Below are 72089 nucleotides of genomic sequence, written 5' to 3' on the forward strand. Positions count from 1 at the left end.
GGATAATTTATTGATGTGATCATTTTGGTGGGCAAATGTATACCTCTGAGTGGCCCTGGTGGCCCATTTACTAAGATGGTGTGAGGTAACATAAATCTCACACATCTGCACACTGAGGATAAACTCCCCCACCTGGGGAACAGCAAATGGCAGGCACTACCTTCCAGAATTTTATACCACAGACTATATGCTGCATTTTACATTTGCCTAAATGATGAGATTCTGTCTGTTTTCAACTCTTTTTGTTGGTTCTTCGCATCACCTGCCACTGCATATTTAACTATCTGGATTTGCAAAAGCACTCTGAATAAAATTATAAATGCCCTTCAATCCCCACCTGAATCCCATTAACAACAGCTGGCCAACCAGCTGCAAAATATCATAAGCTAATGACTTGAATGAGGGTTCACTGGGAGAGGATTATAGATGTGACTTGATGTAGTTAAAAAGTCAGATTTCCTTTTTAACGCATCTTTTTTTTAAAGGCCTGTACATCTATCAGCAGGTACTAATATCATTGGATTTGTGGGATTCTCAGCAGGATGCTCAAGGAGTCCATTCTCCATTCCAAAGTCCAGGATCAGAGAGTGACAGAAGGGGGAATGGAGCATGGCTTAATTGTATTACTTCCTTATACCAAGATTAAGGTTGCCAGAAAAAGTACATTTACATTTGAATTTCAGACATAGAGGAAATAATCCTATATAATAAAAGTCTAATATGCTAAGTGTCCAGTCGTCCATTCAACCAATCAAAGCATAATATGCTAATGATATGCTAAGGTCACTCAACCACTCGCTATGGTGCACTGACCACCAGGGGGCAGGCAGTCAACTGGCTGACCAGTCGCTATGATGTGCACTGACTACCAGGGGCAGACGCTCCAACCAGTAGTTTAGCTTGCTGCTGAGGTCTTTCTGATTGGGACTGAGCGAGATGGGCCGGACATGCACTGGAGCCTTCCCACCTCCCACAGTCCACCTCTGGCTGGTCAACCTCCCTTGTCCCTCCCTGGCTCTGATTGTGTGCCAATGGGGTCCCTTGGTCTGGCCTGTGCCTTCTCGCAATCTGGGACCCCTTGGGGGATTTTGGAGAACCTGGTTCGGCCCAATCCCACAGGCCAGGCCAAAGGACCTCACTGGTGCATGAATTTGTGCACCAGACCTCTAGTGTTTTAATGTAAAGTATGCCCCATGCAGTATTTGGAAAAATATTGCATGGGACATACTCACACAACAGTTTCCTCTCATCTGTAGTTTCACTTTCCATGGCCAACTGTGGTCCATTTAAAAATATTAAATTAACAATTCCAGAAATAAATAATTCATAAGTTTTAAAGTGTATGCTGTTCTGAGTAATGTGATGAAATCTCCAGCCATTCTGTTCCCTCTTGCCTGGGAGGTGAGTCATCCCTTTGTCCAGAGTCTTCACACTATACACGCTCCCTACCCGTTAGTCACTTAATAGTCCTCTCAGTTACCAGGGAGAGAGGGAGAGACCGCATTCACCCAACTTCTATTACTGTATATTATTACAATTGTTCTATGTCATTATTAGTTATGTGGTTAATGTCTAACTCTGCCTAATTTATAAATTAAACTTTGTCATAGGTATGTATGGAAAAAAAATAATACGTATAGGGTTCTGTGCTATCCGCTGTTTCAAGCATCCACTCGGGGTCTTGAAATGTATCCCCTGCAGATAAGGCGGGGCTGCTGTACTCAAAAACTATTCATTGTGTATCTGAAATTCAAATTTAACTGGCCCTACCTCTTTGTTTGCAAAATCTGGCAATCCTGATTCAGATAAAAATTGATGAGCAGGGACATTCTTTCAATTTCCAAATTTCAGTGTGTTGAAAGGAAGCAGTGATGCTATTGTTAATAACAACAAAGGCACACATTTTAAATTTTGCATTTAGCTTTGAGGTAAATTTGGGTATTTATCTTTGAACATAAGTGTGCTCTGATAGTTCTCTGGATTCACATCAGTAGAAACTGTCACGAGGCCACTGAAGGAACTGAATGTTATCAATGTTCCCTTCAGCCTCCACTCCCTTCCCCGCTTGGTTATCTCTGCAACAAGTACAGGCCTACAGGCTCCTTCTCAAACTGATGGAAAGCAGAAACCGAAGCAGGAAGGTGTGTGTCCGCCAGCCTTTCAAGAATTTACCACTGAACCAAGTTTTTACATTTTATGTCAAACTTTTTCCTTCTTATAATCTCCACTCAATGTCTTGTGAAAATAAATAAGTAGATAGTGTATAGTGTGCCTTCAACCATGACATAGTGCAACAGTTGTAGTATAAATTTGAAAAAAAATAAATAAATAATACACTATGGGTACATTGAAATGTCAATATCTTGTGAACATGAAGTGTTAGCTCAGGTCTCCAGCTATATACTAGTAGCTATGTGCCTAGGTCAAAATTCCATCATGACCCAGAAACTCCAAGTGCCACCTATCTTGTCAGATGCCAGTTGGATAATGAACAGAAGTGCAAGAGAGCATGTATGAAAACCAGCAAGAATTGTTTTTCAACCTCCCTTGGAAATCCTGAAGGTGAACACCAATACTGAGTCAACACTATCTTCATAAAACAAAGAGCAGTGACACAAAGGAAAACCATACTGCAACAAATTCTGCCTCTCAAGGTTGGGAAACCTAATGCATGTGAAATGCAAAGTGACATAAATTGTTTAGATGTCTGTGGTGCAGCCTGACTTTTACCCCAGGCAAATAAACACAGTGGCATAGACTAGGCAATGTAAACAGTGTTTACCAACCATGTCTGGTCAAGATGTTGTGGAAATAAGCTCCAGCTGTGACTTGTGAGGAACCCATTCTGAAGCCTGGAGATTTCAAAGCTAAGTTATTTGATGTACAAATCTCGAATCAAAGAGCTTTTGTGATATGGGGAAAGGTGCTAGAGAAGCCACACTTCGGGAAACAATTGAAGAGCAGAAATGAGCTTATAATTGATATTACCTGATTAGACTAATATAATAAAAGATTTAAGGACATCTCCCAGGACAAGGGAAACAAAGGAGAAAATAAACAAATGGGACTACATCAAACTAAAAAGCTTCTGCACAGCAAAAGTAACCATCAACAAAATAAAAAAAGGAAGCCCACTGCATGGGAGAACATATGTGTCAATGATACATCTGATAAGGGGTTAATAGCCAAAATATATTAGGAATTCATACAACTTAATAAAAGAAAGACAAACAATCCAATATAAAAATGGGCAAAGGACCTAAATAGACACTTCTCAACAGTGGACATACAGATGGCCAAGAGACATATCAAAAAATGCTCAAAGTCACTAATCATTGAGATGAAAATTAAAATGAAAATGAGGTATCACCTGTCAGAATGGCTACCATCAGCAAATCAACAAATGACAAGTGCTGGCAAGGATATGGAGAAAGAGGAACCCTATTACACTGCTGGTGGGAACATAGACTGATGCAGCCATTATGGAAAACAGTATGGAGTTTCTTCAAAAAATTAAATATTGAACTGCCATTTGACCCAGTGATCCCACTTCTAAGAAACCCAAAACACCAATCAGAAAGAATATATGCAACTTTATTTTCATAGCAGTGCAATTTACAATAGCTAAATCTGCAAACAGCCCAAGTGCCCATCAGCAGATGAGTGGATAAAAAGGCTGTGGTACATATACACCATGCAATACTATGCAGCTGTAAAGATAAAGGATCTCTTACCCTTTGAGACAGCATGGATGGATCTGGAGAATATCACTCTAAGCAAAACAAGCCAGTCAGAGAAAGACAAGTATCACATGATCTCACTTGTATGTGGAATCTAAGGAACAAAATAAACTGATGAACAAAATAGATTCAGAGTCACAGAAGCATGGAACAGACTGATGAATTTCAGAGGGAAGGTAAGGATGGGTGGGAAGAGATTAACCAAAGAATTTATATGCATACTAGTATCCTAGTGCACAGATTCATGCACATTGAAAGGAAATAAATTAGAAGAAATATTTTAATATTTCTATTTGCGTCTTGCTAATGAAAAGAAAATAGGATTCTACCAAGTCTCCTATCTACCTACTCCAGGACTTCTGTGAGGATCAAATGAGATGAGGCACAGGAAAATGCTTCACAAACATTTGGTTAAATTGTAAAATGTTTGCACCTGGCTGTAAAGCAAGCTGGGCTCCTGGACTGAAGAATCTCCAAGGATGCTGTCACTAGGGAGAAGAAGTTGGGCGTTGCTACAAGTGATGTCATTACCTGGTGCCCACAGCCACGTATCCCAGCTGGGCTGGGCTCTGGGCTGCATTTTGTGCCATGGGGTCTTGGCAGCGTTGGCTGTGATTTGGTAGGCTGTCGCTCTGGGATGGTGGCGGGGCCTGTGTCCCACTAGGGCAGTGGTGGGCAAACTGCTGCTCGCGAGCCACATGCGGCTCTTTGGCTCCTTCAGTGTGGCTCTTCCACAAAATACCACCTGTGGGCGTGCACGTACAGTGCGATTGAAACTTCATGGCCCATGCGCTGAAGTTGGTATTTTGTGGAAGAGCCACACTCAAGGGGCCAAAGAGCCACATGTGGCTCACAAGCCACAGTTTGCTGACCACTGCACTAGGGGAAAGGTGAATGTTGGTTTGTCAGCACCAGGTCCTTGGTGCCGTTTATTTTTAAATGGCCAGTGCACATCATGGCAGCTCCTGAATTGAACATCTGCCCCCTGGTGGTCAGTGCATGTCATAGCTACTGGTTGGATGGACAGACACTTAGCCATATCTATATCTAATCTATAGATATAGATTAGATATAGATATAGATATAGATATAGATATAGATATAGATATAGATAGATATATAGATATGCATAACCTATGGACACAGACAATAGTGTGGTCCTAAGGGGAGGGGACAGGCAGGTGCGAACTAGAAGGAGTCAATGGAGGGGAAAAGAGGACATCTGTAATATTTTCAACAATAAAAATAAATTTAACAAAAGATTTAGGGAAAAGAACATGACTCCCCAAGCCTTGATTTTCACATTATTAGGCAGAGATGTGGTTGGGAAAACATTGTGATTTCAAAAAAAAATCACAAAAACAGAGTAGTGTGAAAGCGAAATTCTAATTACTTAAATTTAAATCTTATTTATATTTAAGGCCTGGATGAGTGAGTGTAGCAATTACCACAGATTCTGAACTAACTGTAACACAAAACAAGATAATCCTCTTTCTTTTTACCTCTTTCCTTTTGCAAAACCAAAATATTGCCATCCTTGAGCTTTAAACATAAATTTTAAATGAATTGAAAAGGAATCCAATCAGAAAGGGTCAACCTATGGATTAGATTTAGAAGAGTCGCTCATCTTAGCTTTGATCTGGAAAAGTCAGGAGAAATCAGTTCCCAAGATTAAACCTCAGGCTTTTATCAGTGGGAGAATTTTGCTGATTTTCGATGTCCTCCTGGGCAAATAGGGCAAAATGGAAAGTCTAAGATAAAGAGATTTAAAAGTGACTCTCTTGTAATTCAAAAAAAAAGACTAGTAGAATCCACAAATATATAAGAAATTATTGCAACTTATAAATGTTGATATAATGGGACTGTGTTAGTAGTGCTGCTACCAAAAATAGCTCCCAAGTGGCCTAACACAACATATAAAATACATGGGCTCTTTTGTATCAAAACAATAAGAATTATTGGTTAAAGGTAACACCTTTATCTGGGCTTTTAATATTAAGTAATTATATTTTATAATGATATACTTTATAAACTATATTATAAAAATTATATATTATGTTATTATATAATGCATTATGTATTGCTAATATAAATATTATAAAATTATACTATTATACCATTAATTAGGTATATCCACTAACACTTCAGTACCCTATTGACAAGTGATGAAATCAGGTTTTCAGCGGGCACAAGGAGGGTGTGTGGACCGAATGGAGCATCGAGGTCGTGGGGAAGAGAAGAGAAGAGAGCTTGTAGGGCAGGAGGGAAACCAGAGGTAAGAAGAAACACATTCAAGTGCAGATGGAAAGGCCTCAACTCATTTTCTGCCAAATGGATCCTAGACACATTGGAGACCTGAGCCACGCTTTCCCCAGCTCAGCTCGTGTGGGATGATACACCTCTACTTGCCAGACTTAGGGAAGAAAACTGGGGACTCCACAGGCCATGAGAGTAAATGACAGCAACCCAATGAGAAGGGAAGGAGCATAAAATATAATTGTGATTTGGGGTGGAGTAACTACAATTCAGTATGGCTGTGCCATTTGTGAGGAATATTATTCTCTGACGCATGTGGCAATAAGAACTTTATAGTTTCCAACATAATTTTCCTTCGCCCGGGCAATTGCTACCTTGAGATATAGAGACCCATCTAGCCATTCTTATTTACCACTTCAATAAATATTCATGAAGCACTTTATTGCAATCGTTTCAGGCTCCCACACTGTGGGGTGGTACAATTAGACAACCCAGCAGCCCCCTTCCATAGAAAATGCTGTAATGTATACCTGCCTGCACTCATTTTTTACGTTTGTGGTTGAATTTCCGTACCTGGAATGTTTATAGCTTGGCTCTAAAAGAAGTGCCACCTTCCCCATTGAGATCAGGATTCAGTACTGGGATAAAGAAACTTCACTTCATGCAGAAAACTTATCAATAAGCCACTGCCTCACTCATGGTTCATGTTTTCACTCTCTATCCTGTTGTCTATGATGGAGAATGACTTTTCTCTTGGTGGCTACGAAATGAACTTTTACTCAAATACAGGTCTATATAGTCATTTTTGACTTAAATATGTGATGCTAAAGAATATTAGACTTGCATCTATAAGGGCTAACATGTTTGTAAGAACTGGATACCATAAGGACTTTTGTTCCCATCAACAAGATTTTCATCAGCAAGGAGTGTCCTAAATCGACAATTCAGCTGCTTCCTTGCCTTTTTTTTTTCTGTCTGAAATGCTCTTCCCAGCATTCAGTACTTTTTCTGACGACATTTTTTACTCACATTACAATGGTTTTGTTTAGTTGATTTGTGTCGGGGGGGGGGGGGGGGCGGGGGGGGGAAGGGGGAGGCGATTTCTCCCTCTTTATACCTCCCCCTCTCTCCCTCTCTTTCTTTTTCAAATTGCTTTCAGGCACTATATTGGCTCCTCGAGTTTATTGATTTTGCTGTGTGTATTCACGATTGCCCATTGTATCTGGCACCTACTTTTTCTTAGTACATAAATGGGATTTTTTCCTCACTGCAGCCTATATTTTGCCTGTCCTGGCTTCAGCTAATACATGTCAGCTTTCGAACTGCAGGCAATGAAATAGAAGTAAATGACTTCCAGTCTGAAGTACGTGACTTTAAATTGGGACCCCTATATTCCTATTTATTCTGTTTCTATTCTTCAGTCAAAGCTTTCCAGGTAGTTCAACAAAGAAATCATACTTGCCACTATTATTTACCTTAATTCTTACCTTGTAAAAAGTCCCCCCAAAAAGCAAAATAATAAGTAAATAAAACTAAAATTCTTTCTTCTCAGCAAGAAGATGAGTGAAATAAAAAAAAAATAGTGGCTTCCTTTCCTGGTTCTGCCTCTCAATTCTATTCTAACACCTTTTCACTTTTCATCATGTTGTGGCTCCATCACACTGTACCACCTCCACTTCCATCCGCCCCACTTCCGCTCTCCACTGGGAAAGGTTCACATCAATGAATTCACACTTCCAGGACCTGAGAGCATGGTGTCTTCTCTTTCTGAGGATATCACCTTCATAGGAAATACTTCTTAATCCAAAGGAATAAATCTCCGATGGAAGGATTTCAGGTATTCCTGACAGGGAGAAAGGAACAATATTTGAGAGCAGAGGGAAGTTTTCCGGTGTGTTTCAAATTATGCCGGACTTAGCATTTTTTTGTCGGCGTTTTACCTCTTTTGAAATATGGATTTGAGGTACCTTATAAAAACAGACCGAAAATTAACAGATGATAAAATTAGGGGTGAGGGTACAAACAATAATAGAGGGTAAGATAGTCAGGGATAACATTAACACACAAAATAGGCATACGGCAGCCACTCAGATGATTGCTAGGACAGACCTTGCAAGCATCCTAGAGACAAAACCAACGGGGGAATAAGCTAGTTACAAAGCCACAGCATTTACACCGTTGGCAACACTGTTCAGAAGAAACTACACTCAGCAGCAACCAAGTTGCTTCTGTGTGGGGGCAGTTCTCCACAGAATTCATAAAATGTTAGTCCTCGCACAGCATTGTAGGAGATTGCCCTTAGCGGTTTTCACCACAGCCCCAAACCAGAAGCAACCCAAAACCCATCAAATAAATAAACAATTATGGCATGGCATTCAGGGGAACACCACTCAGCAACAAAATGGAATGAAATACTGATACACACAACAGCATGGGTGAATTTTAAAATCATTATACTGAGTAAAGGAAGACAAGCACACAAGAATAAGCACTGTATGATTCCATTTATGCAAATCTTTTAAAAATGCAAATGAATCTATTGTGACAGAAAACAGACTAATGGTTGCCTGGGGGTGGGGGTGAAGGAGACGCGCCCTTCAGGGTCAGGAGGAAACTTTCGAGGGTGATGGGAATGTCTGTATCTTGATCGTGGCGGGGGTTGCGCAGCTGTATACGTCTGTCAAGACTCAGTAAATTGTACACTGGAAATATTTTATTGAAAAAAATAGAAACTTCATTTATAACAGCCCAAACTGGCAACAACCCTAATTTCCATCAGCAGGTGAAGGAATAAACAAGTTGTGACATGTCCATGTGTGGAATGACCTGGTGATTCACAACAACACGGATGAATCTCAAAATAGTTACGTTGAATGAAATTCTGAAAAATTAAAACCAATACATAGTGACAGAAAACATATAATGATTATTTCCGAGGAGGGATGAGATGGGGGGTGAGAGAACGTTGAGGGAGTTGGGGTATGTTCATTATCTTGATTGTGATGGAGGTTTCATAGCTATAGACATAACCCCAAATGCACTAAATTGTGCACTTTTATAAAATAAATGCAGTTTATTATGTCAACTATACCTCAGTTAAGCTGTTTAAAAATAAATACAGAAAAAAACCTCTCAGGTGTCTCTCCTTTTTGCATAATTCTATCTCTGCTTGAATATATGATAGGACAGTTGTCTTTTCCTTGTCTGTGTTCGCCATTGGCTGTAAGTTCCAGCAGGAAAGGAGCTATGGGGAGCCGGTGTGCCCCTCCCAGGGCGTGGCCTGGCCCCTGGATGGTGCTCAGGAAGTGTCTGTTAAACAGTATTTCGATGGCCCTGGCCAGTATGGCTCCATTGGTTGAGCGTCATCTCATGCCTCTAGAGACAAAACCAAACCAATCTTTTGATTCCTGATCAGGGCACATGCCCAGGTGTTGAGCTCGATCCTCAGCAGGGGGAGTGCAGGAGGCAGCTGATCAATGGTTCTCTCTTATTGCTATTTCTCCTTCCCTCTCCCTTCCACTCTCTCTTAAAAAAGAAATCAATAAACTGTATTTCAATGTCTTAGAGTAATGGCTACCATTTCTGGTATCTATTATCTGCCAGACACTATCTTAAGCACTTTTCATTGATTGACTATTTAATCCTCCCCATAGTTCTCTAAATTGAGTCCTATTTATTACTCCACTTTGCAGTTGAAGAAACACGGGCATCCAGTTCCAGAGCCCTTGCTCTCTGTAATATGAACTTCACATTGCCTTTATGTATTATGCTCAAGTAAACGAAAATCTTCAAGGATATAAAGCCAAGACCATAAAGCCTGTGGTGTGCAGGTGCCAGAGAATTTAAGAATTAAGACAAAGACCAAATAAAGGGGACTGAACTTGGAGTTAGAAAATGCATTAAGTCCTGACAGACTTATTAAGCCACCTCAGAGTTACTGCAAGGATCAAATGAGAAAATGGCTAGAGTGACTCTCAGTGTCAACTGAATGGCATCATGATCGTATTCTAGGGTAAATTCATTTGGATTATAAGGATTTAATTAGGAGAGAAGGCTATTCTGAAATCGCACAGCACATTTCCTCTCAGTGACATGGACACGTTCAGATTTCACACACCCAGCAGCTGGCAACGTAAACCTAGAGCCACCTCTTGTCAACCACTCAGTTGTATTGTTGCCACATGTGGCATGTGGTTCTTTCAGAATATACGTGGTTTGCTCATTTTAAAACCATGAGAATCTTATGAAATGGGTGCCTTAGATTCATTGTTTTTTTGGTTTCTACTGATTTGTTTGGTTCTTTTAAAATCAAGTATTAAATTATAAAGACATTCCTTCCTCTCTCTCTAAAAATCAATTAAAAAAACATATCCTTGGGTGGGGAACAAAAAAAAAAGAATGTGGAAGTCATGTGTATGTGTATGTGAACACAGAAGGCTTTGGGAATTGGATTTACCTCAGTGAAGCATCCAGGCTCTCCTAGTTACCCTGGTCATTACCTTCAACTACAGTGGGGCCTTGACTTAGGAGTTTAATTCGTTCCGAGACCGAGCTCATTAAGGAGCTCGTTAACTCAAATTACTCTGTCAACTCAATGCAAAAAATCAGCAGAGAGACAGCTGGTATCTCAAAAAACTCATTAGTCGGGACACTCGTAAGTCAAGTCCCCACTGTACTTGATTCAGGGTCAGTAAACAGGTCACTAAATCCTGTGATATCTTTTAGATTTCCAATTCCTTGGACTCACTTAAAAGGTATTTATCATAGCTAAAGTAAATAGTAAGAAGAAAAATGTCCTTGCTTTGGGAGGTTTTTGCTTAGAGTTAACGTTGGTGAAAGCCACAGAAACCTAAAAGTTGGCCATGGGAAAAGTCATGAATCTGGTAAAGTTATTTTCTACTTCCCATCTGTACGCAAATCGCCCCCCCCCCCTTTATCTTCTATTTATTACCAGTGATGTGAGACCTCGGTTCTTGTCTTCCTGAGGGAAAGATTTCAGTCAGGAGACAAAGTGCAGCAAAGCAAGCAAGAATTTATTGGCTGTATTCCTAGAAGTGGGATCACTGGGTCAAATGGGAGTTCCATTTTCAGTTTTTTGAGGAAACGCCATACTGTTCTCCAGAGTGGTTGCACCAGTCTGCATTCTCACCAGCAGTGCACGAGAATTCCTTTTTCTCCACATCCTTGCCAGCACTTGTCATTTGTTGATTTGTTGACTATAGCCATTCTGACAAGTGTGAGATGGTACCTGATTGTCGTTTTGATTTGCACCTCTCAGATGATTAGTGACTTTGAGCATGTTTTCATATGTCTAGGAATATATCCCAAGAAACTAGAAACACCAATCAGAAAAGATATAGTATATACCCCTATGTTCATAGCAGCACAATTTACCATAGCTAAGATTTGGAAATAGCCTAAGTGCCCATCAACAGATGAGTGGATTAAAAAACTGTGGTACATCTACACAATGGAATACTACGCTTCGATAAAAAAGAAGGAATTCTTACCATTTGCAACAACATGGATGGACCTGGAGAGCACTATGCTAAGCGAAATAAGCCAGTCAGAGAAAGATAAATATCACATGATCTCATTCATTTGTGGAATATAATGAACAACATAAACTGATGAACAAAAACAAATCCAGAGACAGAGAAGTATCGATCAGACCTTCAAACCTCAGAGGGAAGGTATGGGAGGGTGGGGGTAAGGGGAAAAGATCAACCAAAGGACTTGTATGAATGCATATAAGCCTAACCAATGGACATAGACACGGGGGAGGGGGGAGGGCATGAGTGGGGGTGGGAAGATGGGCAATGGGGGGATAAGGTCACATATGTAATAACTTACTTAATAAAGAAAAAAATATTTTCAAAAAAAAGAATGTATTGGCTGCAGCAAAAACACACTCAGGGCAGTGAAACAAGGAAGCACATAAAGATGCACAGGAGAGCCTAGCCTGGGCTGCGTTGGCTCACTGGGAAGTCAGAGAAAAGGGGGCCTTGGAGACAGGTGCAGAGGATTAGCCAGTGACGAGCTGCCACTGTACATTGGTCCCTGGTGGCAAATCTCCTAGGGACCCTTAGACTTTAGGAGATGGACGCCAGTGGGGGAAGGAAAAGGGGCAGGGAATGTCCTGGGCATGCTCCCCAGGGGGAGGGCATACTGGGTCTTCCTCCTGAGGGGTTTCATTTCTCTCTGGTAGGCGCCATCCTAGGGGAGGTCTCAGGGGAGGATCTCAATAGAATATTCATCAGCTTTCCAGGTGTGCTCTTTCAAGGTCATGGTCTTCTCTGATTGGTCAGCATGAGGGGGGGGCACGAGGAGGGGGGGCACGGCTCCTTAGTCAATGCAGCTGATCCTGAGGCAGCCATGGCATCACTGGTCTGGTTTTGCTGCTTTTCAGGGGCTGGACCTGAAATACAACTGAGGCCTAGATGTTATCTTTAGGGAGGAAAGGTCAGGGGCTCCAAATCGCATGGCCAGCCATCCGCTAGCGGGGCGGGGGGGGGGGGGGGGGGAGGTTACCCTGGGGGCAAGGTCCTTGTTTTCCCAATTTTGCTCCATACTAAGTACCCCAGGCTTTCTGTCTTAGTGACCTTCTGTACTTGGCTCATCATCCTTGCTCTGCTCATGTTGTTCTTACTGCCTATCACACATTCTCTTAGAAATCTTCCCCTTCTTTGAGGATTTTTATAGTCTCTTTTAATTCATACTGAAGTGCTAGTGATAAATATGAGCATATTTTATTTTTAAATGGCATAAGGAGAGATATACAGGAAAAGTTGGAAATATTGCCTATTCCAATATTTTCTTTTCTCTAAGATTGAATAGTATTTCATTCATATGTAGCACATTTTAGTATCCATTCATCAATAGCTGACTTTTAGTTTCTTATTTTATTTATTTGAGTCTTCTCTCATTTTTCTTAGGTAGTCTAGCTAAGAGTTTGTCAAATTTTATATCATTTCAAAAATGCCACTATTAGTTTTGTTGATTCTTTTCTATTGTTTTTCTATTTTTCTATTACATTTATTGCTACACTAATCTTTGTTATTGCTTTCCTTCTGTTAACTTTGGCCTTGGTTTGTTTTTCTCTTTTACTTCCCTCCCTTAGATATAAAGTTAGGCTTTTTGAAACCTTTCTTCTTTTTTTTTTTTAAATATATTTTTATTGATTTTTTTTTTTTTTACAGAGAGGAAGGGAGAGGGACAGAGAGTTAGAAACATCGATGGGAGAGAAACATCGATCAGCTGCCTCCTGCACACCCCCCACTGGGGATGTGCCTGCAACCGAGGTACATGCCCTTGACTGGAATCGAACCTGGGACCCTTCAGTCCGCAGGCCGACACTCCATCCACTGAGCCAAACCGGTTAGGGCAGGATTTTCTTTTTAATCAATGGAATTACACATATGTTCATACATATGCGATTTGATATGTATGCTACTTTGTTGTATTGACAACAAGCTTCAAAACTTCATATGTCAAATTTGCTGAAGGTGTTAACATCATAGATATTTTTATGCTTAAAAATGTCGAATTTTGTGCCAAAAAAAAAAAAAGAGCATTTGTGGGAAGTTTTAATTCATTACTTGATTTTGAAGAAAATTGCTGCTGAATACTTCGGGAAGCTTATGGTGAGCATGCTCCATCTCAGGATACTGGTGACGCTGGTTTAAATGCTTTAAAAGTGATGATTTTGTTGTGAAAGACAAAGACGTCCAGATCAAATGAAAAAGTTTGAAAACCAACAATTACAAGCATTATTGGATGAAGATGCATGTCAAACTCAAAAACAACTTGTAGATTGATTAAACGTTGCTCAGCAAACAATTTCCGATCATTTACAATCAATGGGAAAGATTTTAAAGGAAGGAAAATGGGTGCCACATCAATTGAATGAAAGACAAATGGAAAACCCAAAAGTCATCAGTAAAATGTGGCTTCAACAGCACAAAAGAAAGAATTTTTTGCATCGAATTGTGACTGGCGATGAAAAGTGGATTTACTTTGAGAATCCCAAATGCACAAAATCATGGGTTGATCCAGGTCAACTATCAACATCAACTGCAAGCAACATCAAATTGCTTCAGAAAGAAGACAATGCTCTGCATTTGGTGGGATCAGGAAGGTGTGGTGTATTATGAGCTTCTAAAACCAGGTGAAATTGTTAATACTGATTGCTACCAACAACAAATAATCAATTTGAACCATTCTTTGATCTTGATATGACCAGAATGTTCCAGAAGACATGGCAAAGTAATTTTGCTTCCTGATGATGCACCATCACACACTTCAAAACCAGTTAAAGACATGTTAAAAGATCTTGCCTGGGCAGTATTAACCCACCCGCTGTATTCACCAGACCTTGCTCCTTCAGATTACCACTTGTTTCATCAATGGCACACACATTTTCTGTGCAGCACTTTAAAACATACAAAGTGGAAAATTGGATCTCTTAATGGTTTGCCTCAAAACAAGAAAAGTTCTGTTAGGACGGTATCCACAAATTACCTGAAAGATGGGGAAATGTGTAGCTAGCAATGGACATTACTTTGAATAAAGCACTTTTGATGTTTCTCTTGAAATTTTCATGTGTTCTTTGATTACAAAATCTGCTAATATTAACCGGTACACCTAGTATATAAAAGCCCAGCAACCGAATGGTGGAACGACCAGAACGACTGGTTGACCAGTCACTATGACGTGCACTGACCACCAGGGGCAGATACTCTGTGCAGGAGCTGCCCCCTGGTGGTCAGTGCTCTCCCACAGTGAAAGTGCCCTTGGCTGACCAAGATGAGCAGCACTCCCACAGCGGAACAGATGCTCATAAGGTGGGTCCACAGCTGCTCGGCTGACCGGGCTGATCCCTGCTGGCCATGCCCCCCACCAGTGCACAAATCCATGCACCAGGCCTCTAGTGTTGCTATAAAAAAGAAGGGTCTCTTATTCTTTGAGAAGGATAGATCGACGTGGAAATTATTATGCTAAGTGAAATCAGCCAGTCAGAGAAAGACAAATATCCCATGATTTCATTTACATGTGGAATCTAATGAACAAAATACATTGACAAATAAAATAAGTCCTGAGACATGGATGCATGGAACAGACTGACAAATCTCAGAGGGAAGAGGGGGTTGGAGTGGGCAGAGATTAACCAAAGAATTTACATGCATATATGCATAGCCCATGGACACAGACAACAGTATGGTAAAGGCCTGGGGTGAGGGTTGGGAGGAGGGGGGCAATGGGGACAAAATGAGGGACATCTATAATACTGTCAACAAGAAAAACAAATTTAAAAAATAATAATACTTGAAAATATCAGAAAAATATGCATGTATTGACAGAGAATATTATTTCTTAAAACATTTAGCTAAGTTGTGTGTTTGTGTGTGCGTGCGTGTGTGTGTGTGTGTGATGGGTTGTGATATAAAATATTGTTTTTTTACTCTGAGTCTGAATAAAAACAAGGTGAAAAGCCCCTGCCTTGAGTAACTGAGGATATTTACTGAGGAGAAAGTAAACACATTTGAAAGCCTGGGTGGTAAAAAGAAATAAGGCTTATGTTATAGGGAGTTATAGAATTAATGGCAGAAAATGTAAATCATAAGGGATAAATTTTTGTTTTGCAAGTGGAAAAAAAAACCACAATTTTTTGCAGTAATACAACATCTTCCCATGAGGAAATGGGTTTCTATTTTAGATGTAGCTGGTGTCCCCTGCAAGAGCTGTGGAAACAATGATTCCCCATTTAGGGACTAGTAGCTCTGGCTGATTTTCATTCAATTCTTTGGATGTTGATTTTTTTGCAGTGATCACAAACCCCCAATTTGCTGATTTTTGCTATTAAACTCTATAAGTTTTTAAGCTATTACGTATGGTGGGGTTTTTTTTAATCATAACTTGGCCCTTTTTCTGCACTTTCATATAATGCCCTTATTTTATTTGTTTGTTTATCTTATTGTTTAATTGAATTTATTGGGGTGACATTGGTTAAAAAATTAGATAGATTTCAGGTGTACAATTCTATAGTACATCATCTGTATATTGTATTGTATGTTTATCACCCTAAGTCAAGTGTCCTTCCATCACCATTTATCCCTTATTTACCCTCTTCTATCTCTCACCACCTCCACTTCTAACTGGCAATCACCATACTGTTATCTGTGTCCATGTTAGCACTTTTAGAGTTTAGGACTGAGAAATTTCAAAATGGCTAAAAGAAGTTGCTTTAGTTGAATACTAGTACAGGGTATGTTCCATTTTCTCTTCCTATATGCTCCAAAAACTGAATCATGTATTACAAAATAGGCAAGAACAAATAAAATAATACCAGTTATAGTGGGAACACTTTGAAATTAGTAGTTATAAAAATAGCCCAATTTTTCACTGAAGGCCACAGTATATTTCAAAATGAGAAGCTGTAAATGCGGTATTAGTATGCTTGTGTTTCTTAATCAGGAAGGCATATAAACTCAGGACACAATGTTATATTGGACAAAGATGTCATAAAATAAAATAACATGATATTTTTTGTGGGTTTTCATTTCTACTGTCAAAATTCAACATGCTTGAATTTATAGATTCTCAGATACAGGCCTGGGCCCTGGTCTCTGGTCATAGTACTTTAAGCATTTTAGATAGAGAAAACCTCCAATAAATAGGATGAAATACCACCTTAGCTTTTACAAAGATCATTTTAGTAAAGAAAATTTACAAGTAGAGTTCACTTGGATGTAGTTCCACAGTTGAGAATGGTTACAGGAGGTTACTTGGCTTGCCAGAGAGAGAACATGGACTTCGGACACCAACCTCCTGTTCTATTTTCTACTCTTCTGTCTCTTTTCCTTCCATCGTATTTAAGCTAATAGTCCCTAATTGCTAGGAGGAATGGAACAATTTATAATCCACGAGAACCATATGCTACATTGGCCTCAAGGTCCGCCACAGGTAAATGCAAAACAGATGGAAACAAGAAATGAGTTAACGAGATAAACTGGCAATTCATCCCAGCAAGACAAGCCATGGAAGACATTCTTATGATCAGAAGCTTTAACAGGTCAAAATTCACTTTACATTAAATCAATTAAAAAATTCAAGTACAGTACTTAAGCAATGCTAATTAATTCAATCTCATTAAGCATGCAAAACACATACCCTTAATCATGGCTTCCACTAAATTACTTTATAAACATAGGTAACCATACATAGTCCTAGCAGGGAAGCCCAAATTGCTCACACAGTACAGATTTCCATTAGCAACAAAATTTCCGTTATAGCTTAAATCAGATGTCATATAGAGTAATATACATGAGACCTAGAACATTCTCAACTTCTTTTTATTTTTTGACTAATGCAGCTGCCTATGCTCCTTTTACAGAGAAGAAAGAGATGTAGTTGTTGCAGGGCCAAGTGTTCCAGGATGACTAGAGTTTAAAAGTTCTAGTAATTAGCTTTTATTTATACCCTCAGAATATGGCATCTACAAGTTGTCATTGGCAAACGGGTTCAAGAGCTTTCACAGCCTCATACACAACTGCTCCTTCCTGTCACAGCATCTCATTATACCAATTATTTTATAACCCATACTCCCATCTATGACCTTGGTCTTGGCTGTGGGTAGGATGTCATTGTGTTAGTTTAGCAGGATTTTTTTTCATATGTTCCACATTTTCCTCATCCATTAAAATCTCTCCTAATGTCAATTATTTTTCTGATGTTTGTCTCTCTACAGTCATCATTTATTTGATAATACTTCTCACTTGCAGCTTCTTTTTCATATTCCCTAGAGTATCTTCTCATAAAAAATGTATTGTTATTTCTATTAAATCGCACAGTCTGCTTTTCAGTGCATGGGTATATTTTACTCCAGTTGCTCCCTAATGAATGAACCTTTTCAGTCTGACCCCTCCCTAATCTCTTAGGCCTCCACCAGGACCTTCACCAGTTCAAATTGAAGCAACACAGGCCATTTGCTCACAGAAAGGGAGTCTGCTGTGCTTAATTATGCTGGCCCTGAAGATGCTCCCAAGCTTCTAAGACCCTCATGAATCCTAACTCTTCTTTCCAGTGCACTGAGCTGATTCTGTTTCTGAATTCACTTCCAGAAGAACTTCTAACTATCACATTCTTATCCAGCTGCTACTTATAAAAACTGATGTATGGGGCAGCTTATAGGATCTTGGGAATTTTTTTTTTTTTTTATTTCTCAAAGCCTTCATTAGGCTTTTTTATTTTACATCTAGAATCTACTATTCTAGACCTGAGCTGACAAGTTGCCATTCTGAACTGTCCTAATTAACCCCAGCAGTTCCGTTCCATGAGGTGAGGATGTGTTGTTCTCTAACAGCAGGGGGGGGAGGCGGGGGGGACAGACCTAAGGCCAAATCTCATTCTACTGTGCCTCCGACCTGCTGCTGGAAAGAAGCAACCCCGAGGCCCTCCACCCGATGAGATTCCTGAGGACTGATTTCAGGGTTTTCCAGGCAATGTATGTGGTAGTTGGAGTGCAGGTTTTGGGGTTCAATGCTTGTAGATTTGCATCCCAGCTTCACCTCTTACTAACTGTGAGAATTTAGGCAAAATATTTAACCTGTCAGTTGAGACTGCCTCCCTCCTAGGGCTTCAGTGGAGAAGAAAAGACATTATGCATATAATACAAGAGGTACTAGCTATTATCTAGACCAGTAGTTGGCAAACCACGGCTCGCGAGCCACATGCGGCTCTTTGGCCCCTTGAGTGTGGCTCTTCCACAAAATACTACGTGCAGGCGCACACGTACAGTGCGATTGAAACTTCATGGCCCATGTGCAGAAGTTGGTTTTCGGAAAGGAGATAGACGAAACAAGTATACAAGATGAGTATGGATGGAAGAGTTGGAAGGGGTCGACCTCAGCAAACGTACCTCAATCAAATTGAGGACGTTTTTAATGAAGGCCAGCTTAGGAGTGCCCTAATTAAGTTAATAACAATGTACCTACCTATATAGTTTAAGTTTAAAAAATTTGGCTCTCAAAAGAAATTTCAATCGTTGTACTGTTGATATTTGGCTCTGTTGACTAATGAGTTTGCCGACCACTGATCTAGACCAATAAGCCTCAGCAAAGTGTTAATTCCTTCCCATTCATTCATTCATTCATTCATTCCATGATCTTGGTATTTTACAGCATATTGGGGTTAAAATGACTCCTTCTGTAGTTAGAGTAACTTTAAAAAGTTTTTCTATATATCAATATCTCTTTAGGAACTTTACTTTTCAGATGCTTACAGTGAAATGGACCACATGGAAGAAAGGAAAACAAGACTAGCAGATGAAAAAGTAATCCTTTTTACCTAGTGGTATATTTCCCCAGAATGAAAATTTTCTTCCATTTTTTTTCTATCAATTCATTCAATAGTTATTATAGGCAGTGTCATGCTACACTCTTTGGAAAATCTAGAGAAAAGATAACCTGGTCTCTGACTCACAGAAGTTACAAGGCGATTCAGGAAACCAGCCATGCAATGAGTGGTGTCAGTACAGGATGGAATATAATTTGTTGCCAGCAGATGTGATCTGGAAATTAGGAGGGCCTAGTTTGGGGCTCTGCACACAGCTGATACCCAGCCAATGCTCATAACTAATACCAGTAATAATTTATAACCAATGACATTGAAAAGTATGTGCCTGGGCATCCCAAGATACTTTTCAGAATATAAAAATTGATTGGCTTTGCCACCAATAATGAATAGGTCTATAAAATGTGTCTTCTTATTTTTATTTTAATGAATAAGTAAAATAAAAGAAAATAAACAGTCATCTTAAATACACACTAAATCATAGGAGAGCTAGAGCTTGGACAAAATAAATGGAGTGACGGTCATTTCCCCCCCGGGCCCTAGCAATTGCAGTTATTTATACGTATTTGAGATCCTGAGATACCCTGACTTTCTGTTCCTATGAAACGGTTTTATCAGCAAGCTCCCCTCTAGGTCTTTCTCCAGTGTTCACCTCTACAAAGGCCCTTTCTTTCCCTAGATGCTTGTCATTGTTCCTGCCAACTGCTGATGAGAGATGGGCAGCCCGGACATAACCTGAAAGCTATCTATCTGGAACACAGGACCCACTGGGAGGCTAAGAGAACACAATTTTTTCTTCTCAAACAAGTGCCTCTCCTTTGTGACTTTATCTTCATGTCAACGAACTCTTATGGCTTGAAAAAGAAGCCCTCTTAAGAATCGTTATATGAAAAGAAGCCAAGAAAGCATGGCCATTCACCAACCTGAAGCAATATCCAGTTATTACAGTACAAAGACAGGCAAAATATGTATGGGATAGAAATTTCATTATCTTACCGGATATTAAAATCCTGTTATCAAGGTTGTCAACATGGTGATAACAAATACAGCCTAAAAGTGATTGCTTCTTGGGATGCATCTTTAAAGATCATTTATAATTCAGTAATACCACCCTGGCTGCTTATATTGATTAACAGTCAACTGCATTAATCAACTGATACAATGAAAACATCAGGGAGAGAAACTCTGAGGGAGAAACAAAAATGAATAAAAGCCAAAAGAAACTTCTGCAAGACAGTTTCCACCAAGGGAAAAGCCACTGCTTTTCTTTAATTTCTGATTTCTCTGTAATAATAGTAACCAAAAGGAAAGTACAATTCAATAGTGTAGAGATGTAGAGAAGGTATAAAGAATATACTGGTGTTATAAAAAAAAAAAAATTGAAACCTGTAAAGAATTTTTGTGAGTTTATTTGAGCCAAACTGTCGACATATGCCGGGAAGCAGAACCTCAACGAATTGAGATAATGCTCCGGAGAATGGTGGGTTACATCTGTATTTATACATTGCAATCAAAGGAAAGGGATGTAGGTGGGTTACATGAAATTCATTGGTGATAGATTAAGGAGGTGGGAGAAAGCAAAGCGGGAGACCTCTGGGATAGGGTAAAAAGTGATATTTTTAACATAATTAATTTAACATAATTAATAGTTGAGAACAATAGCAATGAGGGAATGTCCTGGTGCCATTTGTTGTGCCCTGAGGGGTCCGGAAAAAAAGGGAAGTTACAAGTTACCCAGACATTTCACAGATACATTATCTTAGAGGCAAAAAGACAAATGGGCTCAGTAAAGATCTAAGTTGATCTTTTTCAAGGAAAATACTGGCCTAGGACATGACTACCCACTATAACCTGTTTGTAGTTAAATACTTAATTTTCAGACCATCCTTTGTGGTTACTTTAGGTCTCTGAGTTTGCAAGACTGCCACTCAGGCCCCCCCTGAGCGTGTCAGGTTAGCATGTGGACCCTTTCGTCCACACAGGAAACTTACTATAATACTGAACTTGACCTATACACTCAAAATTTAAAAACAAAATAAAATAAAAGTTTATAAATATATCTTCTGGGACCTTTAGTAAAAACCCTTTGCAGTAATATTCACAACTGGTAAGCCAGACTTTCTTAGAAGAGTCCTGTATGCATTTCCCATGCTGCAAGAGCTGAAAGCCAGTATTATTGAAACCTGCAGGCCAAGATTCACAATGGGATGGAATGCTTCCAGACTGTCCCAGATTTGAAAGATGGACTTGTGTAAGCTACACTCAAGCAAATAAATAAAGAGAAAGACCTAAAAACTCTTTGTTCTGTATGCAGAAGGACCATGCTTGTCCTCTGGAATGTCTGTTCTAAATGGCTTCTACCCTGCCTTGCTTAGGGCATCCTGGCTGCTATATGATACTTTAGTAAACCCCAGGACATGGGTGTGTGGAAAAAATGGAATTTATCATCTTTACTAGAGGCCTGGAACACAAAATTTGTGCACAGGTACAGTCCCTAAGCTTGGCCTGCGATCAGGGGCATCTTCACCAGCTGCCTGCAGCCGGCCCCGCCCCCTGCCCCGCATCCACCCACCCCCGGTTCCCCATTCGCCATTGGGCGATCAGAGCCTGATGGCCGGTTGAAGGGACTAAGAGGTCAGCCGTTTCTGCCAGCTCAATGGCTCCACCCCTGTCCCCGCCACAGATCGCCCTCTGTGTGTGGGGCAACCAGCTGGGCTGGGGCCTTGTCCTGGATCCACCCGTGTCCTCCACCATCCACCCTCAGCTCCCCATTCACCATTGGGTGATTGGAGCCTGCCAGCCAGGGGGAGGGACCAAGAGATTGGCCATTCTGCCAGCTCCCTGACCCTGCCCTCCCCCCACCACCCACTCCAGTTCCCTGTTTGTCATCAGGCGATTGGATCTTACCAACCAGGGGAAGGGACCGAGAGGTAGTCAGTGTGCCTTATAGTGACTGGTTGAGCAGTCATTCTGGTTGTTCCACCCTTAGGGTCACTTTGCATATGACCCTTTTATTATATAGGATATTATATTATAAGGTTATAATAGCTGAGTAATCCAATCAGCAATAGCCCAAACTCTGATTCCCACATTGTAACCCCAGGCCAAAAATGAACCAGAACCATTTAAAGTCACCAAATCAATGACAGTTAATTGACTCACCTGAACTCAAGAATGGTGAGTATTTGACCATCACTTGTGTAAGAATTCCTACCATTAGCCCACTTGTTATGTTCCTGTCTAGAAACAATTCTTGGGTTTTCCAGATGGCCATCAAGTCTACCTGGGTCATGGAAACACTACTTTAAAAAAGCAACTAGAGGACATTTTCCACTCTAAAAACTTAATAGAATAAGAGGGCCTAGTTGAGAACTGATGCAACACTATATGAAAGCAAATAATTAACATTCAGCTTGAAGAAATATATATAATCAATCCAGACATGGGTAAGAAGTTGAGGAGTGGAATATTTGTCATTCCTCCTCTTGCTTGTTCTTAATCTCAACTCTCAGACACTCTTTTGATCTCTTCTGACCTCCAGATCCCAGTGACTATTTTGGAATTTTCTAATCCTTTAGTCCAATTATCTCTCAAAACTATTCTCAGCAATTTAGGCAGGTTATTTCTCTTTTTTCTCTGTTTTGAAAGTGAAGTTAATAGCTTCTGTGAAAAAGTTAAAAGTAAAGATTCTCTCTAAAAAAACAAGTTTAGTCATTTACATGTTTCCCTTTTTAAAATAACACTTCTGCACACATCCCCACACACACATACATCCACACGTACACACAACTGTGATGTAAGGGAAAGATGCACATCTACGCTAATAAAAGACAAACATGCAAATTGACCTTACCTTTGCTACACCTTAAGCCATGCCCACCAGCCAATCAGAGTGTCTATATGCAAATTAACCCAACCAAGATGGCGGCTGGCAGCCACAGAGCTGGAGCAAGCAGGAGGCTTGGTTGCCCCAATGATGGAGGAAGCCAAGCTTCCTGCCTGCTGCAGCCAGCTCTGAGCTCCACTCAAAGCAACAAAGTTTCAATTATAGAAGGTAAATAAACCTCAGATACCTGCTTTCAGCCAGCCGTGGCCACAGAGTGAGGGCCACAGAGGCTGGGGTTGTCTCTGGCAATGGAGGAAGCCAAGCTTCCCTCCCACCTGCCCTGGCCAGCTCTGAGCTCCTCTCAAGGCTACAAAGTTTCAATTATATTAGGTAAATAAATCCCAGAATTTAAAACAAAGAGAAAAAAAGGAGAGGCTAGGAGCTTCCATCGCCAGGGTCCTTGGCCGGCCTGAAAACGGCCCTCAGCCCCTCACACAGACTGGCCAGGCACCCCAGTGGGGACCCCCCCACCCTAAAGGGGGTGTGACCAGCCTGCAAACACCCATCAGCCCCTCACTCAGGCTGGCCAGGCACCCCAGCGGGACCCCCACCCTGATCTTGGACACCCTTCAGGGCAAACCAGCCGGCCCCCCACCCATGCACCAGGCCTCTATCCTATATAATAAATGGATAATATGCAAATTGACCCTAACAACAGAATGACTGGGAATGACTGGTCACCATGATACACACTGACCACCAGGGGTCAGATGCTCAATGCAGGAGCTGCCCCGTGGTGGTCAGTGTGCTCCCACAAGGGGAGCTCTGCTCAGCCACAAGCCAGGCTGATGGCTGCCAGTACAGTGGTGGTGGTGGGAGCCTCTCCCGCCTCCTCAGCAGCGCTAAGAATGTCCGACTTCAGCTTAGGCCTGCTCCCCACTGCCAAGTGGACATCCCCCGAGGGCTCCTGGGCTGCCAGAAGGATGTCTGACTGCCAGCTCAGGACCAATTCCCCCAGAGAGCAGGCCTAAGCCAGAAGGTGGTCATCCCCTGAGGGGTCCCAGACTGTGAGAGGGCACAGGCCGGGCTGAGGGACCCCCCGAGTGCACAGATTTTTGTGCACCAGGCCTCTAGTTCATAAAATAAAAAACTGGGGATACTAGCAAGATGTTACGTGAGAAGCCTAATTCTTGTCATCACAGAATTCTGGCTGAAACCTCAGAGCTAAGAATGCAAAGTTAGATGTTCACATATTCTAAACAGAGAGGATGATCAATACAGAAGATGCTGAGGTTATTAAATAACAACAACAAAAAGCAGACAGGTGTTTTTTAGTTATCCTTCTCCTACTTCAAGCCAAGTAAGGAAGAACCATTCAGACTGTGGGATGCTCTGTAGGTCAGAAACATATTCTGGTTAGATGCTTGCCATGCTGCACAAATACATGGGTCCCTATCTATTACTTTGCCAGAAGAGTGTTAAGACAGATATCTTGGAAGAACCTTGTATGTGGTCCCTTGGGTTTATGCAACAGAAAGACTGGCACCTGGCACTTACTTGAAGAAAGTCCAAAGATAAGAAAGTTGCTGGAGTTGCCCTGCTAACACAGTAAGTATAGAGGCTATAGTGAAAGCAAAGTGCCTTTCCAGTGATGAATTTACCTGCGAAAAAGAGTAGGCCCCACAGAAGTTAGCTAGGCTTGATTCATCTTGATGGAGACACTGTCCAAGAGGTCTGCCAAGGAGTTAAGTGATCCCAGCAGAAAGAAGTTGTGAAGGGGACACCACAGAGGGTAAGTCAGAAGACATTAGGCTAAGCCATGTGGCTAAGCCATGAGGACCTAGCTAAGCTGTGCTTGGTCTTCTAACTCCTAGAAACTATAAGATAACAATGTGTATTCCTTTAAAAGTTTGTGGTTCTATTTTTGCACAGAATTAATAACTAACAACTAATACAGAATTCTTCAGAAATTGTCCCACTAGAGACTTCTGACCTGTGATTTCCTGTCATACTCTGCCTAATGTCTTTGAGTCTCATCTAGGGCTTGACTGGGGAAGGATCTTACTTCCACTGTCATGTGGTATGGGAAGCATCTAGTTCTTTGTCATATTGATGGCCTCATTTTCTTGCTGGGTGTTAGGTGGAAGCTGCCCTCAGCTCTTTGCTATATGACCCTCACTATAGATGGCTTACAATATCGCAACTAATTTCAAATCTGGCAGAAAAAAAAGTGAATTAAGCTTGCCATAAAAGAAAGAGACCGCCCTAGGATGTTTACCATGACGAAGGGCATTTGAGAACCAAGGAAGAAATGCAGACAACACCAGCCATCTGAGACTTGAGCTCTTCTTATCTCTCCCATCTTTCTTCCTTTTCCCCCAATCCCAGAGAGACAGGACCAGCAAAGTGAAGGGCAGGAGACAAAAGACCCAGGAGTTAAAGCTGAAAGGTTTAACCCCAGTCATTTTCCTACTGCAGGCTTCTAGTTCTGTATCAGACTGGGAGCTGAGAGGGAGGGAAAAAGCATTAGGATCAATGAGAGATCAAATTTCTTTTCTATTGCAGCAAACTAAATTTTTTAAAATCTAGGCATAAAATTGTACCTGAAAACATCAAAGTGATTGAGAAAGTTATGAGATCATCAAAGATATCATTCTGGGAATATAATTAAGAAAAAATTAATTTATTCTAGAGCTTTACTTCTGTTAAGTCCAGGATTTTAATTAAATGATTTTTCATAAGCTTCCTCAGGAGGCTTCAAGACTCTGTGAGAAGTACAAGGGTGCACAGAACTCACTTAACAAAGAAAAAGGGAGAAAGAGAAACTATAGAAGAATGAGAGGAGCAATAGGAAAAGGAAGAGGTTGAGGAGAAGAGAGAAAAGGAAAGAAGGAGGGAAGGAGAGAGAGAGAGGGAGGAAAGATTGGGAAGAAAGGAAAGGGAAGAGATTTACTCAGAAGAGACTGGTTTTTATGAGACATCTAACTAAGATATCACAGAGGCAGGTGAAAAAAAACACAGAAAAAAAAGTAAGCTGTTTCCTGATTTGTACCCAAACAGGTCTAGTTTGTTCATAAAACAGATTACAACTGTCTTCAAAGAGTTGGTATTTAGGTAGAAAGTAAAATTAATTACTATTAAATTATTAGATTATTCCCTGCTTTGTCTTTTGGATTACATTTGCTCCTAATTTAAAATGCCATTCAAAATCCAATCAGGTAATGTTTCTTAGTAGCACTGTTTGTCTGAAAGATACACTAGAATTCTTTTTCAATTTACATAAACAAATTTATTGTAAATTGTATTTACATAATTTACTCTCATCAACAAAAGGGGAAAATAATTGAAAAGTACCAGAAGGCCATGCTGGATAGCTCAATTGGTTAAAGCATCATCCTGATACACCAAGGTTATGGGTTCCAACCCTGGTCAGGACACACAAGAATTAACCAATGAATGCATAAATAAGTGCAACAACAAATTAGAGTTTCTTTCTTTCTCTCTAATTCTCCCTTCATCTCTCTCTAAATATCCATGAAGATATATATTTTTTTCCAAGTACCAGAAGTCTTAAAGTTAATTACTTCTGTATATCCTACATCCCCCTTTAGGCCTAGTTTCCAGTTGTGATATTTTTATATTTTTTTACTCCGTAGGATACTTCTCCTGTTAGTAACCTTTACTTTTCTAAATATTATGCTTTATTTTTGCATCTTATTTTTTAAATATTAGACATTATTAGTTTGCCATTGTGATGGATAACATTTTTTAACCCTATTAACACATCAACCCTCACTCATCTTTCTATTATAATTATTTTCAGTTAAATAAATCATTATTTGCTATTGATTTATATAAATATGCATGTCATATTTTTCCCACAACACTAAACTTAAATCATAATTACATTTTCTTTCTTCTTTATTTTTCTCGGAGTTTATAGTTGCCTTTCTTTAAAATAAATAAATAAAAGCTCTTAGTCTAATTACTCTTCATATAATTTTTACTGAAGAATCTGCTAGTACTCTCATAAACAACCTACCACTTTCCCCAAATCTGTCTTCTTTTTTGAGGACGTCTCTGAAGTTGTTCATTCTCCTGCTCCAAATTGGACTGATTCTTTCTTGGGTTTGATGCAGCCTCTCATTTTGGAACTTCTCCTTGCTGATCTCTTGGGTAGGTTCCACTGTTTCCATAAATCCATGTCTTTCTCTAGTTTGGTTTATTCTCATTTTCCTAAACCACATCTTCAGTGTGGCTCAGTGGTTGAGCATCAACTTATGAACTAGGAGGTCACAGACGTTCGATTCCCAGTGAGGGCACATGCCTGGATTGTGGGCTCGAACCCCAATGCAGGGTGTATAGGAGGCAGCCAATCAATGATTCTCTCTCATCACTGATGTTTCTATCTTTCCCCCTTCCTTCCTCTCTGAAATAAATAAAAATTTAAAAAATAAATTTAAAAAATGATGCATTGCAGGAAAAAATTTCTAAGTTTCTACTTCATAATTCACAGATGAAAACTGATTTTATGGAACAGGGTAACAAAAACTTATAAGTATATTTGAAGTCATCAAAGAGACATGTTTCTTGATGATGACTGAACTTCTCAGCAAACCTTTGGAACACCTTGCCTAAGGATTATTTTTATTGTGATAATAAATTGTCCTCATTGATTGAGCCATTTTTATAAAAAAAATAAAAAACTTCCAACTTCTAAATAATATCTTAGAGTGTGTCAAGATGATCCAGATAAACAGGCTAGAGAGAAGGCAATAGGCAGCCCAATTGTTCTATGTTTAGCTCTAAGTAAAAACAAGACCCATAATTGTTCAGTGTTATTTAAGTCATGGTCAATCTTAAATCATGCAGTAAAGGAGAAAAGATAAGTTTAGACTTTGACAACAAAATGTATGGTTAAATATATATGTGAAAATTTAAGGATAACCACGTAAATAACCAAATACGCCATATACTAAATCAGTCAAGGGAATAAAAAATAAATGTGGAAACCCAACAGTAATCAGACAAGGGCAGAAAATAAATAAAAAGGATGTTATTTACACACACACACACACATACACAATAAGGTAGTATTTTTAAAAGTCCAAATCATCTGTAGGCAAGGTGTTTTGAAGGTTTGCTGGGTAGTTCAGTCATCATCAAGAATGTACTTGTCTGCATTCCTACCAACAGGCACCAGGGCTCCTTTTTCTGCACATCCTCATCTGCATTTGTGGTTTGTTGATTTATTGATGATAACCACCCTGGCAGGTATGAAGTGTACCTCATTGTTGTTTTTATTTCCCTTTCTCTATGATTAGTGCTGTTGAGTATTTTTTAATATGTCTCTTGGTCATTTGTATCTCCTCTTTGGAGAAGTGTCTATTCAGGTCTCAGACCATTTATTTTATTGACTTGTCTTCCTTTTGTTGAGTTGTATGAGTACTTTATATATTTTGAAAATTAACCCTTATCAGATGTATCATTGACAAATATGTTCTCTCATACAGTGGGTTCTCTTTTCATTTTGTTGCTGGTTTCCTTTGCTGTGCAGAAGCTTTTTAGTTTGATGTATAAGTGGAAGAATATACTGTGTTCATGGATTGATAGAATTAACATCATTAAAATGGCCATACTACCCAAAGAAATCTATAGATTCAATGCAATCCCTATTAAAATACTAATGGCAGCCCAAGCAGGTTTGGCTCAGTTAATAGAGTATCATCCTGTGGACTGAAGGGGCCTGGGTTCGATTCCGGTCAAGGGAACATATCAAGGTTGTGGGCTCCATCCGGTCAAGGGCACATGTCAAGGTTGTATGCAGGAGGCAGCTGATCAATGATTTTCTGTCATCATTGATGATTCTATCTCCCTCTCCCTCTCCCTTTCTTTCTGAAATCAATAAAAACATATTTAAAAAACTACCAATGGCATATTTCACAAATCTAGAGCAAACACTCAAAAAAATCTATATGGAAACACAAAAGACCCCAAATAGCAGCAGCAATCTTGAGAAAGAAGAACAAGGTTGGAGGGATCACAATAGTGGATATCAAGCTATACTACAAAGCCACTGTAATCAAAATAGCCTGATATTGGCACAAGAACAAGCATACAAATCAATGGAACAGAACAGAGACATCAAAAATCGACCCAAGCCATTATGCTCAATTAATATTTGACAAAGGAGGCAGGAGCATACAATGAGTCAAGACAGTCTCTTCAATAAATGGTGTTGGGAAAATTGGACAGATACATGCAAAAAAATGAAACCAGACCACCAAATTACACTATACACAAGAATAAACTCAAAATGGATAAAAGACTTAAGTGTTCTAGTAAGTCATGAAACCATATAAATTCTAGAAGAAATTATAGGCAGCAAAATATCAGACATCTCACATGGCAGAATTTTCACAGATGCATCATCTAGGGAAAGGGAGACAAAGGAAAAAATAAACAAAAGGATACACAAATCATAAGCCTTTATGCCCCCTACCAATATAATGCCTAAATACATAAAGCAAAAACTGACAAAGTAACAATGAGAAAGTCAGATTTTAACATTAACTTTCTGAATGTGATAAATCAAGAAGACAAAAAGGGAGTATAAAAGATTTCAATGACACATTTAAAAGCTTGGTCTAATATATGTAAAAACCTTCACCATCCATATAGAGAATATATATTAATGTATATTTTTTTCAAGAATATATGGAATATTTACCAATGTTTCAGTTATAAATAAAGTCTCAAAATTTTCAAATACTTTATACTATCCAGATTATATTGTCATAAAATAAATTGTTACAGAAATAAAAGTAAATAATTTGTATATAATCAAAACCAAAATTAGGCATTTAATTTTTTTGTTTTTCTTTTTAGTAAATTTACTAGAGGCCCAGTGCACAAAAATTTGTGCACTCGGGGGGGGGGGGGGCGCCCTCAGCCTGGCCTGTGCCCTCTCGCAGTCTGGAACCCCTCTGGGGATATCCACCTGCTTGCTTAGGCCCGCTCCCCGAGGGATCAGGCCTAAGCTGGCAGTCAGACATCCCTCTGGCAGCCTGGGAGCCCTCAGGGGATGTCCACTTGCCAGCGGGGAGCAGGCCTAAGCTGCAGGCGGACATCCTTAGTGCTGCTGAGGAGGCAAGAGAAGCTCCCACCACCACCACTGTGCTGGCAGCATCAGCCTGGCTTGTGGCTGAGCAGAGATCCCCCTGTGGGAGCACACTGACTACTAGGGGGCAGTTCCTGCATTGAGCGTCTGCCCCCTGGTGGTCAGTGTGTGTCATAGTGACCAGTCATTCCCAGTCATTCTGCTGTTAGGGTCAATTTGCATATTACCCTTTTATTATATAGGATTGGGGTGACATTGGTTAGTAAGATTATAAATGTTTCCAGTGTACATTTCTATGATACATGATCTTCATATGGCATAAAACAAAAAGTAGGCATTTAAAAGTGTATTTATAAAGGAGTCATTTTTAAAGAAGAACTCATAGTGGAAACTGACAAATATTTAGATATAAATGATAATTAAATACTACATAGCAAAGTAGATGGGATTCAGTTAAAATTACACATATTGATAAGTTTTTATTATTAAAAAACACAAAAAAGCATAACTGAAAAAAGAAAAATAAATATTAAACACAAGAACAGATTTTAAGAAAAAATATAGAGCAATAAATAATTAAAAATGAATTCTTAAAAATTAATAATTTAAAATTATCTCCTACATGACTAATAATAAGAAGAAAGGTCAGAAATAAACATTATAAGCAACAAAAATGGGCCATCAATGCAGATAAAGTAAGATTTAACAATCAAAAGAAGACAGTTTAAAAAATTATGCAAATTAAATCTAAAACTTGAATGAAAATAGTAACTTTTTAGAACCTATACATCTTCAAATTCTAAAGAAACAAAAGCCTCAATAAATCAACAATAACCACTAAAAAAATTTAATGGTTAAAAAATACACAACTGAAAAAAGAAATCATAAACCAGTTTTATAGTTGTGGGATCGGGCTAAAACTGGCTCTCTGACATCCACCTAGGGGTCCTGGATTGCGAATGGACACAGGCCAGGCTGAGGGACCCCACTGGTGCAAGATCAGGGCCAGGGAGGGACTGCAGGAAGACTCCAGGGTGTGTCTGGCCCATCTCACCCAGTCCTGATCTGCTGGACATCAGCAGCAGGCTAACCTACCAGTCGGAGTGTCTGCCCCTGCTGGTCAGTGCACGTCATAGTGACTGGTCAGGCGGTTGAATGGTCGGGCACTTAGCATATTAGGCTTTTATTATATAGAATACCACTGCATGTCTAAGGAACAGATAGATAATTTTCATCTTATACAAGCAATGCCAGAAAGCATATAAAGCTCAATTTTTACTAATTATATCAAAGATGTAAGTAATTATGAGGCACAAGAGAAGCAGAGAGAGTCTTGGGCTTCCTGTCTCACACCCCAGAGCCTTCCTCCCCAGACCCATTTGTCTGACCTAGAATAATGATGAGGCTTCTCTAAGGGACATAAATCATTACTGCACATCTTAGGGAGCATTTAGGTCATGAAACAGCTCCATTTATGTCCTATAGAGTTCTATAGTTTGTATACATTTCCTATGCCTCATAAATCCATAGATGCTAGGTTTACCATAAGTGATCTTAAAGCAGTGACATCTTGTCCGGCTGGTGTTGCTTAATTGTTTGAGCAACCAACAGGTCACAAGTTTGATTCCCAGTCAGGGCACATGCCCAGGTTGCGGGCTTGATTCCCCAATAGGAGACCTGCAGCAGGTAGCCAATCAATGTTTCTTTCTTATTGATGTTTCTATCTCTCTCTCCCTCTCCTTTCCTCTCTCTCCAAAAGCAATAAAAAATTAAAAACATATTTAAGAAATAAGTAAATAAAAAAGCAGCTACATCTTGCTAAGAGCATCCTGAAAATAAGGACTCTCCTCCTGGCAAATACCATTAGTCTATCTACCAGGGCACCCAGATGTTAGCATGTTCTCAAAGATCTATAAGGATCCAATCACCTACCTTCTTCCCCAGGAGAAAGAGGGACAGTGCAGCTGCTTCAACTCTTTCTTCCTCACTGGCAATACTGATTTTATGAGACTGATATGTCTTTGATGGTCCAAACAAGAAAACAAAAAATTGAGATCAAATTTATTTATAAACATAAGTATAAAAATCCTGAATAAAACGCTAGCAATATTTCTTTTTAAAATGTAGTAAAACAAACTTGGATTTATCCCACAAAACCAGATAATTCAATGTTAACAAATACTATTTAAAAATTAAAGGGAAAACTGTTACCTCAGAAAACCAATTTAATACAATTTAACACATGTTAACCATGAATCCAATAAAACATTAGTGACAAAATATAGTTTTAGAATTTCTAATGTTTTTCCTTACTGTGTTATAAATATTTTTAATTTAATATTTATTAAAATAATTTTTAAACTTCTAAAACCTATATGTTATGAAAACAAATGAATAAATTTGCAAAGGATATGAACAGTCAATTTACAGAAGAAATTTGAATGGCCAAAAATAAATTTGAAGATGCTAAATCTCACTAATCATAAGGGAAATGAAAATTGAAATAATGAAATTCTTCTGTTTGTTAAATATGAAAAATCAATCTGATCAGCTGGGTCACATTAGTAGAACTGAAGGCGTGCATACCTTCTCCACTTTTCCCTTCTAGATGCTACTCTAACCAAATGCACTTACATGTGCAGAAAGGGACCTGTATAAGAATATTCATTGCAACATTGGTGGTAACACTTAAAAATTGGGAAAACTTGGAGAAAATAAATAATTCATGGCATATCCAAAATGAAGCAATTGCAGCTATTTAGTCAAAATGGATTTAAAAAAAATATGCTGAGTAAAAAAAGTAAGTAGAATTGTAATAGCAGTATAGTACTATTTATATAAAATGTGAAAACATGTAAAATAATATTACAGGCAGCAAAATCTCAGACACATGCCAAAACAATTTCTTCACTGATACCGCTCCTAGGGCATTGGAAACTAACAAGAAAATAAACAAATGGGGCTACATCAAAATAAAAAGCTTCTGCACAGAAAAAGAAACCATCAACAAAACAACAAGAAAACCCACTGCATGGGAGAATATATTTGCCAATGTTATCACTGATAAGGGTTTAATCTCCAACATTTACAGGGAACTTATACAACTTAACAAAAGGAAGATAAATAACCCAATAAAAAAAAATGGGCAATGGACCTAAATAGATACTTTTCAAAAGAGGACATTCAGAAAGCCAAGGGAGATGTGAAAACATGCTCAAAGTCACCAATCACCTGACAGGTGCAAATCAAAATGACAATGCGGCACCATCTCTCACCTGTCAGAAAATCAACAAACAACAAGTGCTGGTGAGGATGCAGAGAAAAAGGAACCCTCGTGCACTGCTGGTGGGAATGCAGACTGGTGCAGCCACTGTGGAGAACAGTATGGAGTTTCCTCAAAAAACTAAAAATGGAACTTTCTTTTGACCCATTGATCCCACTTCTAGGAATATATCCCAAGAAACCAAAAACACCAATCAGAAAGGATATATGCACCCCAATGTTCATAGTGGCATAATTCACCATAGTTAGATTTGGAAACAGCCTAAGTGCCCATCAGCAGATGAATGGATTAAAAACCTGTGGTACATCTACACAATGGAATACTACGCTGTGGCAAAAAAGAAGGGATTCTTATCATTTACAACAACATGGGTGGAACTGGAGAGCATTATGTTAAGCGAAATAAGCCATTCAGAGAAAGATAAATATCACGTGACCTCACTCATTTATGGAATATAATGAGCAACATAAACTGATGAACAAAAACAGATCCAGAGACAGAGAAGCATTGATCAGACTGTCAAACCTCAGAGGTAAAGTAGAGGAGAGTGGGGGTAAAGGGGAGATCAACCAAAGGACTTGTATGCATGCATATAAGCCAAACCAATGGACACGACACCAGGCAGGTGAGGGCATGAGTGAGGGATGGGGGGGGGAGACAATGGGGGCATAAGGACACATATGTAGTACCTTAATCAATAAAGAAAAAAAATATTTTATTGTTTATTGATAGATGCACATTTATTAATGGTATAGAAAGTTATGTGGTCATGATCAATATGAAAATCAGAAGAGCAATTACCTGCAAGAAGCAAAAAAGGAAGGAAAATAAGATCACAATGGGTTTCTCCTGTATTCCTACTATGTTCCCTAAAAATATCTTAAACAAATATGACCAAAGGTTTATATTTGATAAAGCTGGATTGTAGTTGTACCAGTGGTGATTTTATTATTTGTCATTCTTTCCATTGGTATTTAAATTTTTATTTTTAAATTACAGTTGACATTCAACATTATATTAGTTTTACATATATAGCATAGTAGTTAGACATTTGTGTAACTTACCAAGTGATCCCCCTGATAAGTCTAGTACCTATGTGATACCATATGTAGTTATTGCAATGATATTGACTATATTTCCTATGCTGTACTTTACATTTTTTTTAATATATTTTATTGATTTTTTACAGAGAGGAAGGGAGAGAGATTGAGAGTTAGAAACATCGATGAGAGAGAAACATCGATCAGCTGCCTCCTGCACATCTCCTACTGGGGATATGCCCGCAACCCAGGTACATGCCCTTGACCGGAATCGAACCTGGGACCTTTCAGTCCACAGGCCGATGCTCTACCCACTGAGCCAAACCGGCTTCGGCGAGTACTTTACATTCTTGTGACTACTTTGCAACTGCCTATTTGTACTTTTTAATCACTTTACCTTTAATACCATTTCCTCAAACTCCCTCCTATCTGGCAGCCATTAGTTTGTTCTCTGAATCTATGAGTTTGTTTCTGTTTTGTTTGTTTATTTTGTTTTTTTTTAGATTCCACATACAGATGAAATCCTACAGTATTTTTCTTTCTCTGTCTGACTTATTTCACTTAACATAATACCTTCTAGGTCCATCTGTGTTGTCATAAATGGCAAGATTTTATTCCATTGTATGTATGTACCACATCTCAATGGACAGTTTGGGTGATTCCATATCTTGACTATTGTAAATAATGCTGCAGGAAACATAGGGATGCATTTATCTGTTTGAATTAGTGTTTTGGGTTTCTTCAGATAAATACCAAAAAAAAAATTTTAAAAAAATAAACAACTAGGACTACAGCATACCAAAGAGGTTTTGCACAGCAAAAAGAAACCATCAACAAAATGAAAAGATGGCCTACTGAATGGGAGAATATATTCACCAATGACACATCTTATAAGGTATTAATACCAAAAATGCATAAGGAACTCATGCTACTTAACACCAAAAAGAAAAACCATTTGATTTTTAAAATGGGCAGAGGACCTGAATAAACATTTCTCCAAATAGGACCTACACGTGGCCAACAGACATCGGCAAAGATGCTCAGTGCCACTGATCATCAGAGAAAGGAAAATCAAAACCACAGTAAGATACCACCTCACACCTGTTAGAATGGTTGTTATAAAAAAGACAAGACATAACAAGTGTTGGCGAGGGCGTGGAGAAACGAGAACCCTCCTGCACTGTTGCCGGGAATACAGACCGGTGCAGCCACTGTGGAAAACAGCATGGGCATCACTCCAAACACTCAAAATAGAACTACCATAGGACCCAGCAATCCCACTTCGCTCTATTGGTTTTAATAAAATAGTGAAAGACTGGCTGGAAGCTCTGTGTCTGAATCCGGGTTGGCTGATTGCTAGGACTCATTGATGGGCAAGGGGCCCAGGAGTTCCTGGTGCTCTGGGATTTCTGATATCAACACGTGGAGGGCTTCCCTCCGGCAGCTTTCAGTCTCTCCCCCAGTCTGGTTGCTAGAAGCCTCGGGTGATTGGGTAAAGAGAATTGGGGACCTATACTCCCCGGCACCGTATCTGGTCTCTCCGAACATATCTCTGGGGTGCTGTGGGACACACTGGACCTTCTAGTCCATCTCTATACCCTGCTGCGCTGACTTTGACTTTGCTCTACCAGTTATCCTCCCACCATCTGCTTTCCATCTAAATTGCTCACACTCTGACTCTCCCCTTCACTTTGTCCCTATAGGCTTATTCCCCTTTTACTATCATTTTAACAGGATAGAGAAAAGAGAATGTGTATGTTTAATCTAACATCGTGAACTAGAATGGATAATGGATCTGTATGAAGAGAAAATCTAAAAAGAGAGGGGATTGCTATGGACTGAATGTTTGAGTCCCCCCCAAAGCTTATACTATGTAAAAACGCTAATCCCCAGTGTGGATGGTTTACTGACAGGAGGCCTTTGGGAGGTAACCAGGCAATGAGAGTGTTCTTATTGGAAGAGACACTAAAGAGCTTGCTCCCCATCCCCAGCCCCACTGCTCTCTGCCCTGTGATGATATGAGGAGAAGGTGGCCGTGGGCAAACCAGGAAGCTGGCCCTCAGCTGATCTGCTAGCGCCTTGATCTTGGACTTCTCAGCCTCCAGAGCTGTGAGCACCCCAGGCTATGGTATTTTGCTAAAGCAGCCCCAGCAGACTAAGACAGGGGTAATAGAATAGACTTTCTATTGACTAGGTGGCTTGGAAAGAGCCTATAACACAATGTGGAAAAGGAGATAACACAAATGTGGAAAAGGAGAATGAAACATTTCTTCTGGAAATGTGTGCGAGTAACCCTGGGCAGCTCCTGCCTTCGCCCGTGAAGCACCAGTGCTTTGGAGCTTGTGTTTCTATAGACACGCCTGCCTGGGGGCAGAGAGTCCACATTGCAACTGTCCAGTGAGTAAACTTTCCAATCAACAGAGGAACTCCTCCTCCATTACCACATACCACAGGTAGAGGCCTAGTGACTGGTGTATATTTTATTACTAAATTTTTTAAATGCCAAAGGAATGTTTTGGCAGGAAAAATAACACCAAAGTGAGAGTTTCTAATCCTAAAAGTCAGCATAGAAATAATTCAAATAAATTTTAAAAATCATCCAAAAGAACTTTCAAAAAGAAAGTCATTACTTTTGCGTTTCTAATCGAACATATTATCATTATACCTGCTAGAGGAGGGACATTTAAGAAGAAAAATACAAAAAGGTGAAATTTTCACAGATAGTAGCTTAGGCATCATAAGTTACCTAAGGATATTTTTTGAATTTGGGACAATATTGATGTCTGGGGAGAGATGCTTTCATGGGCTGCTCTAAGTGCCGAGAGCCAAATCCTCTCGGCCGCATGTGAACTTCAGAGAACTCTTCAGACTACTGTGACGGCTGAGCAGTGGCTGGAAAGCTGAGGTCATCGGGTATCAGCTGTCACATTGTTCACTGAGAAAACATTTTGGTTTTAAACAGGCTTGGCATTCAAAATATGAAATAATTGGTTTTCAATGACGTTCTTCTCCCTGCCTACTCCTCCCTACACACAAATAAGCAGTTAATTATCATAGAAAGAGCTCGTGTGTGTGTGTGTGTGTGTGTGTGTGTGTGTGTGTGTGTGTTGTCAGGGCACAAGGCAGAGTGAGCCAAAGCTTTCAGATGGTGCAGTTGTTCAGTCATCCGGAAAAAAACAAATGGAGTAATTTGCATTTTCCATTTAAACAATGCAAACCCGCTCATCAGAAGATGATAAATGGTTTATGAATATTGTCTCTGACAAATGCTACAAAATCATTCCCTTTTTGAGAATAAAAATATATGCTGCACAAAGGTCAATAGCAAAGAGTGAGTAGAGCTCATTTCCACAGCATGGTTTATGCTTCTCCCAATAGGAACTGGGTAACAGCTGACTGTGAGAATTTTGCTGCAATTACACACACACACACACACACACACACACACACACACACTCAAACTGCAAAGCATTACACTGCCAGAGACAGATTTGAATTCAAATTTCTTATGCCCAACCTGTTTTCCCCTTCATTCTTGTTTAGATACCTTCATTTTGATCTTGAAAAGTCTTTATGATCTTTAGCATATGTTTCTCCATCATTAGAGCCTCTTAAATATCACAGGACCTCTGCTGAAGAGGATGCTTTTGAAAAATTAACATGCGCAGTCTTTCAACATTTTCCAAGCCAGTCATCCTGCATCCTAATGTCAGTGAGCATATGCCACATGCAGCCTTATGTGAAGTGTGCTTTCATTATCAGGTATATTTATGTCTCCCCATATCTCCTACACCAGGACTTCCCCTGTCATCCACCCTAACAGCAACGGAGGTTGAAGTGAAAATCTCTTTTCTATTATCCTCACTCTTGGCCCACATGCTTCTATACCAGTGGTTCTCAACCTGTGGGTCGCGACCCCTTTGGGGGTCGAACGACCCTTTCACAGGGGTTGCCTAAGACCATCGGAAAACACATATATAATTACATATTGTTTTGTGATTAATCACTATGCTTTAATTATGTTCAATTTGTAACAAAGAAAATACATCCTGCATAGCAGATATTTACATTACGATTCATAACAGTAGCAAAATTACAGTTATGAAGTAGCAACGAAAATAATTTTATTGTTGGGGGTCACCACAACATGAAGAACTGTATTAAAGGGTCGTGGCATTAGGAAGGTTGAGAACCACTGCTCTATACTATTCTCCGTATTTGGGATCAAGGCAGAAAATTCAGGGGACTAAGAGAATAGCTCCGCATTGTTTGGGAGGGCCTGAAATCTGTCCTGAATGGTACCTTGGTGTTGGGGCTGGAAAAAAACTCAACCCTAAATCCTTGTGCGTTAGTTAGGATTCTCCATAGAAACAGAACCAAAAGGGTGTGTGTGTGTGTGTGTGTGTGTGTGTGTGTGTGTGTGTGTGTGTGTGGAGAGAGAGAGAGAGAGAGAGAGAGAGATTATAAAGAACTGGCTTGTGTGATTATGAAGACTGAGGAGTTCCAAGATCTGCAGTCAGTAAGCTGAATACCCAGGAGGGCCAAAGGTATAAATTTCAGTCCAAAGCCAGCAGTCTCAAGACCCAAGGAGAAATGATGTTTCAGTTCAAGTCGGAAGGCAGGAGGAATACTGGTACCCCAGCTAAAGCACTCAAAAGGAGGAGCTCCCTCTTGCTAAAGGGAGGGTCAGGCTTTTTGTCCTACAGCCATGTGCCGCATAACCACATTTGGGTCAAAGATGGACTACATACACAACAGTGGTGTCCTAAGATTATAGTGGAGCTGAAAAATTCCTATGCCTAGTGAAGTCTTAAGCAACTGTGAGTGCTTCATAGCCAGCCTGAATGTCGAAGCACAAGGCATTACTGTTTTGTGCCCATTTCAGTCTTTCTTACCTGCAAAAATGCCTGGGGAGCTCCCATGGGCCCCCGAGAGCTCCCCACAGACATTTCCCTTCTAGACCAATGTTACAACTGGACCAACCCTTGTGGTCTTTATTACAATTTAAGATGCCTTTCAGCAATCAACATATGAAAACTTTGAAGGCAAAAAGTTTATTTACAGGCCCTGGAGCATACAAGGCATATCTGCGGGCACCCAGCAAGGTCAAGGGTAGGGAGATCGCCTGGGCACAGGCTTGGACCTGGGTTTTGTTTTTGTTGGGGTCAAGTGTGGGGGCCTATGGTTTCTTGGGCTCACTCTTTATTGGTGAATTTAAAACATAAGAGTTGAGGAAGAGAAAAACAACAAGTAACCCAAATGGTCAGTTATCAAAATCAAGATCTCCAGCACAAATGAGCCTTAGTGGGGAGAGTTGGCCTGGCTGTACCTAGTCCTGTGCCTGGCCATGTGTCCCTTCGAGAGTGCCTTCATTGAAGTGGATGCCTTGGTAATCAAAGCTTAAGTCGGGCACTTGTATTACAGCATTTACACTACAATTACTCATGTATTTTCAGTGATGCTGGTGTAAACAAACCTACTGGGCTGCCAGTCATATACAAGTATAATACATACAAGTGCAATAGCAGGTTATACCACGTAGGTTTGTGTAAGTGCACTCTATGAAGTTCACACAGCTACAACATTACCTAAGGATGCATTTCTCAGAACAAAACCCTGGTTAAGTAACGCAGGACTGTATTCAAGTATTCAACTGATTAGATGAGGCCCACCCACATTAAAGAAGGGCCATCTGCTTTAACCAGCTTACCAATTCAAATATTAATCACATCTAAAAAACTCTCACAGATGCATCCAGAATAATGTTTGACCAAAGATCTGGGCACCCAGTGGCCCAGTTGAATTGACGTAAAATTAACCATCAAACCCAGGTTCACAATCTCAGCTTCAAATCAGAATCAATTAAGAGCTTTTTAAAGCCTTGATGTGAAATCTGCACCTCAGACCAATTAAATGAGAATCTCTGGAATGTGAATCAGACATAGTATTTTAAATGAATGTCCAGGCAATCGCAATGTAAGCACAAGGTTGACAGTCCAAGAGATCGCCCTAAATTGAATGACTGTTTTGTCTATGTAACAGGTCATTTGCATCCAGGCAGAAATGCAAATCAGATGTGAACGTGTGAGGAAACAGGCTCTTTGTGGAGCTTGTTTTTGCTGTAAATTGCAGGTGGCAGCAGAGATGTCCAGTTTTCCGAAGTAGGTTGAAAGGTGGTTTTCAAAGAGAAGTATATGTTCCTGGCAACTGTGGTTGTTGCAGGGGAGTTGAGTTAATGGCATTTATGTCTTGGTGATGCTGCACATTGATGGTTACTTCAATAGGCCAGGATTCTTGGGCACTGTTCTGGGAAGATTAATCTGCTTCACTAGCTCTCCTGATGACTAGAGGAGCTAATTGATAGCCTTAAATAAAGTCCCTTTCTGTTTGCAGCCCAGCACCCTCACCAATACGTCTCTATGAGTTTCACATTGGGATAAATGTTCACTCCTCTGTACTCTTATTATAGCTTCCTTTCCATTAACAGTCTATATCTGTAAATCTGTTTCTCCCACTAACCTATAAGCTGATCCATCCACAGAAGGGAACATGTCATATTCATTTTGGATCCCACACTGCCTAACCCAGTGCCTGGTATGCATGATGACCACTCATAGACTGCTTTTTTCTGAATAGAACTCAACATTTCTCTTACAGCTCAAACCACAGTCATCTCAGACATGGGTCTTGACTGTCACCATTATAAAATTCCTGAGGATTAAGGCAATTTCTGTTTTGTCATTTTATTACCACCACAACTCCTATAATTATATAGAATTACAGACAATCATTGTTTAAGTGATAACCCAATTGAAGCATAATTTTAAAACACTATCACAAAGGAGGCAATAATAAATTAAGAAGCTAAAGTTCTTTTATGGCAAAGCTTTCCAGAAAAATGAGTACAGTGTTTTCAATTTTGTACAGAGGAAATTCTTTAGTTTTTTTTCTGAATAACTAAATACATCAATAAATCAATGACAACAGTAATAAGTGTAAAGCTCGCTAACTTGAAGAGAGAGAAGCTGAGTTTGAATCCTACCTATGGACACAGACTGATTCTAAAGTTAATGTGTAAATTCAAGAAAACCAGAATAGCCAAAGCAATCTTTAAAAAGAAGAACAATGTTGAAAAACTCAAACTTGCCTATTTCAAAACTGACTGCAAGTCTTCAGTAATCAAGATTTTGTGGGACTGACACAGAATATACATACAGATATAAACCAGTAGAATATAACTGAGAATTCAAAATAAACCCTTATATTTATGGTCAATATATTTTTATAAGGGTGCCAAGGCAATGCAACGAGAAAGAATAGTGTTTTTCAACAAATGTCTGAGACAACCGAATAGCCATATGCAGAAGAATGACCATAGAATCCTTACTTTTCACCATATACACGGATGAAAGATCTAAATGTTGAAACTAAACCTATAAAATCAGAACAAGGAAACAAGTGCAAATCTTTGAGACCTACACAGTCTTAGGATATGTAAGGTTAGGACTTCTTAGGTATAACACCAAAAGCACAAGTGACAAAAGAAAAAGATAGATAAATTGGGCATCATCAAAATTAAAACCTTCTATGCTTCAAACACACTATCAGGAAAGTGAGAAGACAATGTAGAGTATGGCAAAAAATATTTGAAAATTATGTGTCTGGAAAGGGACTTCCATCCGGAATAGATAAAGAATTCTTACAATTCAAAAATAAAACATAAAAATTTTAATTGACAAGAGATTTCAACAGCTCTTTCTCCAAATCAGATACACAAAATGACCAGAAAGGACATAATCCCTACAATGTTGTTATGGGACAGGGGCCAGCCTGGAGCCCGTCTGCCTCAGGCCAGCCTGTAGTGTGTAGGTGCTTGACTTCGTGTAGGAAAGATTTCACAACACAAGTCCAGATGGGTTTGAGAGCATGTTTATTAAAGCTGGGGACAGTGAAACAAAGGAAGAAATTAGGATGGAAGAAACAACAGGGGAGAGCCTAGGCGGCTGCTGCTTTGGCTCTGGAAATGTTATAGGAAAGCCGTGAGCCAAGGCGGGGCTGCTGTTAGCTCCCGGGGAGTGATGGTCACAGTGATAGGAGTGAGCCAAGGCGGGGCTGCTTTAGCTCACTGGGAAGTCAGAGAAAAAGGGAGCCTGGGAGACAGGACCAGGGGGTGAGCCCAGGTCAAGCGGCCGCTGCCCACTGCTCCCCTGGTTGCAAGGCTCCTGGGGACCCTTGGAAATAAAAAGTTCATGCCCAAGAAGGGGCAAGGGCATGAGAGCCCACATTGAGTCTTTGTCCCGGGGGCTTTTGCTGCAGGTGAGAATCTCAGGGGCAGGTTTTAGCAGAATACTCACCAGCTCTCTAGGTGCATTTTTAATATGCTGATGCATCAAAATGAGTGTATAGGGGAGTTTTGGATTATTCTTTGGTCTGTTTTACTTTCCTCTTAGGTATGTCTAGCCTTAATGGGGTTTTTGTTATTTATTCCCCAGCTTCTCCTGTCCTTGAGTTTAGCTGGTGCAAATGGCCTTTGGGGGTTTTTGTTCTCTATTTTCCCAAGCCAGGGTGATTTAAACTATGTATTCTCTGGTTAGGGAGGACGGTATGAACCATTTGCTTTCAAGTGTCCTTGGTTAGGGAAGATTAAGTTTTTGCTATTCACAAACTGACTGCGAGCTGCTCAAACTGTTCGGCCTTGTTTCATTTTCTCACCTCAGTTTCCCCATTCTGCTTGCCCAGGGATTTTCCTAGCTTCTTACTATCCTGCCCCAATGTAATATGATTCAGCCATAAATTGGAATGAAGTGTTGATACAACCTACTTCATGGATGAATCTTAAAAACATTATGCAAAGTGAAAGAAGCCAGAAAAAAGGTCATATATTGTATGATTCTACTTATATGAAACTAGAGGCCCAGTTCACGAATTCGTGCACCAGTAGGTCCCTCGACCTGGCCTGTTGGATCGTGCTGAAACCAGCTCTCCGACATCCCCTGAGGAGTGCTGGATTATGAGAGGGCACAGGGCAGGCTGAGGGTCCCACTGGTGCACAATTGGGGCTGGGGAGGGAATGGAAGGTTGGCCATCTGGGGAAGGATCACAGGAGGACTCCAGGGCGTGTCTGGCTGATCTTGCCTAGTCCCGATCAGCTGCACCCCAGCAGCAAGCTAACCTACCAGTTGGAGTGTCTGCCCCCTGTTGGTCAGTGCACATCATAGCAAGCACTTGAGTGGCCTTAGCATATCATTAGCATATTACGCTTTGATTGTTTGAACGGACAACCAGACAACTGGACACTTAGCATATTAGGCTTTTATTATATAGGACTAGAGGCCTGGTGCATGAATTCGTGCACAGGTGGGGTCCCTTGACATGGCCTGTGGGGATTGGGCCAAAAGCAGCAGTCCAATGCCACCTGCCACTCCAGCCTGCCGCTCCCACTCATCCTGGCCCCACTACACCTGCCACAGGCTCACGCCCAGTCAGTCCTGATCAGGAGAGGCTCAAGCCGCTGCAGCAGCGCTCACCAGCCGTGAGCCCTGCATCTGGCACCCACCTCAAAGGGGGTGGAGGAGGGAGTGGGACACAATCAGCCCTCCAGGCGGGCTGTGGGACACCCTTGCCAGCCTGGGATGTGGATCTGTCCCACTGATGTTCGCACCAGTTGTCGGGAGCCACCTGGTGGCAGCTTTTATATCATTTCTTCCTTGTGGAGCATCTAGGGAAGGGAAGTGGCCACAGTGCCCAAGGCTGACTTCCAGGAGGCTGGCGGCACCGTCAAAATCATGCTGGCAGTCTGTTGGTGCCTGGCCCATTCTCCAGAGATTGGACCTGCAGGACTACTGAGGGAGTGAATGGGTGCCGCTGGGCTGGTGGGCCACCAGAATGGGTCGGTCAACTGAGCAGCACTCCCGCTGTGGCAGTGCAGTGACCACCAGGGGACAGCTCCTGTGTTGAGCGTCTGCCCCCTGGTGGTCAGTGTGTGTCATAGCGACCAGTCAACCATTTGTTCAGTTAGGTTGTTCAGTTGCTTAGGCTTTTATATATATAGATGATCATAATAGACAAATCTATAGAGACAAAACAAGAGTAAGTTTTTCAAGGGCTAAGTTCGGGGTAGTCTGAGGCAGAGAGGAATGTAGAAAGATTGCTAATAGGTGAAATGTTTATTTTTGAAATAGTGAAAATCTTATAGAATTAGGTAGTGGTAATAGTTGCACAACTTTGGAAATGCACCAAAAACTACTGGATTGTATACTTCAAATCGCTGATTTTCATGGTATACTAATTTTTCCCCATTTTAAAAATTTTTAAAAATGTAAAGGAAGGAAAATATAGTATTTGTCAAAAAAAAAAAAAAAGAGCTGGTATGGCTATATTACTATCAAATAAAGTAGATTTTATAGCAAAGAATGACACCAATAATTCTCAACTCAATAATAAGAATAAATAACCCAAGTTTAAAATCTGGGCATTTTTTTTTCCTGGGGAAAAATTTGAACTGACATTTCACCAAAGGAAATACATAGATGGAAAATAAGCACATGAAAATATGCTCAATAATTTTAGTCATTAGGCAAGCAAACATTAAAACCACAATGAAATAGTATTTATTGAAATGGCTTAAATAAGACTAAGCATATCATGTGTTGGACAGGCTGTGGAAGAAGTAGAACTCTCATAGAGTGCTGATGAGAGTATAAAATTATACAACCACTTTAGAAAACAATTTGGAGGTTTCTTAAAATTTAAGCATAAGCCTATCATACTCTGCATCCATCTACAGCTAGTATTTATTCAAGAGCAATGAAAATCTATGTCCATACAAAGATGTGTACATGAATGCCCATACTAGTTTGTTACAGCCAAAAGTTGAAAACCACTCCAATGTTTATCAACAGGTGGATGGACAAATCAACATATTCTGTATGACTCCATTTATATAAATTTCTAGAAAATGCAAATTAATCTATAGAGAAAGAGATCATATCAGCAGTTGCCTGGGAAGTAGTAGGGAAGGGAGCAGGGAGTGGAGGGAGGGAAGACATGTGGATATTTTGGAGTTGATTAATATGTTTATTATCTTGACTGAGATGATTGTTTCATGCTATATACTAGTATATTTGTTAAAAAGGAACAAATTGGGCCTGGCTGGTGTTGCTCAACAGTTAGAGCATTGGTCCACCCACTGAAGGATTGTGGGTTTGATTCCCGGTCAAGGACACATACGTGGGTTGTGGGCTCAATCTCTGGCCCTGGTTGGGAGTCAGCCAATCAATGTGTCTCTCTCACATAAATGTTTTTCTCTCTCTTCCCTCTCCTTTCCTCTTCACTCCCACTCTCTCTGAAAAATCAATGGAAAATGTATCCTCAGGTGAGGATTAACAAAAAAAAGAACAAATAGTATACTTTAAATATGTGCAGTTTATTGTACTTCATTTACAATTTAATAAAATAATAAAATGTGGATTCATTCTCAGAACCCGTCTGTCCCTGTTGTCACTCCTTTTTCCATCCCAGAAATGCATCTCTAATAACATGCTCATTCTCTTATTTCCTTTTCATGGCAAAATACATGCCACAAATCATATAAAATCCTTCATACAATCCTCAGGGAAAAGATTGGAAAAAAGGAAAATCAGATTTTCCTTTCAATATAGAATGTGTGAGGTACTTAGCTAATCACACATTCTATAAAATATGGAGAAACAGCCAGGCCCTGGCACCAGCCATGGGAAAAGCATGGAGCAAAAAAGACACGGCATGGAATACCTCCTTCCTCACGGAGCAGAGATGTAGCAGGTTGTGTTTTCCAAAGATGCTCTCTTTCATTGTGATTTTGACACTCTTCCCTTTGGGAGGTGAAGCCTGTGTTGTCACCCCTTGAATTTGGCCAGCTTCTGATGAGAGCCGAGGTGCATGCTGTGACCTCTGAGGCTAGTATTAAGCATTCATACAGCTTCTGCTGCCTCTCTTGGGGCACCGCTGTTGGAACCCAGGCACTATGCTGTGAGGAAGCTCAAACAGCCAAGGGCAGAATCAATGTCTAGGTGTCCAGGCCAACAGCCCAGTTGAGATTCCAGCTGACAGCGATGTCAACTGCAAGTCATGAGTAAATGAACCTTCAAATAATTTCAGTTCTCCAGCCATCAAATCTTCCCAACTGAAATCCCAGATTTTGGGGAACAGGGACAAGCTGTTTTGATAGATAGGCCCCTTCAACACACAAAACCAGCAGAATATATTAGCATAATAAAATGGTTGCTTTATGTCTCTACTTTCAGGTTATATACAGTCTTATACAACACTAGTAATTGGAACAGGAGGCCAGAAAATCATTTTCTTCATTAAGTCCCATCCATACAAATCTGTCATTATTGCCGACATTCTCAAAATTACTGTTAAGATCTTTCATTAGGAGGAAAACAAAAAAGCGTCATGCTCTATAACATGTTTGTGAAAAGACTGGGACCATGAAATCCATTGGCAAGAGTGTGACTTCAATATATTGATGCTATGGCAATGAATCAACATAGGAACCAAACTGGATGCTTTCTATTTAAAATGGAAATCCCTAAAATGAATTCATTAGTAAAGCTAATGTTTTTTGACCCACAAGAATATTATTATCAGTGCCATTATTTTATTAATTCTCATAGAATTGGAAATGGGGAAAGCAGACAAAAAAAAATCAGCATTCTTAGTTTTGGTGAACTATAACATTTTATAATAAATTTAACTTTATTTGCTCTAAAATGTTTACCAGCATTGGCATAGTTTGGTTGAATGCTCATAGATGTCACTTTGATTTTCCAGCTCAGAGCAAAATCACATAGTATTCAAAAACTGAAGCCACGATTTTCCAGCTTAGTTTCATACACATTCACTGAGCACCTACTAGGAAGACGGCAGCAGATGACTCCATGTCCTTGGTTGTGTTCTCTTCTCCACAGATATCTTAACATCAATTTTCTATGTGGATAGGGAAGGGAGGTGAAAAGAAAGTCCACTGAAATGAATGGAATGATATGGTCACTGGCAGGGCCTAAGGAACCTCTCCTAGCTGGATGCAATCTACCCAGAATAAAGGATGCAGCATTTTAGAATCAACTGTTAAGTAAACATTTGGGCTAATGGCTTCTCTAAATCGCCTAATAGTTTCCCTGGACTGATGGAACTGACTGGCTATTTTGGTATTACACAAATCCATTATTCTCCATGCCTATATGGTTTCATTTTAATTTATGCAGCCTTCCCAACCTAATGGAAAGAAGGGCATCACAGTTCTTAGAACCATTTATGCCAAGTATCATAAATAAATTTCTCAATATCTTTTTTTTCCTGGCACAAAAGTAGCAATGTGCTAGAAAGAGCACTAGATGAGAGAGTTGAGATATAGCTCAACTATTGTCACCAACCAGCTCTGTGACCTACGAGAAGGCCTCCTCACTTTTATCGTAAATCTATGATTCTAAAATACCTGGCTGGCCACTTTGGCTAAATAAATGTGCTAATTGCCTAAGCTTTAACAAAATTAGAAACATCAAGTTTCATTTGAATTTTTTTGTTGTGAGAATATGAGTCACAGATTTTAATTCCTGACACAAGTAATAGAACGTCTGAGCTCAACAAATGTGCTTGTAGACTTTCCAGCTCCCAGAGAAGCTGCTGACATTTGGTAAATCACTGGAGAGCTAAAAACCCAGAAATAGTTTTCATTTACTGCTATGACTATTGAGCCGCATGGCTTTTTAACTGCAGTGGTTCTTCATTGCTTTGGGTTACATTTCTTGGCCTTGATGATTTAGCTTGAAAGAAGAGAAGAGAAAATAAACTAATATTTACCAAATGAAAACATTTATTGAATGCCTACTTTTTTTCTGGAGAGGAAAAAAGAGTTATTGCAAGTTTTAAAAGAAATTTGTCAGACAGAGATTATTTTCCCAGTGTAATCCAGGTCATAAGTAGTAGACCTGGCAGCTGATCTTTGGCCTTTCTGGACACAGAGTTCATTTTTCACTGTAATGCAAAATGACATTGGCAAGATATTGGGATAAACATTGATCTCAATACGGTTTTCTTTCTTCAAAATGTCTCATTATCTCCAGAGTCCTCAATTCCATATTATTAACATGATTTATTTATCAAATAACTCATTGATATGAGATGCTGACCATTAAAATAATAATTGCTGTAGGAGAACATAGTAAGCAGTTAATTATGCCCATTTTTATCTTGATGTGCATTTTATCAAGCATTTTACAATGTACATTTTAATAAATGTACATTGGAAAATATAAATGTATATTGGATAAAGATTCTTTACCCAGTGATAAAGGGGCACAGAGGTGTTCCTGGACTAGAAGAACTCATGATCTAGGGAGTGCCCATAGAAATGTAAATCATTGCTCTGCAACTGGTCACAGTCAAAGTTCTATAATGGAAGAATATGGAAAGCGGTGTAGGGATACAGAAAAAAAGTCAAAGGAGCTTTCAACTAAATGATGACAGAGGCCATTGGAGGATTGGAATGGATGTTATCAGTTTCCTCGTGAAGAGAAAAATGTTAAAAGGAGAATGTATTAGTCAGGGTTCAAGTAGGTAAAGAAAGGGCACTCTCAAACTGACTATTATGAGAGTATAACCAATGGACAACTTACAAAGTATGGGCAGGTATAGGGACCCACAAGGGGCAATGCAGTGCCCCAGGACTAGTTACCACCCCAGAGCTGAAGGAGTGCAAGGGAAGAGAGGTATGCAAACACAGGCAGAGAGGACCTTCTGACAGGAGCCGTGCCCTTGGTTAGGGACGAAGCCCACTGTTGGTCACTGCACTTGGAGAGAAGCATGGGACTTAGCCTCACTCTCCTCCCTCCCTCCAATCTCCTGCTGGTGCTCTCCTTGGCCAGACCCAGTGAGAAGTCAGAGCAAAGGAACCAGTTGATGTACTTTGAACAACCCAGGACAGAAAGGAGAGGAGAAATTGAATCTGGATGGACACATAGAAAACATTCAGCCAGGAAAGGAGGTACGTAATTTGTAAACATTCTGCATAGTAAAGAAGTAGGGCAGAGCCTTGGGCAGCAATGCTTGGTCCTGAACCCAAGCTTTACAGCTGTGTGAGCCATGAGTTGATTTAAAAAAACAATGAGCAAGGATATGGCACTTTTGATTGTATGCTTGAAGCTGATAATCTTATCTGAATACCTCATGGAAAAGATGTCACCTTTCTGAGGAAACAATATAGAGGAAATAATGACCCATTAACATAACTTACAACCCTCTGTTAAATGGAAAAGAGAATAATTCATCAGCTATGTTCGACCACCTACATATACATAGGTAGAAAGGCTGTAAACAGAACTACCAGCTCTGAAAAGAAATGGTGCAATTATTGTATGTTTGGAAAGCTAAAAATACACTTTTCCCAGAAACCAAAAATAATAGGTAAGTGAAAACTTCAGTAGAGAATCAGACCTTAGAGACTGTACCAGTTTTAGATGATGTCAGATTTAAAGTTTTGTTGTTTCATGGAATTCACAAGAACCAACCAATTTTATACAGTCTAAAATTCTTACATAACGCTTTACTTCTTGAAGGGTCTTCTCATGTTTCCTTTTCCATATTCGTGTACTTGTAGAAATTTTGATGATCTAATAATCTACTAGAATTTTAGGTTTACAAAATTTGAGAAGTATAATTCCAAGACCACAGAAAGGCCTTTCCATTTAGGGCCAACTACCTTGAAAACACACCTCTTAATCAATGACCAGTCCTATTCTGGGAGTTTAATTGCTTAGAAGCTGGACTCAATGTATTTCAGAAGATAGAGTCAGGAGTTCATTTTCTTCCACAGTGGTCGGATTAACCACACTGCAACAAATGTGGCTCCATGTGCTCTCCAAGAAGATAGATTAAACAATCTCTTCTACCCCCAAACTCATCTGAACAAGGACATCACCTCTTCCCATCAAGTGTGAGCCAGATGAGCACTGTGTAAATGCTTCAAGGGTGTGAAAATGTCCAAAAGAATTCAACCAATGACTTCGACTAGCTGGGCTCAGTTATATACAAGCAGGAGGCAATTTTATTTCTCTCCTTCACTCTCTTCAAGTTGTCACAGGGGATCTCCCGTCCTCATCCTGATAATGGAAGCACCCGTCCGTTTTTCTAGGCACTCTGGGTACTAATGAAAAAAAATAACTCATGATCAGGTTTTAAAATTTCCACTTGTCATCTCATCTATGGCTTCTCCCCTTCCTTATAACACATTTACATTCAAAAACCTGGAGTAGGATTTTTTCTTCTCCCTCTATGTGCTTCCCCAGTCAGGAGCTGCTTGTGTTGAGTTGGGGCTGCAGGAGTCAAAATAGGTAAGGGGACAAAGGTCATATGATGTAGTGTTGTGGTACCCAGGGGTTGGTGTCTTCTGTGTAGAAGATGCTCAAATGGCAGCTCTTCTCCCACGTGGCTGGAGGTGGCTGGAGGTGGCTGGAGGTGGCTGTGGGGCTGTGACTACCTTTGTCTACCTATTAACAAGCTCTGCCAATGGAGATGCCACCCTGGTGTTTAGGATGTGGTCTCCTCAGCTAAAAATCCAAGACCAGAAAAGTCCCATTTAACATTCTTTTACATCATTAAAACTGCCTGTGTGCTGGGGTAGGAGGGGAGGAGGGAAAGGAATTAAAGCTGTAAGGTAACAGGATACAATGACAACAGCCTTGCCCTTGACATCAGAACATGTGGACTCCTTCCCTGGAATAGTTACAGGCTGGCATTCATCTGACCAAGTCGGTTAACTTATCTAGGGCCTAGTCCTTCATCTCTATTCTGTACTTGGTTAGATAACAAGGTCTCAGTTCTTTCCCGGGTCTAGTGTACTATTTTCCTCTGCAATTGTTACTACAAATCTTATATAGTCTGAAGTATTAGAAATGTCCCAACCCACACCGTAGGAGAGTTCCACAAAGTAAGTCTGTCTTGGCCCTGTCAGAACCTATTCCCAGCCAGATGCAGAACATGAACCCATTAAGCCGAGGAATTTGGAATTCTTGCTGTTTCTGAAATATGTCTGCCTACCCCATCCTGCCCGGCCTTCACATACACCATTTATCATCAGTATTTTCTTTCCCACGTTCTGCCATATTTAGGTGGGTTTTTTACCTGATACCTTTTATATGAATTTTCAAAATGTATCCAAACCAGATTCAGAAAATAAAAATCTCCCATGGACTCAGGCTGTCAGAAAATATGAAACTTTTCAATGCTCAGGCACCAGAGTTTTCTGACCTGAAACTGTCAGACCTTTTCTATCTGCCTCAATACCCAAATCTGCCTTTATCCAATTGTAATTTAGTAATTATCACAATAGGAGAAAGCTGACAGCTTGTTGAATGATATCTATGTAATTGCTAATTTAAGGAGCTTCATACTAGAAGCATGATGTTTTTCTTTAAAAAAGAAAATGAGACAAGGTACTTACTGATGGCATTAAGATGGTGCCAGGTAACGACAAGCCTGGAGAGCTTAGATTCCCACTGTGAGGGTTTTTGATTAAATCTGATGATAGCTCATGTGCCCATGCAGCTACTCTTAAATATCAATAATCCCTTGTAATAAAATAGATACCAGAAACATATTGGGAAAATTCCCTTAGCCACATAACTTCAGGCTACATTATATACAACATATACAAACCAAAAACAAACGCACCAATCTTCTGTCAAAGGAAGCATTGTGGGTCATTAACGCATTCGTAACCACCCCCAATTAGGAGTTGTGGTTCATCTGTGTGACGTTTCAGTAACTTATTTATTTCACTTCTCTAGGCCATGATTGCTCCCTTCTTCAACTTTCTCATCAAGTTTTTCATTTAACCCAGTTGTTCCAGCACCTTCCTCCACTGAACTGTGATGGCACCTTTGTCAAAGTCAATTGGCCGTACCATCATCTAAAAGACAAGATTAGCAAATGCTGACATGGATGTGGAGAAAAGCGAACCCTCGTACACTGTTGCTGGGATTGTAAATTGGTGCAACCACTATGGAAAACAGTATGGAGATTCCTCAAAATGAAAATAGAACTATCATATGACCCACCAGTTCCATCTCCCAGAATATATCCAAAGAAAACAGAAACACTAAGCAAAGACGATGTCTGCATCCCCATGTTCATAGCAGCATTAATTACAATAACCAAGGTGTGGAAATAACCTAAGTGTCCATCATCGAAGGATGAATGGATAAGAAGTTGTGAGATTTTGTACACACACACACACACACACACACACACACACACACATCTGAATATTATTCAGCCATAAAAAATGAGGAAATCCTACCATTTGCAACAACAAAGATAGACTTCAAAGGCATCATACTAAGTGAAATAATTCAGACAGAGAGAGACAAATACTGTCTGATATCACTTATATATGGAATCTAAAAAGAAAACAAATCAAAGTCATAAAAAAGAGATTAGACATGTGGTTACCAGAGGTGAAGGGTGGAGGAAGTTTGAGGAAGGTGTTCAAAAGGTACAAATTCCCAGTTAAAAGATAAATAAGTGCTAGGGATGTAATATAAAACATGGTGGCGATAGTTACTACTATGTAGAAAAAAAGTTAAGAGGCTAAATTCTAGAAGTTCTCATCACAAATAATTTTTTTCTTTTTTTTTTCTTTCCTTTTTTTCTTTTCTTTATATCGGATCTATATGAACTGATAAATGTTAGCTGAACTTATTGTAATAATCATTTCACAACATATGTAAATCAACCAAATGCTTTAAATTTATACAGTGATGTATATCAATTATTTCTCAATAAAACTGGGAAAATCAGTTTGTTGTATAAGTGTAGGACTATATTTTTTGGCTCTATTCTATACCACTATATATATCAACAATTTTCAACTAGTGTGTTCTGACACGTTTCATAGTTTTCAGAAAAGTAATCTTGTAAGTCTTTTGTTAAATTTTAAAGTCTTGAAATCAAGTAGTTTAAGTCCTTTAATTTTATTTTTGCACGATTATTTTGACTATTCTAAGTCCTTTGAATTTCCGTATAAATTTTAGAATTAGCTTGTCAATTTTGCACCCCAAATACTGTATTTTAATCGTGTTGTATCTATAGATGAAATGAGGGAGAACTTTTACCTTAACAATATTGACTGTGTATCCAGAGAATTTGCTAATTCTAGTTGTTATTTTGCATCTTTCTGAAGGTTTCTTATATATGTAGACATGGAAATTGCAAATAAAGGCAGCTTCAATTCTTCCTTTCTACTGCATGCCTTTCATTTCTTTTTTCTTTTCTTTTCTTTTTTTTTTGCTTTATTGCACTATGGCTTCAATATCACATAGAATGGAAGTGTCCTATCATTGTGGTATTTCAGATCTTAAAAGAAAGTATCACAACCTAACATGGAGAAAGCTACTGGCTCAAAAGGCCATCCTATCAAAATAGTGAAGTAGAAGACAAAACTGAGAACCAGTTCAGATTCCAAAAATATGAGGATAACAATATTAAAATAATTATGAATAAGAAAATAGAAATGGAGACAAAATCCTGAAGCTCCAAGGGTGAGACCCAAACCAACAGAACAGATAATGAAACAAATGTAGAAACTTTGTAGCCTTGCTCCTGTGATTGCACACCTCCATGTCCCTATGTTTTCCCATCTCTCCCACCTCCACTATGCAAATTCACCTATTCTTCAGACCATGCCTCCTTCTTTTGGGGAGTTCCTTCTATGTTCCCCAAGAGGAAGACTTGCCACCACTACCTATCTTTTATTATGTGCATATGGTCTTACTGCTACACGAAATGAACTCTTTGAGGAAAAATCTGTCCAGTTTGTCTGTATGTGTCTCTCAGAATCTAGGACATAGTGGAAGCATCATTAATGTTTAATGAAAGCAAATTCTTCATTTCCTTACCAGCAGTGTATGTACGTACCTGGTTTACATTTGGGTTTGTTTCACCTACTCCTACCTTCTACCAAGACCGCAACACTCATTTCACCACAAGCCCCTGAGGCTCAGTGGAGGACAACCTAACCTTGACAGCAAAAATATAGCCACTCTTACTAGACGATGTGAATCCCTTCTCTTCAAATTTCTAAATCTCCTTCTGACTAGATTATAGATACTACATTCAAGACACTTAATTAAATTTCTAGTTGTGACAACAACACATTTGCAAAACTATATTTTTCATATTTTTTGTACCTCCCAGATTTTCTTATGATATCTCTACATAGGTAAGTCCACACTTCATTATGGTTGAAAGCATCTACTTTTGATTTCTCACCTTAATGTACTGGATAATCAAACCACCTGGAGTTAGCAGTGTTTCAAGGTACTGACAGCCCAGAAACTCAGAAAGGGAGAAGGATGCCTGGTAACGCAAACCAATCTCCAGGAAATAGCTGCACGGCATCTGTCTGCCAGGTGTGAATGACAGTCATGGCTTATTCAGATGGAAATAGATTTTCAAATAGAAATAGATTTTCAAATCTCAATGTATCGTCCTATGAGATGGGTGTCTGGCTTATTGTGTCATCTTTGAAACGTGATTACTTTTGAAGACACAGCTGAAGAAAACTCAAAGTAATTCTGTTTTGAAATGAAGTCTTAGCCAGGAAACTTGATTTGGCATCAAGAGTCATTATCCAGAGACTGGCTCCCAGATGATCTTTCTCTGTTCACTAGACTATTTTGTTTCAAGTGACTGGCTTTGGATGCCACGGTGTCTATCTTGCCTGTCCTTCGACTCCTATGGCCTGAGAGAGTGACCGCATCTTCCAAATGTCCATAATCTATAGCCAGAAAGAGTTGGGACTAGGGTGGCCTCATCTGAATAAACAGCTGCAGTGCTAATCACAGAACATCTGTTTCTATTATCGATGTTATCACTGACCAGTTGTCTCATCTTGAGATTTAAAAACTTTATTAAACCTGTTTCTATTCTAGAAAAGTCCCCTAATATAAACACCTCCTAGGAGGTGAAGAGGAGTTTACAGCATACCATTCTAGCCAGATACACTTGACCAAAGATGTTTTCTCATGAAATATTGATTGAGATTATAGCAATTCACTAGTTGAATATATAAGTCATAATATTAATATTCATAAAGCAAGGTTGGGTCATGAAGGGCTCAGGTGTCACAACTTCAAGGGCTTGGCTACTGAGTTTTTGGTTTATAGACCAAATGGGAAATTCTGTGAGTGCCAACTTTGTAGATAATGTTAGACACTGGATTTATCACAAGTGAGAACAAGTAGAAAAAAGGAGGATTTCTGTTAAATCTTATTTGAATGAGAGAGAGCATGGCCATCGACACAGAAGACAATAAAAGACAAATAAAGCCCTGCCGGGGTTTAAACAAGAAAAACCTTTTCTATCCTCCTTGGCAAGCTCCAGAGAGGACAGAGCCAAAGGTTGTACTTCTTTGGAGAGTTAGGATGGGTGAAACAAAGACTTCAGGTTCAGGCAGACTTCAGTGAAGGCTACGCTCTGCCACTAGGCCCAGCTGTGCGACACGGGTGTGTTTGTGTGTAAGGGCAGACCTGGAGGAGTAAGTGTCACCTAAAGCAAGACCTAACAGATTTGTACAAGTTTGCCAAGAAGAGAAAGAGGAGAATTTCTAAGCAAAAGGAACAATACAGTTGAAGTCCTGAAATCAAAAGAGAGAGTGCATGCTTGAGACAGATTCGTTTATGAGAGGAGGACAGAACTGAGGGAGGGGAGTGGGAACACGGAGCCTGGAGTTGTAAATGGGTCGTGACAGACCCCCGGAAGATGGGGCTCCATCTGAAGGTCACTGGGCTCCAGCAGAGGGACATAACTAAGATGTGGTAGGTGACCGAAATGGCTAGGTTCGCTATGTGGATCCTTAGATGCTAGGAAAAGGAGAGACAAATCAAGAACGGTGTCCAGTTTTCTGGATCAGGCAATTCAGTGAATGGAAACAAAAGCTGTAGTGTAGACAATGAGTCTAAGAGGCAAAGTTGTAATCAAAGTTCAATATGGCTATCAGATACCAAAGTGACAGCAGTTCATGGCAATGGTAGCAGAAAGATACCAACAAACTAACCAATCTTTTTCAACCACATGTAAACATCAGCTGCTCATCAATAACTTTAAATAAGAAGAAAAATGCAATAGTGTCAACATTGAAAATGTTTAATAAAAAAAGAGAAAAGAAGAAGAAAACTGCCTGCCACAGTGCTGTGTTTATTAAGTGTCACTCAAATTAAATAATTTAGATAATGGGGTCAGGTTAGAATCCTTCTGAAAAACTATCGGCCCCACCAGGTATCTAGAAAATATTTGCAACACTATGGAATATTTTAGAAGCAAAGTGTCTGCTTTGTCTTCTTTGCACAAGAAATCTGAAAAGCCTGGAAAAACACAGCTTCCCCAACCAGAGTTCTGCACTGCTCACAGGGTGGGAGTCGCTGACAATAAAAGACAAATTTCAGGCACTGATTGTCAGGCTTAGAGATAAATAGTCCAAGGAAGGATGCTGAGACCTTCCAAACAGAACATTGTAGTGGGGTTCGTGGTGACTACAATTTCTACAGGGTTTTGGGTTTAATGAGAAACAGCTTCTTAAAGTCTTTGTTTATTTTTATAAGTGGCTATTTAAACATTTGTGAGGTTAAGAGCTTAGAAAAGACCCACCCCCCCTTTCTGTGCAGTACTCCTGGCTTGTGGGTTTCAGGGAGGGAGTACTATGGAAAAGTTAGAAGGAACATAAAGCTGGCTCGCTTCCCACCACTTTACTTTCCATGACTGTTTTGTGACAAGACGGATTCAGGCTAGATGTATGTGTTGCAGCCTTATTCAGAGTCCCTAAACAATTTCTAAAATACATGGTTTCTCTGTTTTCCTTTGTCCATAATTCTACTGTATGTTTGGGCTTTTGATGTTTTTGAGGTTGTATTTTTTATTTCTCTCACTCAGGTACCAAAGATGCCACCAGGATTTTTTTAAATGCCTGCTCCTTTTATCATCAACCCTTAAGATCAAGCCATGCTCAGGCATGGCTGGCGCTGGTACTGTGTACATTCCTTGTCTGCACAGCAGCCCACCAAATTGCCTCCAGCTACAGTCATATCAAATTACACCAGCGAAATAGAATGAGAAGGACTCAGTCCCCAGTCAGAACACCGTCACTGAAGATGCAACCCTGTACTTAGTGGACTTTTATTTATCGGGCATCAAATCACACTGAAGGAAACATTCCTCGTGTATTATGTTTAGCAAGTTATTGGAAAACGTGCTTACATATTACATTGCTTTTTGGAAACATTAAATGTGACAGCCTAACTGAAATGCAATATTTAATACTCATAATATTTAGAGGGTCATACAGTAACTTTTATCAGTGATACTTGAGATTTTTTTTCCTTCACCACCCACTGTCATATGAGAGCTCTCTCTACTGCAACTAATAATAAAACACAAATGGATTCTAATTGTAGGATGTGAGAACCTCAATGAAACTATCAACCCTTTAGTAATTCTTGGTACCTGAAAAACATGTAGCTGGCAATAAATCTATAAGCAAAGTCCAGATCTACATTAGCAAAATGAAGCAGAGAATTAAAGTAATCATCTAAATAATTTATCATGAGCCTGGGGTAGGTGGCTGAATTGCTTAAATGAATATTTTAGGGGGGAAATGCACTTTTTGGTAAAAGGTCTTTGAAAACTCTTTCTTGGCTCATTGCACATAGAAGAGGAAAATCATTATAATGATGAAGTCCATATGTATATGGAAGGTATCCCCTGCTGGAGCTTTGCTTTGAAAATGCAAAACTATTCAAAAAATGTTACTGTTTTCTGTATTTGTCATCACTTCACCATTCAACATGTAAATGAACAATTTAAAAAATAAGAAAAGAATATGAAACCTTAAAAAAAAGTTACAGTGCTTTAGAATTTTTGGTGTTTGGCTCAAAAACTGAAATAAAAATAAAACTGAGGAGGACCAAACAATGTTTCAGTCACTCAGAGTTCAGCCGTATCCACCATTCTTTCCTAAGGTCTACAATGTGCAGGCTTCTAGTTGTCATTTCCTTCCCTGCAGTCATTTAGTTGAGCCCAAGGTCACATTTACCCAGCCTGCAGGAGACAGGGAATTTTGAACGTTTTTCAAGATGGCATGTCCCTCCACTTTATTCAGTGCTCAGCAAATCTCAGAAGGAAAGTGTTCATTGCTCTAATTTTGTCTAACTCTGTTTCTATATTCCTGTCATGCAGTGTCTTGGTGTCATGCCCTTAAACTGTCCAGGAGGATGCAGAGTAGAGAAGCATGCTCTTTCTCTGTTATCAGAGAGCCTCCCATGTCAAAGGAGGCTCTCCCTGCTTCAGTTCTTATTAGCTCACAAGAAAGAATGCAAACAAGTGACAGACAGCTTTGTTGAATCAAAAAAGTGAATTTATTAAGGAAGCAAAGCACAAGTATAAGTGAGCAACTTGGTTGGTCTGAGCACATCACCTGGTGGGGGTTCAAGGGTTTTATACTTTTTTTCTTCCTATAGGTTTCAAGGTTCCCCTTTTACATTGTTTAGACTTTTCCCAGAATTTATGAGAACACCTGGTGATTTTATCTTGGCAAGTTCCAAGATTGCTGACTTCTTTGTTCAGTGGGTGAGATAAACTTTCCCTTTTTTCCCTCCCCTTCCCCTCCTCCTTCCCTGGCAGCTATTTATCCTACCATATTTCACCCCCAAGTGATACCATCAAAATACTTGTCCCCCAAACTTCATCTGTCCTTGGGTTTAGCTGGCACAAATGGCATTAGTTGGGTCTTTGTTCTCTATTTTCCCAGGCCGGGGTGATTTAAGCTATGTAGTCTCCAGTTAGGGAGGAGAGTTATAAACCATTTGCTCTCAAGTATCCTTGGTTGCGGAAGATAAGTTCTGGTGATTCACAAGCTTGCTACAAGCTTCCCAAACTACTTGGCCTTGTTTAATTTTCTTGCCTCAGCTTCCCCCTTGCACTTGCCCAAGAATATTCCTAGCTTCTTGCCACATCTCCAAGCAGAAGGACTTCAGATTCTTGCAAGATCAGTGAGACCAACACCTCAGGGTCTGTTACAAATCCTGAGTCTCAGGCCCCACCCATTCCTGCTCATTCAGAATCTGAACCAGATTCCCAGAAGGTGAATGTTTGTGAAGCACTGATCTTGATGACACTGTGGGGTCAAAAGAGCAAGAGGACATTTTTGAGCAAATTGGCATACAAAGAAGAAAGAAAGAAAAGAAAGAAAGAAAGAAAGAAAGAAAGAGAGAGAGAGAGAGAGAGAGAGAGAGAGAGAGAGAGAGGAGGGAGGGAGGGAGGGAGGGAGGAAGGAAGAAAGGAAGGAAGAAAGGAAGGAAGGAAGGAAGGAAGGAAGGAAGGAAGGAAGGAAGGAAGGAAGGAAGGAAAAGAAAAGGGAGTGAAGGATCACAGAAGGCTGCAGAGTCCAGATCTTAGAGGTATGAAAAAAAGTAAAAGTAATTCAAACCGGGTTATGATCCCAGGGCCATCGGCTTGCTGTCTGATGCTTCCAGCCAAGTGGGGATCACAGAAGTTAATCATGGCCACAAAGTGCTGGAGGGCCTGGCTGAAATCATCACCTGAGGAGGAATACCTGCAGCCCTGTTTATGGCTTCTTCCCTAAGGGCAGGTCCTGCCCCCAGGGGATGGCCAGTCCCTTGATATTCATTAGGGGGAGGTGAGCAGGACCAGCAGGGGATGGATGAGCAAGCCCACTTTTACACATTTCCTCACCTGAGTTGAACATGATGAAAACCTGCTGTCTCCATTGCACATCTTGTGTTAGCTTTTATTTGGTATTATTGCTTCTGTTAGTAATTTCATTATTTTATTGACTCATGTCACAGAGCTTGCATCCTGGGGCTCTTTTATTTTATTTTAAGGAGAAAACTAACTCCAGAATGAACTACAGATTCCACCTGTGGCGGAAACCCATTTCCTCTTGTTTTGTCTTCAGACAAGATGGCAAGCTGCTGGCTGGCCTCTTCCATACACGCTGAAAGGGCATGACTGAGTCACAGGCATGCCCTAGTCTCCTGGCAGGCCCACTCCCCTTTCTCAGCAATGTTAAACATGGCCATTTACTGAAGGGGCCAGCTATGTGTGAGGCACTACACTATTATCTATTAATTTCAAAGCAGATCCTAGTTCCCACTGGGCTCTAGTCTCTATTCTAAATAGGCCACCATTTAATTTCTCTTTTCCTCAATTTACCCACCCTTTAAAAGGTGACAACACTACCTGACCTGGATGCACATAAGAGTTGATTGAATGATCAAATGAGGGCACCCAGGTGGGAGCAGTCGATGGAGATGAGGGCTATGACTCCTATGAAGCTTTTGTTTCCACCTAGAACAGTGATGGCGAACCTTTTGAGCTCGGCGTGTCAGCATTTTGAAAAACCCTAACTTAACTCTGGTGCCATGTCACATATAGTGATTTTTTGATATTTGCAACCATAGTAAAACAAACTTATATTTTTGATATTTATTTTATATATTTAAATGCCATTTAACAAAGAAAAATCAACCAAAAAAGATGAGTTTGTGTGTCACCTCTGACATGTGTGTCATAGGTTCGCTATCACTGACCTATTTAAGACACCCCCTGGCCCCACCCGCCTCCAAAACTTCCCAGGAAGGAACCAGCAGCGGTACTATCACCTGTGCAGGAAAGCAGGTGGTCAGAACTGCTGCATTTAGCCCAGGGCACTCATTCAGGACCAGCTATCAAACACCTTCCACAATGCTTGTTGACACAGACAGCCCTCCCACATCCAGCTGCTACAGGGCTCTGGCTTTCCCTTCCTAAATGAGCTGCACTCTCTTGCTCATTATAAAACTTGCCAAACCTCATACTGAATTCCAATCCTGTCCTTCACCCATTAGCCACACCTGCCCAAATTGGCGCTGTTGGTAAATCATCCCCAGAGCCCGACTGAGTCATCATCAGTGAAATCCTTTCTCACCAGTAGCAAGGGAGTATCATTTATTTGAGTCAAATACCTTGGTGAAGTCTGACTGCCCTTTAACACACCTAATCAATACTTCAAATGCTCTAGGATGAAATTCGAGATTCCGGTTAACCAATCTGGTGACATAAGACTCAGATTCAATAGAATGTTTATTAAATATCACCTCCCTCTCTGGTGGGCTCCATGCCAGGTAATTCTCCTATATTATATTATTTAGTTTCTACAGCAGCCTGGGAGATAAATATTAATATCCCAATTCTACATTAAAAAAAAATAACAGAGGCTCAGGAACTAAGCAATCTATCCAGAGTCATGGAGGTACTTGGAAAACCTGAGGTTCCAATCCAAGACTCCCAATTCCAAGTCAAGACTGCTGTCCACAATGCCACAGTTGCCACTGAGAGCAACATGGAAGAAACATTCGCAGCACCTTCAGGGGAGGCCTTGCCTTTACCATATCCAGGAGCTTTCTAGAAGCGTCTTGAGATACTTAAAGAGAAATGTCACTACTCGACATCTATTTTCCTGTCACTACTTACTTCATGCGGGTGAAAACACACAAAGTACTGGCTGTAACACTTTATAGTGCTCATTTAAAATGACTAAGTGTTATTTCGTGTTTGGCAGGGACTAGTATGTTTTGTCATCCTTAAGGAATTTTTGGCCAACAAGTTTGTTCAGATCCACAGTTGCTAACCATTAGAGATGTCTGAAAAAACACTGAGATCGGGCTGGCTGAAATATTTAACTGGTGACTGGGGTCAACCGAAACAGACACTCTGTAGTTCTGTAATGCCGCTAGTGTCCTGAAGTGAAGAAGAATTTAATTTTCTCTCCTCTCAGGACAGAGACTTCTGGATATGCATCAAACCTTTCTCTTCTAAAGAGGAGCTATGTGGACTAAACTATTCTGCAGGGTTAGACTCTCCATTCTGTTGAAGAAATGATCTTTTACAAGAGAGAGACAAATGAGTTGTATTCTTTAGAAATTCCACCCAACTACTGGCAACCAAGACCAGACTTCCTTTATTTTTCACATAGAAGAAATCTGGAGGCAGGCAGTTTAGGGTTTATGTGGCAGCTGCACCATGCCATTGACAGCCCAGGTTTCCTCCATCTTTCTGCCAACTCGGTCCTTGCTGGCTGCTGAGGCTCCAGGAAGTATCCCCACATTCCAAGGAAGCAGGAGGATGAAGAAAGGCAAAAGAAGACTAAACTGTTATTCGTTGCCTCCTTAAGGACCTTCTCAGATGTTCTGTACCAGTGGTCAGCAAACTGCGGCTCATGAGCCACATGTGGCTCTTTGGCCCCTTGACTGTGGCTCTTCCACAAAATACCACATGCAGGCGCACACATACAGTGCGATTGAAACTTCTTGGCCCATGAGCAGAAATTGGTATTTTGTGGAAGAGCCACACCCAAGGGCCAAAGAGCCGCATGTGGCTCGCGAGTCTCAGTTTGCTGACCAGGGTCTATACCAAGCTTCCTAGCTTCAAAAGAAGCCAAGAATATATTATTTAGTTCCCAATAAAAACTGGGGTTTCTTTCTAAGGGAAAAAAAAGTGAATGGATATTGAATAGTCAACTAAGAGTCTCTGCCAGTTACCAAGAGATAAAAGACTTCTTCTCTACTTCAAACCCTCTTTGGGCAGATTACAATCATGGATTCACAAGCGTTTAAAAAGAGCAACTAGTTTAACACTTGCATTTGAAAAGAAATTGAGGAACAGCAAAGCCACTGGAACTGGCCAAGGCAGCAAAGGCAGTGAGCATGAGAGCTTGGGCTAGAAATGGGTCTCCGTAATTCCAACTAAAATGGTTTGACCACACCGGCTTCCTTACAACACTGGGCTTGACAAGTCCTTTTGTAGTGAGGGCGTCTACACATATTTTTATTTCCTTCTTATTGAGAAATAAGGCAGAAAAGCCAAGCTGACTGATATCAAATCCTGGCTTTACTATGATAAAAGTAATAGTGTTACCAGATGGGGACCAGACCCAGAGCCAGGCTGCCTCCAGCTGCCAGTGTGTGGGCTCTAAACTTCCTGGAAGACAGATTTCACGATATGAGTCCAGGTGATTTTGAGAGCACCTGTATTGCAGCTGGGGAAAGTGAAATGAAGGAAGGACTTAAGATAGAAGAAGCAACAGGAGAGAGCCTAGGCAGGGCTGCTCTGGCTCTCTAGGAGAAAGTGGGCCATTCTGGGCTGCATGAACTCACTGAGAAGTAAAAGTCACGATGACAGAAGTGAGCCGAGGCGGGGCTGCTGTTAGCCACTGGAAAGTTAGAGAAAATGGTGGCCTTGAAGACAGGTTCAGCGGCAAAGCCACGGACAAGCCACTGCCTGCTGCTCTGCTGGTTGCAAGTCTTGCAGGAACCCTTAGAGCAGTGGTTCTCAACCTTGGCTGCACATTAGAATCACCTGGGAATCTTTTTTAAATCCTGATTTTTGGGCCTCATCCTCCAGAAATTCTGTTTCTTTGTTACTAATGTTGTGGCCCCGCCCCATAACAAAGAAACAGAATTTCTGGAGGATGAGGCCCAGAAATCAGGATTTTAAAAGATTCCCAGGTGATTCTAATGTGCAGCCAAGGTTGAGAACCACTGCCTTTGAGGTTAGGAGAAAGACAGCAGAGATTCACAACTAAGGGAGAAAGTCATGGGTGTGTTCTAGAGAGAGTGCACACTGGGTCCTTTGTCTTAGCAGCGGTTCTCAAACTGTGGGTCGTGAACCCTTTAGCAGTAGAACGACCCTTTCACAGGGGTCCCCTAAGACCATCCTGCATATCAGATATTTACATTATGATTCATAACAGTAGCAACATTACAGTTATGAAGTAGCAAAGAAAATAATTTTATGGTTGGGTCACAACTGTATTTAAATACAACTGGGAGCTGTATTTAAAGGGCCAGAAGGTTGAGAACCACTGGTTAAGGCTTTTTATCTTTCTTCTGCTAGTAGGAATCCTAGAAGTCTCAGGGGAGGGTCTTAACAGAATACTCATTAGCTTTCCAAGTGTCCTTCAAGTGTGAATTCATCAGAATATGTGTATAGAGGGGTCAGGGTTATTTTCTGGTTAGTTTCATTTTTTTCTTTTTAATTTCAGAGAGAAAGGGAGAGGAAGAAAGAGATAGAAACATCAATGCTGAGAGAGAATCATTGATTGGCTGCCTCCTGCACATCCCCCACTGGGATGGAGTCCGAAACCTGGGCATATGCCCTTGACCAGAATCGAACCTGGGACCCTTCAGTCCACAGTCCAACACTCTATCCACTGAGCCAAACCAGAAAGGGCTAGTTTCATTTTTAAGGAATGTCATCGAAGCATCGAAGATAGAGCAGAATCCAGGCCAGTCTGCCCTGGGATGGTCTGGAATGTGAAAATCATTTGCTCCTAAGTGTCCTTGGTTAGGGAAGATACAATTTTGTGATTTATTAGCTGACTGTAAATTGCTCAGATTGTTTGGCCTTGCTTAATTATTTTGTCTCAGTTTTCCTTATTCCACTTGTCAAGAAATGTCCCTACTTTCTTACTATCCTGCCTCAGTTGGGCAGCGTGGATATAGAGCAGTAACTAAAAGAGCTTCCCTCTGTCCTTTCATCAGACACACTTCCCCACTGTATGCACCAGTTTGGGCTGCTATAGAGGACCACACACACTGAGGGGCTTGAACAACAAACATTCATATCTCATGGTTCTGGAGGCGGGAAGACTGAGAGCAGGGTGCCAGCACGGGTGTGTTTTTGGTAAAGGCCCTTTTCTGGGTTCTGTCCTTTAGAGTCTTCATTTTAGTACAAACACAGAGAAATCACCTGTTTCTTCCTGTTTTATAAGGGCCTTAATCCCATCATGGGGACTCTGCTCTCAGGACCTCATTAACCTTATTTCCCTCACAAAGGCCACACCTCCAAACTCCATCACTTTGGGGGTTGGGAGTCCAACACAAACATTTGATCCATAGTGCCCACTCAGTCACAGGCTGCACCTGCACTCCTAGGCCTCTTCCACAAGGTGGCCTCTTGAGGGTGGGGAATGAGAAGAGGTGCTGGGGTCCAACCCCAGCAGGTCCAGGGGTCCGCAGAGGTGTGGACGGAGTCAGCGAAGAAGGAATGACACAGAGACAGCGTTCAGTTGATCAGCAGCCTAGCCAGGATCTCTAGCCAAGTTCTGGTCAGGATCTCCAGCGAAGTTCTGGTTAGGATCTCCAGCCAGGTTCTGTGTCCATGTTCTCTTGCTAGGTTCTCCAGCCAGGTTCTGTCCAGGTTCTCCAGCCAGGTTCAGTCACCAGGTTCTAGTCAGGTTCTCTTGCCAATTTCTGTAGTCAGGTTCAGTCCAGGATCTTTTGCCATGTTCTCTCGCTAGGTTCTGTCTCTAGGTTCTGTCTCTAGGTTCTGAGTAGGTTCTGTCTTCTAAGTTCTGTCTTCTTCGTTCTGTCTTGTTACATCTGTATTTATACCAGTTGATTCCAATCCTATCAATCTCTATTCCAAAGGTTAGGGCGTTTCTTATCTCCATTCCAGGGAGTAAAGATTATTTAGCTTAAGCCTGATTGTTCGTAGTTAAAGTGATTAATTACCCACCTGGCACTTAGTTAAGAGGTTTTATTCCCTCCCTAACTTCAGGGGAAAATCCTTACCTGGGGAAACAACCTTTCTCAGAGACCTTGGTTAAAACACATAGTGCCAAGAAGGTGAGCAAACATATTAAGAACAGTATGCTATATATGCCAGGTCCCTTGAAACAGCAAGCATGGACCGGCTCCCAGCAAAGAGGGTACAGAAGAGCACACCAGAATCATGTCCCTTGTAGGAAAACCGACTCAGAAAAGAAGGGGCTGAGCTGAGCATGCTCTGTCCCTTCTCCCAGTGAGAGAAATCTCTTCTCCACACATACCCTTGGTACAAGAGGAAGCAGGGAAAGACCGGAGGTAGTCCTTTAATGGAGTCCTCCAAATGGAACTTCTTCCACATGAGGCCAGAGAGGGCATCCCTCTCAACACTTACAATTTGTTTACTCTTATCCCTCATCTTTTCTTCCATAGCATTGTACACAGCTACCCGCGTGTGCTCTCACTGACTTACTTTGAGACTTACAATGAGGTTGGGTATGAAGGAGTCTGGAAAGCAAGGCACAAAAAGGTCAAGGAACTTGCTCAAAGCCACACAGCATGATGTGGACAAAGCTGAAACCGGGGCCCAAGTATCCTGTCCCCTTTATACTTGGCTGCCTGTGTGTAGAACTTCCGGCTTGGACCAAGCAATTGTATACTAACTAGAGACCACCTGGAGCGCTCCGACTAGCTCCTCAGACTCTTGCTGCATTTACACTGGTGCTCCAGCCGTGAGCAACAGTCTGAGGGTAAAGGATATTCAAGCTTATAAAACTCGCTGGTGCACTGGAGAAATAACTCAACCAGTCAAGATATATTTTTAATTGTCTTCTGGGTGCCAAGCTAGTCCTGAGATAAAGTGGTTAAAAAAACAAACAAACAACAACAACAAAAAAACAACTAGCTGAAAGCTGTCATAACCTTGTCAGGAAGACAGACCAGAGAAAATAGGCTCTAATGTGACAAGTGCAATGACAGATGTGTTCAAGGGTGCTGAACAGGGGTGGACACAGGCTGTGGGAGTGGAAAGCATACAGGAGTGGCAGGTCATGCTTCCTGACAAGTGTAAGTTATTTAGAATGGCTCGATCACAAGTCTAAGTGAGTGCAATAGGAGTAATGGAAGGAAAAGAAATTTCCTAGGGACACAGTGAAGGTTGAAGATGCACCTACTTAGTAGGCAAAACACAAGGAGCCCCTCAACGTGATGAGATCATCACAGGTGTCCCCAGAGGCACCTATCACTTGAATAAGAATAAACCTAGAAACCAACCATTTAAAAATTATTCTTTTGAATCTCATTTCAACTGTTCCCGTTCCTGTGGTAAAGTATTGGTGCCAACATCAACATATATCGTTGATATGATTGTTTCCCTACCAAGTAGTTCTCTTTTATGTGGACATAGATATGCACTCAGGAATGTGTTTGTGCTTTCTTCAGGTGGATGCTTCTGTTTGCACTTTCAGCATCAGCACTTGGGCTTGGTTTGTAGCTCTGACCCCTTTCAGAAGGAGGCTGGGTAGACGTTGGCAGTAAATTCAAATAGACGGCACATTTGAGAGTGGGCAGCTGAGCAGGTTGAAATAGAATCAGTGTTGCTTCATTCTTGGTCTCCACTTCAGGTTTAAAGTCCTTAAAATGACTTTCCACATTTCAAAGAATTTTAAGGCACTAATCCTTTGTTCAGAAGTTGTGTCTCCCAGATACCTATCCTGCTGCACCTCCCCCTCTTTCTTCACCACCCTCCTCAACAACCAAGGGATACCTTCACAAACCTCTCCTGCCACCACACTCCTGGACTCCCTGGAAGACACAGTGAAAATCATTGATCTCTGAGCTGGTTAGAGAGGCCCTTGAGTTCTGCCAAGAGGGCAGGGCCTCTACATAATGGTCCTCTTGGCACCTGACACCTTGCCCCATCTGTGACTGTGCAGATGAATACCCAGTCGCCAAAACTCCCTCCCAAACCCTCCCAGTCCCTTTGGTAAAAGCACCAGCTCTGGCCTCCAGCAATGCTGAGTATAATCCAGTTCCACCCCCATCAGAATAGATGGAAATACAGCACCCCACCCACTGGAGATTCCCAAGCTTTAGTCAAGGGCACACTTATGGTGAAAATGGCAAATGCAACACAACTCCTGGAACTGTTTCCTGTAGAATGTGGGTTCCAAATATGGTTACTGCCTTGAGCATTTTCTCCTGGATATATTTCAGTTTGCCAGAGTCTAAGAAAAGCAAAAATTTAAGAATGCACTTTAGCAGTCCATTTCTGGAGGGCAGATTAATAAACTACTTTTCTATCTATCTATCTATCTATCTATCTATCTATCTATCTATTTTTGTATTTATTTGTGGGAGAGGCATGGAAGACAAAACTTTTAGATATGGTTCCAATATTGTGGGCATTACATATATATTATATCTTCTAATCTTTATGTAAGAGTTAGGACAAGGCTAGACCACCAGTAAGAGAGTCTGCCTCCTTTGATTTCACTCTCTTGTAGAAAAACAAACAACAAAACAGAAAAACAATATTCAGGTCTGGATCTCTTCTCAGATTCTTTAGGGATCAAGCATCTTCCAGATCACAATTTTGTCTTCCCCAGGGGATAGCACATCATGCTTGTGGTCTGAGGAAGTATTTCTTTCCAAACATCAATACTGAAGAAGAGAAGGAAAAAGAGTGGAGCAAAGAGAAGAAGCCAGCTCTCTCTTAAGGACACTATCACACAATTCGTCTCTAATATCTCATTGGTCAGGACTTTGTCACATGACTATACATAACTTCAAAGAGCCTGGGAAATTTATTCCTTGGTGGTCATTGGCTCAGGCAAATTTTATTTTACTCTGGAAGAAGAAGAGAATAGATAGTTAGGGATAATCAGTAGTGTCTACCATACCTTACAACTCCATGAAGCAGGTATTATTAAACTCATCAAAGGGGGAAACTGAGGTTCAAAATATTTAAGTAACTTTCTTGAGGTCATATATCTAGAATGTGTTGTAGCCACTACCTAAATTGTAAATTTTTGTACTAAAGATTTTTATTTCCTCTATATATCCCCATAATCAGTAAAATGAAATTTATATAAAAAATTGTCAGTTTTCCCAATTGTTGTATCATACCCTTGGTTTTCAGTATGCTTGTGGTGAACTAAAGTATGTCCCCTTCTCTCACACTTCTCTTGAATTGCCACCAGCCTAGTACAAATCACATCACCTGATTATTGCCATTGCCTACTAATTAGATTCTCTACTCCTCTCTTGTTCCCCTCCAATTTATTCCCCCTACAGCAGGAAGAGTGAGGGTGGATTTTTAAATATCAAGTCTAACAATTTTATTTCACTGCTTGAAAAACTTTAAAACCTCACTACTCTTTGGATAAAGACCAACTCCATTAATGAGGTTCCCAGTCATGGTCTGACAATACCTACCTCCCTAGATTTCTCTCTCATGATTATCCTCCTCCCTCTCTGCACAACTTTGAGCCTCTGTCGACACTCTATGGTTCCTCCTATCCTGAAGCCTTAATCATGCTATTCCCACTGTCCTGAGTCTCTTCGCCCATATCTATGTCTCCTTAACATTTTAGATGTAGACTCAGAAAAGCCCTCCTTCATACCCCATGCTAGATCAAGTCCTTTAGTATCTCTCAAATCAGCATGTGTTTTCTGGACTCTGTAAGTATATATACATTTTAATATAATTTATTCCTACCTATTTTTTATTAATTTAAATTTTTTATTGTTTAAAGCATTACATGAATCTCCTTTTCCCCCATTGACCTGTCCCCGCCACTCCCACCTCCCAGCACATGCCCTCACCTCCCCACTGTCTGTGTCCATTGGTTATGCTCATATGCATGCATACAAGTCCTTTGGTTGATCTCTTATCCCACCCTCCCCAGCGCTCCCCCCCCCCCAGCCTTCTCTCATAGGTTGGACAGTCTGTTCAATGCTAGTATGTCTCTGGATCTGTTTTGGTTCATCAGTTTATGTTGTTGTTCATTATATTCCACAAATCAGTGAGATCATGTGATATTTATCTTTCTCTGACTGGCTTATGTCGCTTAGCATAATGCTCTCCAGTTCCATCCATGCTGTTGCAAATGGTAAGAATTCCTCCTTTTTTACAGCAGAATAGTATTCCACTGTATAGATGTACCACAGTTTTCTAATCCATTCATCTGCTGATGGGCACTTTGGCTCTTTCCAAATCTTAGTTATTGTAAATTGTGCTGCTATGAACATAGGGGTGCATATATCCTTTCTGATTGGTGTTTCTGTTTTCTTGGGATATATTCCTAGAAGTGGTATTACTAGGTCAAACAGAACAGAGAACCCAGAAATTGACCTAAGCCATTATGCTCAATTAATATTTAACAAAGGAGACAAGAGCATACAATGGAGTGAAGACAGTCTCTTCAATAAATGATGCTGGGTAAATTAGACAGATAAGCACAAAAAATGAAACAAGACCACCAACTTACACCATACACAAAAATAAACTCAAAATTGATAAAGGACTGAAACATAAGATGGGAAACCATAGAAATCTTAGAAGAATCCATAGGCAGCAAAATAACAGACGTATGTTGTAGCAATATCTTTACTGATACAGCTCCTAGGGCAATGGAAACTAAAGAGAAAATAAACAAATGGGACTACATCAAAATAAAAAGCTTCTGCACAGCAAAAAGAAACAATCAACAAAACAACAACAAAGCCCACTGCATTGGAGAACATATTTACAATGTTATCTCTGATAAGGGTTTAGTTTCCAAAATATATAGGTAACTCATACAAATTAACAAAAGATAAACAATCCAAACAAAAAATGGACATAGGACCTAAATAGTCACTTTTTGAAAGAGGACATTCAGAAAGCCAAGAGACTATGAAAATGTGATCAAAGTCACTAATCATCCAAGAGATGAAAATCAAAACAACAATGAGGTACCATCTTACATTTGTCAGAATGGCTGTCATCAACAAATGACAAGTGCTGGAGAGGATGGGGAGAAAAAGGAACCCTCTTGCACTGCTGGTGGGAATGCAGACTGGTGCAGCCACTGTGGAAACCAGTATGGCATTTCCTCAAAAAATATTCCTACTTCTATTAGTTATAAAGTCACTGAAGAAAGGACCATTTTTCTCTCCAGTATCTAGTAAATAACTGTTTGTTTGAAGGAAAAATAAAGTTTAATTTATAACTTTCAATTTTTAGTTAACAAATTTTAATTACCCATTTATCCATTCATTACTTAAAATATTTACTGAGCATCTCCTATGCTCTAACCATTGTTCTAAGCTTTAGAAATAATGCAGTGAACAAGACAATTATGTCTCTCTCTTTACAGATTACATTCTTATAGAAAATTTTTTAAAAAGGGGAGGGTAGATAAATATATGGATGGATGAATGGATGGATGAATAGGTGAACAGATGATAGATAGATAGATAGATAGATAGATAGATAGATAGATAGATAGAATAAAGGAAAACAATGGAAAGAGAAAGGGAGAGAAAAAAAAGAAAAACATGAGGCTTTGTTAAATGCTATGAAGAAAAGTAAAGCAAAATAAGACAGGAAAGTGGTCGTATAGGGGTAGGATATATGTAGGCAGGATAGCCAGGGAAGGCTTCCCTAAGGAGGTGATATTTAAGCAAAACTGAATTATGTTAAAAGGAAATTGTGTGAAGATATGGAATAAGAACATTCCAGGGATATAGCAGGACAAGGAGAAAGATCCTGATGTGGGAACAATAAGACCAGTGTGGCGAGAACAGAGAATTCAGTACCAAGGTGGAACATTTCAATCCACTGAGATAAATGT

Source organism: Myotis nattereri, assembly GCF_964212035.1.
Source record: "Myotis nattereri genome assembly, chromosome: 1".
Classification (NCBI taxonomy): domain Eukaryota; kingdom Metazoa; phylum Chordata; class Mammalia; order Chiroptera; family Vespertilionidae; genus Myotis; species Myotis nattereri.